The 68,037-nt window shown below is 36.6% G+C and overlaps 2 protein-coding genes across 2 annotated transcripts; both read left to right on the forward strand.

Moving 5' to 3' along the window:
- Nucleotides 1–16,445: 16,445 nt before the first annotated feature.
- On the forward strand, nucleotides 16,446–16,757 carry LOC135712975 (histone H4-like). The gene has a single exon (XM_065236083.1). The coding sequence runs from the start codon at nucleotides 16,446–16,448 to the stop codon at nucleotides 16,755–16,757; it is 312 nt and encodes a 103-aa protein (XP_065092155.1).
- A 4,487-nt stretch (nucleotides 16,758–21,244) lies between these two features.
- Nucleotides 21,245–59,418, forward strand: P32 (complement C1q binding protein P32). The gene is made up of 5 exons (XM_065236082.1): nucleotides 21,245–21,569; nucleotides 58,606–58,756; nucleotides 58,820–59,013; nucleotides 59,069–59,157; nucleotides 59,218–59,418. The coding sequence occupies exons 1-5, from the start codon at nucleotides 21,335–21,337 to the stop codon at nucleotides 59,368–59,370; spliced, it is 822 nt and encodes a 273-aa protein (XP_065092154.1). The 5' UTR covers nucleotides 21,245–21,334; the 3' UTR covers nucleotides 59,371–59,418.
- Nucleotides 59,419–68,037: the final 8,619 nt, after the last annotated feature.

The raw sequence follows: 68,037 nt of genomic DNA on the forward strand, positions 1-68,037 counted from the left end.
AGCACCAATACAAACCAATCTTAGGCGAAAACGGTGTGAACATTTTGTTGTGCAAGAGACCTATGATATGCGCTTGCCTCTCAGTATCTTACCTTTTCGTGGTGCGTTACTGGCCTTAAGATCTACCACCGAAGACTAGTCCGAAATACTTCAAACTAGGGGAACAGAATTGTTTTGTAATCAAACACAGCAAAAATAATTTTTTGATATCGTATCAGAATGGATGGATGCACTTCAATCGTGTCAACAATATAGTGTGGACAAAATTATCATTAAAACAGTGCATGAACTGACATTACGCTGCTTTTACTGCATTTGTTTATTTTTGTGGCCATAAAAATTACATGAGATTTTCGACATGATGGAAGTGTTTCCTCATGGATGTAATATTTAAATTTATTTTTTGCTGTGAAGTAACACATCTGAGTCCTTTCTACTTTTTATGCCTTGTTGATAGTGACAGGCAGTCTGGCCTACAAAAATAAAAGTTCTAATTTTACGCTGGCCAACCTCTACATTTGTGCCTTTTGGTGAGAAAATCATTATCTGAATGTTTTAGCTCATTTGGTTGTAGGATGAGCTGGCGCTTTTAGTTTGAATTTGTATGGTGAATTTAGATAAAATACATGAAAAAAATTACATTCCTGCACTCTATCGATCATATAAAAATTCCTTATTCTCGATTTGATTCAGATTTTCAAAACTTGTAGTTCAGTTAATGAGCAACAACTTTGCTGAAGATTTCATCATGAATCCAGTTAATTTGATTAAGATTCGCTTTTGAATGTATATGAGCATTTTGTATATGAAAATTTCAACCAAATCACCTTTATCATCATTAAACCAAAAGCGCCAGCCCGTGTAACGTTAAAAAAAAACCGAAACATTCAGATAGTGAAGTAATGAAATTGGGTGTTAGCGGAATGCTTTAATAAAACAGCAAAAAGTTATCTTCCATTTAATTTCCATAATTATAACCGAGCGTGTACACAGCAGCAGCGCACTCATTAAAAATTTCACATAACTTTAATGTGATCCCATAATTGGATATTGCACCACTAAATTACATGAACGTTATGTGTCCAATGAAATCTATATGATTAGTCACATAGAATTTCTGATGTTATGTGATATTCAGATAAAAATCATTATTTTTGATTTGCAAAATTATTACAGATTTCCCCCGAGGAACGCGTTACCCACTGAGTTCTACCCACCGCTTTGTCTCGGTGGGTTTTCAACCAAGCGATCTGATTTTCTGCGAGTAACTAGTTCTCCTTTGACACTAATCACATGCAAAAAATCAGATCGACTGGTTGAAACTCCGCCGAGAAAAAGCGATGGGTGCAACTTAGTGGGTAACGCGTTCTTCGGGAGATAGCTGTATGTGCTTTCCTAATAGAAACAAAGTGAATACTTTTTTCAGTCCAGAGCGACGCGCAGCATTGATGATCTTCTTTATCTGTAATCATACATATTTTTTTCCTCAGTATTTTGATACAAATATCTATATATACAGCTTTCAGATTAAAAAAAAAATGCAGGTTACCCAGATTTTTCAAATAAGCTAAATTATTCCGCTTATTTGAAAAATCTGGGTAATCTGCATATTTATTTATTCTAGATTGAATTGATTGAGATTGTGAGCAGCTACGAGCACCAAACCCAAATCGAATTTTTAACTAAATATAATATCTTTTTATTCTATTATCTTCGATAATTTTTAACGGACTGATTTATGATTTCTAATTGCTCGTTAGAAGGGATGTTGGTTTTTCTTATTATTAAATTAACCATACCACATGGTAACAGGGTAATTCCATTTTTGGATTTGTCGAATCAAGTCATTTTAACAACACAAGCTGAATGATTACAGTTTGTGACTCGAAGAGTCAAATGGATATTTTGACGTTTGAATAGCGTAATATAAAAACTAAAGAATATTGTATGATATTCGACTAAATATCCAAATAAAAGTTTTGTGACAAAATACAACACAATTGATAAAACAAGGGCCGCCCATAGCTCCGTCGGTAAAGGCGCAGCTACAAAGCAAGACCATGCTGGAGGTGGCTGGGTTCGATTCCCGATCCGATCTAGAAATTTTTTGGGCTGGAAAATTTCTTGACTTCCCTGGGCATAAGATTATGATTGTACTTGCCACACAATTATACTGATGCAAAAATGGTCAGGCATCGAAAGCTCTCAATTAATAACTGTGGAAGTGCATCTAGAACACTAAGTTGAGAGCACGCAATAAGCTAAAATGCAATAAGCATTAAGCATGAAATGTGAAGAAGAATAAGAAGAAGAAGAAGAAGAATAAGAATAAGAAGAAGAAGAATAGTAGAAGTAGTAGTAGAAGAAGAAGAATGAACACGATTGCATAAAGAAAATATTATGGAACTATCCCAAAATGTATTACAGGTATTTAATGACAAAAAACACAGAGTACTCAGGTTTATAAGTTCGAGCAACAAAATGTTAATTCAATATCATTTCAATCTGCAAATTCTTAAATAAAGTTGTAATTTGGTTTGCTAAGAAGAATTTGAGAAAAATTAATGTCGAACATTAAAATTTAGGAAGTAAGACATAAATTGTAAAAAAATTATGTTTGATTCTTCAATTCCTCTAATTGATGAGTTGAAAAAAAATCCAAATTATTAGATAATGATGTTTGTAGTCTCGGACATAATAAATAAAATTGCAGGGAATTGCGATTGTTACTTAATTAAATACATTTTCAGGTTTATTTCTCACTACGTACTGGGCCTAGCCTTGTAGAAAAGATACAAATCACAAAAAAATCAAGATTCAGGAATTAAAGATCTTTTAAATAGATTAATTCTTTAGAAAGCAAACTTTAATCATTTGTCAAGATTCTAAACTTTGAACAAACTCTTTCTGAACTGTGAATGAACTCAAAGGGGATTAACGATCCAAACTAAGACCACAATAAATAAATTATGCAGATGATTTAACAGATTTTTGTCAGTCATATCAGTGTTTGGAAAAACTCAAAAACTCATTCATAAGTTTATGCACCTATGAGATTTGCCTTGCAAAATTCAACGTCAGGTTAAAAAATTCATTTATTTATGTTTTTACGTTATTCATCAATTGCTATCAATTGAAGTTTTAGTGGTTTTTTATGAGTTTAAAGCTGGAATGATTTTTCGGCGTTGTGAGTGTGAAGTCAAGCGTACATTTTGTTTGCCGTATTCGCACGCAAGTTTATTCTCGCACGAAGGCTCAATGAATGAGATTTGAGAGTGATTTTCCAAACACTTAAAAATTCGTTAAACGGTTAAAATTCACATTAAAATTGGAAAACCAAAAATGTCACAACACTGCTTCGATGCACTTGTGCGGGCGGTCTTCATTGAAGTGTACTTGAATGAGGCTTGGCACTAAACACACGATGGTTGATGAGCGGTGTAAATGCGGAATACAGTATTGTTCGAAAATGGCCAAACATAATTATAAATGTATATATTTATGGAACTTGTAAATTTGTTAATTCTCAGATCGTGAAACTCCAGTAGGCTCGGAATTTGGAATCTCATAATTTTATACAAAATAAGATCATATTTAAGTTCAGGAATCTATTATTGTTCTAAACTGTATGAATTATTCTCAAGTATTGGACCAAACGACATTCGACCAAATTACCCATTCAACCAAATTACATTCGGCTAAATGGTGCTCGATCAAACATCATTCGACCAAATGGCTCGGCCCCATCAGCAGTCAGTACTGGTACGCAGTATGTCAAAAATACATCTTGAGCCAAATCTGCATTTCCTACGAACTGGTGTATTATGCACTTTGGTCACGAAACTAAACTCAAAAGTTCTATTGACACTAAGTATTTACCGAGGAAAACAATGCAGTTACAAATCCATATTTTTTTTAATAAGGATTGCTTTTATATTAGCACTGCACCGATTACGGCTAGACAAAATAATAAAATTATTCATAGCTGTTCGGTTTCCCATGCTATTAAAGCTAACGAGCAGCATTGTTATATAGCCTACATCCGGCACAGCACAGCGAGTTTCATCAAGTTTTAATTAAATTTTAATGAAATCTTCTACAGTGGTGCTTCGGTTGGAAATAGAAAACCAAAAGAAACAACCAAGAGCGATGAGAGCCTCTGGTTAATTTCGGTGGAATATTTTGGTGTATGTGTCTACCACTGAAAATTACTGGAAAGATGTGTTGTCTCAAGACTACAGTAAGTTTTAGTAGGGGAGAGTGGACACACTTGATCCATTGTTTTAATTTTTGGATATATCTTAGCGAAAAAAACTAAACTCTTTTCGCAAAGACTCCCGGAAAATATCTTATGTAAATACTCTGTGTGAACTCTAAAGTAATACATACATTCTGAAAGTACGCTTTTTTTTTTGTAAGATGTCCAAAGATGCATTTTGAAAAAACCGGAGGAAACATGCTCCACTTTTGATAGCATATTTGTTTTATGTATTGGAGAGGTGACCTAGGTACGTTTAGCATGATTTTTTTTTCAATTCTCTCGAGCCGTTGACACGATACATACGTACATTCCTAAAAGTTCGTTTTTTCTGAAATCTTTTAGGAAACACAGTAGTAAAAATTAGGTGACATCTTTTTATTATATTTATTTGATTATTAATGTTTACATACATAATTGAATGTAGATGCTGAAATTTTGCACAGATGTTCCTTTTTAGTAAAAATGTCATTTTATGTTATCAATTCTTCATATTGGGTCACGACTACTTTTCCAACAGGGCCTGTGTAAAGACAGTAATAATGTGTTAAAATATAAATATTGTCGAAACGGTTTGTTCTATGGTGCCTTCAGTAAAGTTGTAGATATTAATTTGGCAAATCTTAAAAAAAATACACTGTGATAATATTTATTTATTTCAATGAAAAAAAAATGTCAAAACACTCATTTTTGAAAAATTCAATTTTTTGTAGCAGTGAAGTTCATAATGTTTGCTACTATTTGACAAAACTTAGTGATGTTAAAATCATAAAGAAAAAAGTAATGATTTTTTGAAAATTTCACGTTTTCCAGATTTTTGTTTAAGGAACATTTTTTGAACAGTGTGTTAAAAATCGCGTCATAATTATGCTCAATATTTCTGAAGGCATCATAGCAATCAAAAAAACCGTTTTTTTTTAATATATTTGTTTGTATTGTCATTATTTTTTCATCAGTGCTATTTTTACAAATTCCCTATTGGAAATGAAGTCTCGTTTTCATATTTCAACAGAAATCCACAAAATACATGTTTTAGCTCTTATTACTTTTTTTTTTTAATTTGAAAACCTTAAAATAAGATAGGCGAATCCAATGGAAATTAAGGTGGTGAATAAGAGAACCATCAAAAGAGTGATGAAGGCTGAAATTTTCGCCGTGAAGCATAGGAAGAGGCAAATGTTTTTTACCTTTTCTGATTAATTTATCCATCGCAGGTGCTTGTAATCAAGCTTGCAAAAGCTTATTACAGCTAAAATACTATTTTTTTGAATTTATGAAGCTATGAAATATTTTAATGATAATTCTTATTAACAAGATGCAAGAAGAGAAGGTAAAGTATTTATGTGATACATAAAACTTGTTAATTTAGCTTTCAGAGGACCACAATAGCGATTAGCTGTAACTATGAGCAACGCGATGAGTGAGCAATTAGAGATCATAAAATCGCTAGTTGTGACCTTCTGAAAGCAAAATTGATAAATTGTGTATGTCATACACAAACTTTACCACCCATGCTTGCTGCTTGCAAATAAAAATTATCATTAAAGTATCTCATAGTTCCATAATTCCGGAAAATAGGATTTTAGCTGTAATGAGCAATTGCAAGCCTGCTTGTAATCATCATCCACATGGAATATTTTGTTTTCTGTATCGATTTTGGAGTGAACCGGCCTGTGTTTCCACATATTTTTTGTTAAGAAAAGTGAAGATTTATAAAACTACCCCAGCGGTTATGATCTTCCGGATATTTAATGTGGTGTTATTTGAGCTGTAAATCCGTTCAAATATGTGAAAAATATGAAAATATGCGACATGGCCCTTCGCTCATTTTCAACTTCTATTCAATTTTCATACTACGGAACTATCCACCTACCCTCTTCTAAAGATCATTATCTAGCTAATAAATCATGACACTAAAGCTTCATGTTAGCATTTCCAACCAACTCTGAAAATCGTTAACTTCGCGTATGAAGTAACATAAAAACACTTTGAATGTAACAACTCAAGCCGCCGTCAACAATGCTGATGACGGTACAGCACGCAACTACCACCCTACTGCTTTCTCTCTGAGATGATCACGTTGGTCATGACGAGAGGAGCAACACAATAGTTGGGTAAAGAAGAACTGCATTATAACACACCATCGACTGGAAATGCTCTCGCAACGTGGGGCTTTAGGTAGTGATGAAAACGTCGCTAGAACTATTCCACAGCCGCAGGCAGTTTATGAGCAAAAAGAGGGACGCACATTTTTGCCTGTGGACTTGGAGACATACTTCAAGTCCCCGCGTACATAGTACGGGCTAGGCAAAAATGTGCCTCTATCTTGAAAACTGTCGCTTTAATGGCCCTTCGCTCATTTTCAACTTCTATTCAATTTTCATACTGCCGTACTCTAACGGAACTATCCACCTACCCTCTTCTAAAGATCATTATCTAGCTAATAAATCATCACACTAAAGCTTCATGTTAGCATTTCCAACCAACTCTGTTTAGCTTTAATTTATTTTCTCAAACAGGAATGAAAGAGTAAAGCGTTTAATTCCTTGAATTATGTTTGCATTATTATTTTGCTCGTAAGGATCTGAAGCCGTACTTTCGTATTAATCTGTTGCGTCAAAACTATTATATAATTTTGTTAATTCTCTTCTTTTCGATCACTTTCCCAATAATAAAACCATTGGCTTTTTTTTAATTATATAAATATTTAATCGAATAGCTGGCAAAATCTTTACAATTCATCTTTAATCGAATAATTGAATTTTAAGACATCCCTTTAAAAAAAAAAATGTAATTTCATGTTTTTGGTGGTCCTTTGAAAATGTCGAACAGTAGAATTGCAACCAGCAAGTGTAACCCAAAAACCAAAAGCGGTGCAACGCTAGTTGTCATTGCTATGGAGGTATGGCGATTGAATTTAAGGGGCTTAAAAGCAGAGGGGTGAAAGTCAGTTCTCTTCATCGATGTCTTCTTTTGATGACCATGACATCAATAACCTATTTCGCACTATTTCTGCTATGCTCTTCTATCATCCAGAACAACAACGAGCCGTCGAGTTATTAACGAAACAGAAAGTTGATGAAGAGAATCGATCAAAATCGCTTGAATCCCTGCTTCCAAGTTTGGTCACAAGATTATAACTCTGGAGAGCATTTTATGAAGTCGTTGAGGGCGGGTGGTTCTGAATATGGCAATGAGTGTGCAAAATGTTACGCAATTGCCTCCTCTCTATTCGCACACGCCCGAAGATCGAAGGCGAATGCCACTTCGACTTGTTTCGTCTACTAACGACTCTCTGATGACAGTAATGGGGAAGTAGCAATGCTACATTGACATGTTTCGTCTAGAATCGATTCTCTGATGACTTTGTTGGGGAAGCGACATAGGCATGTAAGTAATTGGTGGATTTGTTAGTTATTTCGACGCTTTTGGACAATGCTTGACAATTCCCACTTTTTAATGTCTTCTTGTTGAAAGTATTACGTAGAAATATTTATGATCGATTGATGATAAAATTATTGAAATTAGTCCAGGGGCAGCTGAGTTATTAACATTTAAAATCTGTCATAATTTCGTTACATGTTCCATTTTCGGTTTTCACAAAGTGAACCCCCATATAGAAATAACAGACGTAGTCTTACGTCAAAAACTGTTCTGGATTTCGAGAAAACAGGGAGGGATCAAGGGTCCCCAGGGATCAAGTGTGTCTAGTTTCCCCTAATTTCCTTTCGCAGATAATTGACGGATGGATTGATGGATCACCAGGTTTGATTAATTGTATTCATCACGCTGGATTAATCATTGGGAAGCAATGATTAAGGTCGGCTTGATTTTTCGATATTTTTCAAGATAAAACCTGAGTAATGCCCAAAAAAATCAAACAAACTCCATTTCATCCTAAAACAACAAAATAAGAACTACAGATTGAAAACTAAACTGCCTGCAATCGTATGGAATGGGCGGATTATAAGCTTTTGTTTCCTTTTAGAAAAACAGTCCCTAGGCGAGGATCATGCAATCTTCCACTTTTCCTTTTAGGCTTATTCTTGTGGCAAACAATCCTGTCGAGGGTTCGGGATGAAACGGATTTAGCTACAACCAATTTAGTTCGTGGAAATCTCCTTCAGACCTGTGTCATTTACGGAACGTAATTTTTAGAACGAGCAGAAAATAATAATGACCCGGTGCAGTACTGCGATAATTTCAACCAATCTGGCTATTTGTCTCCGTCGAAATGTGGAAGGGGTAAATTGAACGCCAATTTTGATTGTATGGATTCACTTACGTCAAACTCCATTAGGCGAAATGCGATTAGGTAAACAAAAACAATGATGAGAAAATATTCCCAGATTGAATTTTGTTTTATCATAGAATTTTCTTCTGAACTCGATTATAATTAGCCTTACAGTTCTCATTAACCTATCAGAATATCATTCGATTTCCAATGTTGCAAAAACTTAGCTCTTTCCTTCCTCCCAAAAAAATCCGTCCTCATATTCGTGATTTTGTTTTGCATCAATCATCATAAAAATTCATAGAACCCACAACCAACAAATGACCGGAAAAAGAGTTCTTTTAAAATTGTTCACATTTTTAAAATCAACAAAAATGTGGTTTGCAAATTTTCCTGGATGACTTCAAAAAATGTTCTAAATCCTGGAACAAACATGAAATATTGTATGCGGTCTAGGACCTTAAAAACATATGAAAAGATAGGGGCTGGGGTAATTGTCCCCTACTGCCCCCTCGTGTTTCATCCATGGTTTGGTCTATAAGTTTTAATTGAAACTTGAAAACCGAGAATTCTGCTGTGCGTGGCTTTTGTTGATTCCAGTTCAAGCTAAAATTCGGACAAATAATACACATCACTGTCGCCATCTACCCATCCAATCAACATGGCAGAAATACCTGATTGTGTTCGGTTTACGTGACCCCGAATTTCTAATTTCGTACGCAAACATGGATACCACCTCACCGTACCCATCTCAATCGGATGGGCAGCGCCGGGGATTTTCTCTACAATTTACTTTTAATTTAGCCTCTTGACCTGTTCCCTTATTATTATACATGGCTTCAACGCTTTAAAACCCATTTTAATCCAGCTGGATGAACACCAAACTGCGACGGGGCTTGTTTATACAGGCTACCACAGCATGCGACCAACCCATAATAGAAGGTATATCCGCAGTTGGTGACTGTAGGGTAAGGTATAGTTATCCGTCTTTTTCAACTCCTTTATTCAAAAGTGTTCACCCAGAACTACTAGATTAACTGCTAAACTGTCATTAGGTAAGCCGTTGACCAGATTACTCCATGGAGCGTATTACACCCAGTTCCCCTATCGCGTGCTCAGTGCCAATTCCAAAGGGGCAAATAGATGAAAGAATGCATGTTGCTTAGCCAGTAACATGCTCCTGGAGAAAAGAGATGCCATCGATTTTTCAGTCTCCAATGAAACGACGGCGATGGCGATTGCATGGGAACTCAGATGGCGGAAACATTCGCTTGCACTTACGATGATCAATTTTCACACAGGCGATATGGCTGGCCAGACGGGTTTTTATATGGCTCCTTCTAGAGCGTTCCGTTTCGATACGATACCGGGTTATGAAGGAAATTGCTTTAAATGTATAATTTAAAGATCTTGCTACACCAATTAGAATGCTTTGTGTTTTTCTGTTTCTGGAAAATTAGAGCGATAAGCACCGGTTTTACAGAAATTTCAATACTATCAGTTACAATATGATTTACTTACTGGATAATTGATGGTCCGCATGGTTTATGAAACGCCATAAAATGTAGTGTTTAATAAACATTCCCAGAGCAACAAAATCTCTCTGCCGGTGTATGGCCACATAGAGGATTTTTTTTTAAATTAATGTGATCACTTCCTCCTCCCCTTCTTCTTCTCTTCCTTTTACGCTTGTTTTGCGAGTTTTTTGTTGGCTCTCAACTCATGATAGAACTGCTTAACAGCTTTTGTAAACAATGACTTCTTTCGATGATGTCTTGAAAGTCAAGGCTCGCCCACACAAATAAACATCAAAATCAGGTAGGGTAAGACTTCCCCTACCAACGGTAATGTTGGCTTGCGTAGGCGTGATATGTATTCCTAGAAATCATCGAGAGAAGTCATTGTTTACAAAAGCTGTTACGTCCTTATTCCAGCTCTATCTAGAACTCATTTATTTATTTATTTTCTTCATCGGACTATTGATGTCTTAATGAAGTCTGATGGGTAAAAGCCTGTCTGAGTTCTTTTGGTTTTCTCATGCAGGCTTAGAAACCACATATCATTTCTAATTACAAAATTACATTATTTCTTAATTACAAAATGCAATGCAATGCAATGCAGGCACGATAAACATGTCAATAAAAACACACATTAATCGAATTCTATATTAAAAAACGTGGTCATCCTATGGCATGAAGTTGTCTGTGGATCTGTCAAGTCATGGTCCTCATATACTCTTATTTTGGCATTCTGAGCAAACGCCTTTTTTTGATTTTGCTCTAATGTGCCTAGATCCTTCTGGTTTGTAGTTTGTAAACCATTATGTACCATGTTTTTACTGCAATCTTTATCCACCCATCCTATTATTTCTGTCTTTTGGAAAGTCTAACTATTTTCTTTACTAGTACTCTAAATTAGTCATCTATAATTAATTTGTTAGATTGGTTAGAGGGTAACCGAGAAATAGCGATGGGCAAATGATACAACCCGCCGCGCTATTCGGAGGATATAACTCATTTTACATACTTGCGATTTGGTTTTACATAAATATCTGTTTTCTACCAGCCAAATCAGATGAAATAAATTTTGAAGTGCTCCCAACGTTGAAAGTAAACCTCTGTTCCAGGCAAATTTTGCCTTTGCCTAACTCAAGAAAAAAAAATATTAAATAGCATTGATTTTCCACCAAAAAACACAAAACTACCACTCACTCACCTGGTCATATCTCAAAAACTATTTGTCTAAATCATTTACCCTTGGAAACACATATTGTAGAAAAATTTTCCAAAGTGTGGTGAAAATTTGAGCCCAAAATATTAAGAAATAAAAAATTCCGCCCATGGTGAAAATAGGCCATTTTTTGACAATTTGGATACCTGCCGGTAATCAGTCTGTTCACTGTAGTTACTATTACAAAAAAAAAATGTGGGTACACCTATTAGAATAAACATTAAAAAAACCTTCAAATTTACGTTCTAAGATCACGAACAGTTTATTTAGTTGTGGAGTAATCTCTTCTGAAAGTCGAAATTTTTGAAAATCTCGAATATACAGGGTTGTAGCCCAGAAGGATCTAGTCACTTTAGAGCAAAATCAAAAAAGGCGTTTGTTCAGAATGTCAAAATAAGTGTTTTGGCCAAGTTTGGCTCAAATCGGTGACATCGACAACAGGTGGTGTACCCACTTGAGCTGGAATGACCCATATGGCTTTAAGTGATAGCATTGTACTTTTGGACACTCAATGTGAGAATAAAGCCAGTCCACATTAAATTTCCTTCAATATAATTTTTGAAATATTTCACGAACCGCTGAAAGGTTTCACTTATATGACAGTTGAAGCTCTCCACTTTATTTCGTGATACAACCTGTTTACATTCTTGTTCAGTTTGGTAAAATAGCGTCGAATCAAGTGGAAGTACGCAAATGCACTTTGTACGAACGGGAGCAAAATCCAACGTTTTCGTGCCTCATCAATAAGCTAAAATGGATCGGATGGATCGACAAATGGACCAGAAGGTGGTAGCCATAATACAGAAACATCCAAAACTTTCAGTCCGTAATGTGGCTCGCAAAGTTGGAAAATCAAAATCATATGTACAGATAGTGAAGCAGAGGCATGGGCACAAGGCGATCAAAGTGAAAAAGGTGCCCAATAGTAATGATAAGCAAAATTTCACTGCAAAAAGTATAAATTTTTGTATCATAATGAACTCGAAGATTTTTAACAGCTTCCGGGTTTGGCTTTTTATACTGCAATGCAAAGGAATGCCGTTACCGAGTGTTTCCGGACAAAGAAGCTTTCGAAATTTCATCTATATCAGCAAAGATGTGTACAAATGCGATTGCTACCTTTCATCAGAAGTCACGACACTCCAGCTCTGTTTTGGCCTGATTTGGTCTCTTGCAAAGTCCTTCCTGGAATGCTATTATGCACAAGAGGTCAAATACGTGCCAAAAACAACCAATTCGCCAAAATGTCGAGAACTTCACCCAATAGAAAGGTATTGGGCTCTGGTTATGTGGAAACTATTCGAAACAAAGAGGAAAGTACTAAGGTATCTGAGGATACTGTACGGAACCTAATGGCGGATATCCCACAAAAAAGTTCGAGAATTTTACTGACAAAAGAATTAACATTCAAATAATAATTAAATTTGCCATCGATATAAGTCTACTTTACTGAAATAAACAATCGGTTTTGTTGTATTATGTGTAGATTTTTTCCCGACATTATATTATAGCGAATTTGTTTATTATCCATGTGCGAACCCACGCTTATTGTCAGAACGAACCTCAACCCGAGCCAGGTTACAAAAACAAACGTTAACACTGACGTTTGGAAGGCAACAAGTAGACCCAATCTTGATACCCGATCCAGGTTGGAGCTGAATCAAAAAAAAAAATTCGCTATACATATGTCACATGATGCTGCGTGATTTTTCTTAGCCTTGCTGAGGTGCGATTGAATGATGTGATGCGGCGGTCCAGTGAATTGAAAAAGGAAAAAAAGGTTTAACACGCAATAGAGTACAGTCGAGATCGCTTAAAATATGTGCAATTTTCGTGCCATAATACTCGATCCTGATCGAAAATCATGGTTGAGACTTTCGAGGAAGTTATTCTAGTGTACACACATTGAAATATAAATATCACCACGACGTTTTTCCCATAATTAGAGATCAATAATTATCCTTTATCTACATTACTTCTTATAACATGTTCTGAAATGGGGTAAATATCAAACCAGGGTAACATTATTTTGACTTTTGGTACCATTTAAATTACAGCACTAGAAAGTAAAAAAAGAACGATTTTAGTCATAGTGAAATTTTATTTCTCAAAACACAACCTGAAGGAGTACTTAGTAATGTGTGTACGAAACGTGGAAAGGCTTTATTCCAAGAGCACCACTCTTTAAAGCTGTCAATCAGGTGCTGCAGCTACAGGTAATCCGTAAAGCATCGCCTAATCATGTAAATCTTGATATCGTCTGCATAAAACGATTGGATACCAGTTGGAAAGGTCAATCCAATCTCGTTAATGAAAATCATGAAAAGCAACGGACCCAAGATGCTGCCTTGACGGACACCTAGTATCTAGTACAAAAAGCTGTCCAAAATAAGAAAACATTTTTTTGAAGTTTTTTATGTTCTTCTATGTTTAATGTAGACTTAAATATATGCTGCACAAAGTGACAACGATTGAAATACTTTAAATGATGTTTAAAACTTTAGGGAAGTGTTTAAAATTGACATAATTGAAACCAATATTTGTTTCAAAAACGAACTGTTTAGCAACAGCCCTTATCAGACGTAAAAAAATAATCTTTGGTCAAAATTTCTCAGAAAATGAGTTCCTTGTATTCATTGTCAATTAGTGGATGGATACCAGTCTCAATATTGTAATGGTTTTGCTTGTTTTAAAGTTTGATCAAATGTGTTCATTAAGTATTGTTAAAAAGTAGTCAAGTGGTTAGATCATACTATATATGGACGAATGAAACTTCAAGTTGGCATGAATACAGTGAGCCTTTTGAAAACCGTATTTTCTACATCGGTATAGACCAAATTTGGAAATATTAAATTATTTTTTGACGTTGGATAACGTCTTTCGGCAACATACGGGGGTACAAAATTGAAAACAGTCATTTTGGATGAGTTACGAAGAACGATAATAACTCAACCGTCTCTCGATAGATTTACGAGATAATGGCATCAATCGATTGGAAATATTTCTAGCAATTTGCTGAATGTTTCAAAACTATTGATTTCATTCTGTAAACTATTGAAAAATGGTTAAAAGTAAACCATTGTCTAAAGATGGTGAAAATCGATTGATTTTTTTATATTCTTATACTTTCTCCAACCGAGACATCAGATGCGAGTATCTGACACCTCTGATATTTTCTGTTCTACTATATAAGCGTCCAACAAGGTCGCCCGTTCCATCATTGTCTATCCGATCGTCGACCCAGCAGCAGAGCAGCAGAGCAGCAGTACCAGAGCAGCGGAAGCAGAGCAACGGCAGCAGAGCAGCGGCAGCAGAGCAGCGGCAGCAGAGCAGCGGCAGCAGAGCCTGGGGGCGAAAGGGCAACTACGCCGAGTGCGTTGGTGCCAGTGCTCCGGTATACTGGGCCACCGTCATGGAATGCCCAGCTGCTGCAGTTCTCAGTCGGTCGTATTCACCGTCTGCTCCGCAAGGGCAACTACGCCGAGCGCGTTGGAAAAATGGCCCTTTTCAGGGCCACAACATTATCAAGAAAGAGTTTAACGATTAATTTTCTAATTGCGAAGATTCAGCAGAGCCATATTTTATCTCGAAAAATAGTTTTAAAATTTTTAACAACGAGAATCTTGAAAACATAATAAAATTTACTTAGAAAGTACCATATGTTATTTTCTAGTGGATTGGGCAAAGACCTTTTCACTTTGATGCTACATGAAAATAAAGTGAAATTCATTTCCAAATCATATACCGGACCCGGTTTGTTTTCAAAATCTCGAAAACAAACCCCCGCACACGTTCTACTTCGTTACTTCTAGACTAACATTTGAAAGGGGCGGAAGTGCCAAAATGTAAACAAACCATATTTTGGCACATATAGAGAGAACAGTTCACAAACTACTCGATAAACACGAAAAAGTAGAAGAAAATATCACTTCATATCATCAAAAACGTTTCTTCTTACATGGCGTATTTCCAACTTTCAACTCGATGATGCAACTGGTTGTTACGCCTTGCACCAGAACAACGAATTATATTGTTTTGATATGCCAAACGTATTGATTCTGTAGTATCTAGTCACGCCCGATTCATTTGAAACGCATCCGATTGATATTTCACGTGTAAACAACGAACAAAAAGAAGACCAAAAAAAATCTCCGGGCGTAATTCCACTCTCACAAAATTTACGAACGAAGAACCAAGGCGGAACAACAACAAAAAATCCCGATAGTGTACTTCCACGGCGTATCACCAGTGTTGGCAGTTCAAAGTGTGGAAGATCTGGGGGGTAACAACATGTATGAAATTATCAGAGCGTATGATGTTTTCTTCTCAATTTCACGACAAAGAAAACTTTTTTTGAGTTTTTAGTTATGCATGATGATAGATTACACTATTAACTATATGTCAAGCTTATAAAATCATCCAGAAAATGGAAAGTCGTGAAATAGGATTAATTTTTAGGTCATCAAAATTCGGAAGCGATTTTCTCGATATGGTTTTTTTGGAGTTCCGCCCTTTTCAAATGTTAGTCTAGACTTAATCTAGACTAGAACGGAACGAAAGGTCACTTCAACTCTTTTGAATTATTGTGGTGGCCCTGAAAAGGGCCGGTTTTGTTAAGATACGACGAGCCAGCTGGATGTCCTTCGGCATGATAGTGACGCGCTTGGCGTGGATGGCACACAGATTGGTATCCTCGAACAGACCGACCAGATAGGCCTCGCTAGCTTACTGCAGAGCCATAACAGCTGAGCTCTGGAAGCGCAGATCGGTCTTGAAGTCCTGGGCAATCTCACGGACCAGACGTTGGAAAGGCAACTTTCGGATCGGCAGTTCGGTGGATTTCTGATAGCGACGGATCTCACGCAAGGCGACGGTGCCTGGCCGGTAGCGATGGGGCTTTTTTACTACTCCGGTGGCTGGAGCGCTCCTGCGAGCGGCCTTCGTTGCCAACTGCGAGGAGCCTTTCCTCCAGTGGACTTGCGAGCGGTCTGCTGAGCTGGTTGTGATGTGTATGCAATGAAAGCACACTGTGGAATAAAAAATAAAAATCACTTCCATTCTGTTTTATAACATGCGTTTGCTGTGTTCAACCAATCAGAAACGATGAAAGAACAAGAACACAACAACTAACCAAAAGAATTTAACCCTCGAGTAGCCAAAATTTGGAATTTTTGTTCACTTTTGTTTCAACCTTCATCGACGTTATAATTGTCATACTAGAAGATGACTGGACGCGGCAAGGGTGGAAAAGGACTTGGCAAAGGAGGAGCCAAGCGTCACCGAAAAGTGTTGCGTGACAACATCCAGGGCGTCACTAAACCTGCAATCCGTCGTTTGGCTCGTCGTGGTGGAGTTAAGAGAATTTCCGGTCTCATTTACGAAGAAACCAGAGGAGTGCTGAAGGTATTTCTGGAAAACTTTATTCGTGACGCCGTTACTTACACCGAATATGCGAAAAGGAAGACTGTCACCGCCATGGATGTCGTTTACGCTCTGAAGCGGCAGGGACGTACTCTGTACGGATTCGGGGGTTAATTTAGTATCATCCACTCAGAACAAAAAAAACGGCCCTTTTCAGGGCCACCATATGAAATTAATAGGTGTTTTAGAATTGACTTTCTTGCCAGAATGTGAAAGGTTAAAGTGATGTGATGGAGCGTTCATCAATCTGCGGGTGTTAAGCTTAAATCAACGTAGGTCCTGCTGGTTACCGCTACTAATCCAGTACCGACAATATTCTGCATACATTTTGCTGTGGTAGTTCCAGATACGTCGTGCACTTCCGGAATCGAGAGAAGAAATTAATGAAAACGCCTGAGAAAAATTTTAATTAAGGTATTTATCTTTGCATAATCAAATAAGCTGTTATCGGAATTTTAAAGATAAATAGTTAAGGTATCAGCTCACCAGTAACAAAAATGGCTGAGGTCAGCATCATTCATACAATATCAAACTCTTTCATCATTCATTAGACACAAGCAGCATCTTCTCGTGACAAAACCTTCAATAGTAGCTATTGAAAAAATTACAGGGGCATTTACATTTTTAAAATATGTGAGAATAATAGTTTCTCTGTGTATCTGCTTTCATTAAAAGTGAACATTTGTATTGTGAATGCTATAAATATACCTCCAAACAGGATGCTGAAAAACGTTTAGATCAATTCAATTGAATTTCAAACAATGCTCAATGTTTCAGAAAATAACAGCAAATAGTTGAAAATCAATTTCAAATTTCTCAAGTAAATACTTTGATTGTGGCATAAAACTGAACCCTTAGGCCTAAGCTGGATTTTTCCTGTGTTACACTGTGTATAACTAAGGCTACACGACAAATTATGATTATCTTCTTCCAGCAAAATTGTTTGCTGAAAATTGACCAGCAAAAATATGTTGAAAGCAGATATTTTTTTATTACTTTGATTAAAATTTAATCAAAGTTATTGCTGTAAAAATGAATAATGTCAAACGAGCTGTCAAGTAGATTTGTATATTTTTTTCGGTGTAGTTGCATGATCTTTTGCCAAACTGTACAAGCAAAGTATTTTTTAGCAGAAATTTTCTGCTGTTAGAAAAGGCTTTATCTTTCCTAATTACTATAGTACCTATACGGTAATAAAATATAATATACACAATTAAGTACAACACATAACAGACGTTATCCAACGCCAACCCTGCGGTCGTATCTAGTATACAACCCTTCCAACGTTTTTTCATTTGTTTTGATAAAAAATTGAAATTAGGGTAGGATGGTGCAAAACGCACCGTTTAAGCAAAATCGTCAATGGCTGGCGAATGGAAGCTAAAATCAAGAAGAAAGTAATGGCGTTTGGTTCATTACCATGTTTTCTACAAAGATCTTGTGATTTAGAACTACAAAAGGATGATTTTCCATGACTTTCAAGGTATTTTTTAAATTGCTTCCAAAATGATAGCGGGGCAAAACGCCTGATTCATGATGCAATATGCACCACAACATTGGGACAAGACGCACGACAACAATGGCCAAAACGCACCACAACATTGGGGTAAAATGCACCCCATGGTAAACAAACCATAACCCCTGCAAGTAGATAATGCAAAGGGATGCGGTATTTCAAATGATTATTTCTTTATGTTACATCAAAAATAAGGTCTCAAAATCTCAATAGAATGTTAAACTGTGATTCATCAAGTAAAATATCTAAAAAATATACGAAACGTAAATTTTTTAATTTTTTTTTGTGATACATGATGATAAAAGCTTAATTTACAGTCGATGATTTTAACAACTGTGTCCTGTTTTGCACAAAATGCAATTTTTTTAAGGAATCAGTAGGTCAATACATGATTTTATGATCAAGAATTATTTGTTAAACCTCCAGTTGAAAACAATCACAAACCATTACCCGGAAAATGCATCTGAGGAAAAGTTATCGCTGTTTTTCTATAAGTGGGCATTTTACCCCAGGGGTGCATTATGGGCTGTTCTCCCTTACCTGCTCCAGATTCATTCTCGGATTCATTTAACTGGAGCTGAAGACGACTGAAATTCGTCTCTTCGTGCAATTCCTACTTACCTTAATACATATCGGCCGGTGTTTTACAATAATTTCGCCGTTTCTTAGAGCGTTTACTCCGACACGGCTGGCATATTTTTTAAGTCCCGGATTTGGTTGACTGAGTGGCTTTTACTCAGTTTGACATTTTTCGTTTACACAGATTTTGACAACCTACACTGATAAAACAGCAAAGATTTTATTTATGTGATTTCACACATAACTTTCATGAAACACTCCACACATAAATTTTATAACCAACTCATAAGCTTCATGTGTATTACATATGCGAAGTATGTGTGTTTCAAATAACCGTCATGTGAAATGACATATGGGAAAAAATTATGTGTGGGCACACATAAAACAAATTTACTCCCGACTTAAGGCCTGTATAGAGATCGAAGTGAAGCGAAAAATTCATACAAAATACTTAATTTTTCACCTGCGCGAAAAACGCAATTGGCAAATATTTCGCTTCGCTTTGAACTGTAAACAGATGCGATCCAGCGAAATCTTATTTTGTGGATCGTATCTTTTTCGCTTACGTTCATTTTTTTTCGCGCATGCAGCGCTAGCGAACCCGCATAAACGCGAACCATAAATTGACCTTACCTAAAATGGTTAAAAATTGTTTATAATCCCTGCTAAACTTTAACTGAAATGGTTATGGAACTTTACATGAACGTTTAATGATAAAGTTTTAACCTTATGTATTATGGTTTTTTGGAACTGGACCTTACAAATAATGGGTTGTTAAGAACTATTACCGTTCCAAATTCTTGTTTTCTCCATACATTTTCGGAAAGAGAACTATATTAGAACCTTTTAACTTATGGTTTGAGAACTTTAATGGCAATGGTTATGGTAGTCAGTAAGGTCCACGAATGGTTTTGTAACATCGATCAACTTTATGTTGAATATATCGCGAATTGGTTGCCTGTAATTTACTGATTACCAATTCACGATACAAAACCATTAATGGACCTTACTGACAACCATAACCATTACCATTAATGTTCTCAAATCATAAGTAAAAACGTTCTTATATAGTTCTTTTTCTGAAAATGTATGGAGAAAACAAGAATTTGGAATGGTAATGGTTCTTAACAACCCATTATTTGTAAGGTCCAGTTCCAAAAAACCATAATACATAAGGTTGAAACTTTATCATTTAACGTTCATGTAAAGTTCCATAACCATTTCAGTTAAAGTTTAGCAGGGATTATAAACAATTTTTAACCATTTTAGGTAAGGTCAATTTATGGTTCGCGTTTATGCGGGAAAAGAGCAGCAGGTAAGCGAAAAGTTGACGTATCGAGAAAGAGCGTATCTGTCAGATTTTCACTTCACCGGAGGTGTAAACTGACCGATTTCGTTTCACATGAACTGTAAACTGCGAAAAAAGGAAACTGGAAAATGTTCCACAAACATTTTTTCACAACCTTTTTCGCTAGCGAAATTTCATGATTTTTCGCGTGCTTCAATTTTCGTTTCGCTTCGATCTGTATACTAGGCTTTAACAGGGGAATTTCAAAATGAAGACGGAAAACCAGTATGTAAACATTGTGGAAAAATTTGAAGGTGAAATTTGAGGAAAAATTGTGTAAGATTATGATTTTGACTTGAATTCTAATTTCAGTAACCGTCGATATTAAGTTGTGTGCTAGGTGCTTCAAACGGGACAATTTGAAGTTTCCGGATTCATGGATTCATGGTATCGCAAGAGCAGCCCATAGAATCTTCTCAAAACTCCTCCGCTGCTTTGTTATAACGGAGCGAAAATCGTGCCTTTTTATCGTGAACGATTACATGAAGCCGGACTTCCAGATCATTCTTATTCGACACATAATGGAGGGACCGGTTGTGTCCGGACACGAAGGCATCCGCCTTTTATGAGCTCGAGTGTATTGTATTCCTATTTCGTGGTATTTATTAAAATTATTCTGCGTTGTTGAACGATTTAATAAATATATTTTATTATATTCTCATTGTATTCTACAATATATTCCGAACATTTTAAATTAATTTATCATAATCAATAACAAAAAGAAAGGCTAATTAAATTCATTTGTAACTAGCTTTAATTATCATGTATGACCACACATAAAACTTATTCAATGGCGAATGAAACTAATTATGTGTCTCACACATAAATATTATTTGTGACATCACATTGCAAAAATTTATGTGTGTGGCACATAATCGAAATATGAGCAATTTTACGCAATTTTATCAGTGTAATGCATCAGACGAAATTGAGTACGATCGACTCACCCGGTGAGTAAGCTGAAGTAAGCGTGTAGCTTCAGTTTAGACCGATGTGGGTGGATTATAGTCAAATTTGGGTAGTTTTGACATAGTGTGTATCTCTCCCTCTGAGTATTTCTAGTTGTGATCGATGTGGTTGGATTCTACCCAAATCTAGGTAGTTTTGAAATAGAGTGTTGGCCTTTACTCATTGGTACTCATCGTAATCGTGGTCGAAATCAGAAGTTACAAGATCATAATATTAAATTATTAATTTTTATTATATTTCAACAAAACATCTGCTTTCTATCAACAAGAAGATTTTCAAATGAATATCTTAACTAAAGCTTTTCGGGTCCAATTACCATCGATGAAGCAATTTTCGAGCTCGATAGCATCTGCTAAAAACCTAGCTGGTAAACGTGAATTCACCAGAAATATTTGGTACATGTGCCGGTCAGAAAACGTCAATGGAACGCGTGCTGCCTTTTCCCAGGAATTTTTGAGTCATAACATCAGATGTTCCTGCGAATGTACAGGATTGAAACACATCCATACTAAGGGTAAGCTGCCTTATAATATAATAGTGATTACATAATCATAACCTTTGGGTGGCAACCCATTCGAGAATAAAGATTCGTGAATCGATAAAATTAGGAAATATTATTGTGAAACCGGGAATCTAGATAAAAAAAATGTTTGACCCTAATGTTGGTAAGCTCCAACCGGTATTATCCACGGATTAGATTCTGAAGTTTCAGGCTGTTCTGGTGGCGAAGTCGATGTTAATCAATACGATCCTTCACAAAAATTTGGCATATCCTTCAATCAGGGCCGGTTGTAAAAGTATTACAAGCACAAGTGCAAGTACTTAATAAAGTATGGGTTTTGATGGGTTGATTGATTAGTTGAATTAGAGATTTCAATAATTTATTAAATTAGACTAATGAGATATCATAATCATCAAAAAAATTAAATAAGAAACTTCAAAAAGTCTAATAACATTAGGTAGATGAACAAAATAATTAGGATGCGGGGGTCCGCTTAGGGAGGCAACTAACCTTTAAAGTTGTAGAATAAATCTTCCTATTTAGTCTTGAACTTCAATAAGAAAACGCAAGCAGACCAATAGTATTAAGCAAATTAACAAGGAGAGGAATTGTTTAGGAAATAAGTAATATTAGAGGTATTTGACAATTAATAACTTTTAATTTTTTGTAGGTATTGTTTTCCCCTGAGTTTATTGTACTCGATTACTATATTATTCACTCATTATGCGAAATCTCTGGTATATGTGGTTAAAGCATTTGAGTTAACTTATTTCTTTTTGTTCATTTGTAAACAGCAGTCAATACAGGGTGGCCAGGGAAACCAGGAATACCGGGAAATATCCAGGAACTTGAAAGGTAACTGGGAAATACCCGGGAATTCGACGAGAGCACCGGGAAAAATAAATTTACAATACCATAGGAACAAATTTGTAAACCTAAATTTCAGAATAAACCATTAAAACAGAGTGATTCTTTACCAAATGAATGTCTAGCTCTATTTGCTGTATAATTATCTACAGTTTCTCCTCTTATTGTTTTTAGAATTTAATCCCTCAGCAAAATTTAAATTAATTTTTGTCGATTCAATTTCAGATGTAAAGTGCTTGGGCATTAAAAGAAAATATTGAAGATGCTCGACCTTGAAAACAATAATTGTAAAAACTGAATGTGAACTATTCTTTTCCGTGGTTTTAATTTTTCGTTTTCAATTCTAAATTAAAATAACCATGCAATTTTATTCAAAATTTTCATGATATGAATTCCAGAATTAACTTGGAATTCTGTTTTAAATTATCATAAAATTTTTCTGATATTAACAAGAAAACACTCCGCTTAATAATTACCGTTGTTTTTTTTATTTTCTTGAAACTTCTTGTAAGAATTTGATTGGAATTCTTCTTAGAATTCCCTTGAACCTATTCGGAGACTTAGATTGCTATTAAAATCTTTTCAAAATTTTCTTTTAACTCTATTAAAAACAGCAGAAATCTTTCGAAATTTTGTTTAGAAACCCCTTGGAGTATTTTAAAGAATTTTTTTAAACAATAATAACAATAATTGAAATTCTTCAATCATTCTTCTTAAAATTCACGATTCACACTCGCGATCCCAAAATCTCCGAATTACGTAGGAGTTTTCCTTAATGTTTTCTTTTCACAACTCCTGAAATCTTCCAAAATTATCTAAGAATCCAATTTAGAACTTTTTAGAGCATCCTTCTCTCCAAATTCGTCTAACAATTTCTAAGCACTTCAAGTCAGAATGATTCTGAAATTCTGCTCAGAACTTCTCCTTCGAAAATTATGTGGGATTCCTTCTCAATATTTGTGTGAAATCAACACTTTCACTACTTTTAAATTTTACTAAAAATTTCAGGGTTTGTCCGCAAGATTCTATAATTTGTTCTTTAATTTGTTATAAGCTTGTTAGTATAGGTTAATTTTCGTGATGCAATATTTGGAGAAAAATAATTACGAATTTGAAAATATTTCAAGATCACAGGATTGAAAAAATTTATCAGGTTTCAAATGCTTCCTAGTCTCAGAGCCTTGACAATTATGACTCAAGTATGATTTATTTTTTCAAATCTGCGATCTTGGGAAATTTTACAAAATCGTTAATTATTTTTTCTCCAAATATTGTATCACGAAAATTTCGAAGAAAAGTTCTATTTTCAGACTCTACACAAATGTCAAAGCCCCAGAATCTTGGGAATCTTCGTAAATCACTATTTGTATCCTTTCAGTAATATTCTTCAAGTATTGGTCTATTGGATGTGGGTATTAAATTTCATGAACCATGTTTAGTTTCGCGTTGAGCGAGTTCCAACGTCAGTACGTTTTACATATTATTTTTTTCGTATTTAACTTCGTACATTAGCAGCGCCGGTGGTGTAGTGGTAAGCCTGATTAACTCTCATCCCAGCAGGCGTGGGTTCAATCCCAGTCGGCGCCGCCGGGATGTTCTGAGGCATAATATCTACGATCACACCTTCCTTCGGAACGGAAGTAAAGCCGTTGGTCCTCGGTTCATGAGTTGATGGGTCGATAGGTAGGGTCCAGGTGCGGGAGCTGCCTCCCTGGCGTCGGTAGCATTGGTGCTCAGCACGGAAAACAAGATCGACGGAAAACAAGTCAAAGACAAGACAGAAAAAAAACTTGTACATCAGCCCGAGTACTGAAAGGCTAATATTTATGTTAGTATAGACAACGGAGTGAAGACACATTTTCTTTTTCCGATATCCCTAACAATTTCTTCTAATTCTCATTTGTATCAAGATCATTTTTGTTGAAACATTTTTTAATTAAATCTCTTATTTTCCACAATTCTGTCTTATCACCTATTCATCCAGATAGCATTTGGCCTAGTGGCTTTAATCTCTGTTACTCAATAAATTCTAGGGTTTTGAAATCATAAGATGTATCAACCTTAAAAAAGTGTGAGCTTTCAAAGTATCGCGAAAGATCAATGATTTGCACGCAGAAAAAAATATTTTAAACGTAATAATATTTGACGTAAAATTAATAAGAATTTCATTTTGTTTTGGCTGCAAAAAGAAATCATTATTATTTCAACAATCCAGTATCTTTGTGTCTAAAAACTAATGGATTGTTAAATCAAAAAGAAAATCTTTTCGAATTTACAAGGACTCATGGTTTTGACGTAAGCTATCAAATTTGGCAACTGGGTCAACAAAAAAATATGTTTGTTTTTTAAAGAGATTTCTTGTTGATTCAATCAAATTTATTTTATTAAGCCTGAAAATATACGCAGTAGAAATAAAAATATGTTTATTGATTCAATAATAATTTGCGATTATTATACCCTGGTGTATAATGGATGGTGTGAATATTCACATCAGTGACATGGCCCCTGACCCCCTTGTACATCATAAAATGAAAATGAAAATGAAATAATAATTTGCGATTATTATTATGTTTTGTTTTCTTTTTTGTAACAAACAGAATTCCAATTGAGTTTAAAAAACCTTTCTGAGGCATAAAACCTCTCCGGTTCATGAGTTGATCGGTCGATAGGTAGGGTCCAGGTGTGGTAGCTGCCTTCCTGGCGTCGGGAGCATTGGTACTCAGTACGGAAAACAAAATCGACGGAAGAAAAAAAAATCAAGAAAAAAAAACTGTTTATATTTAGCAACTGCAGCATACTTACTTACCTCAAGTCTCAAGATTTTCGGAAATCTTGCACTTATTTCCCGAAATTCACACATATTTAAGTGAATCAAACCAGAACAGTTTTGTGTTGTTGTTTACATTTTTGTCCGGGAACAAGGGAATGGTTGGTAGTTATTTTTGCCCGGGGAACGGACACAACAAATAAATGCTAAATTAAAATTAACTATTGTTGGCTTAATAAAAGAATATTGTTATTTTTACAATAGTTGCAGTTGAAAAGTGGCTTATTGAAACAAAAAGAATCTTATTTTGAATTTATTTGAATAAGTATTATCGAAACAATAAAATGCAATATAATTTCAACCGGAATTGTTTGTTTAATGCAAATAAAGTTTTTTTTTGTTCAATGTAAACAATTTTCTGTCCGTGTGTTTGGAATACATTAAGTGACGCATAGAGTTCAATTTTTACTTTCAGCTTGAAAAATACTTTCTGTAATTTTGCTTTTATTTTTTTTTCACAAATAACTACCGAAAATTTACAGTTGGCCGCCTTTTTAAAAAAGATTTGAACCGGGAAAAACCGGGAATTTTTAATGAAAATTCACTGGCCACCGTGTCAATATTAATCTATGAACTGAACCCTACGTGACTGTAATCGATCTTTTATTATTTATTTCCATTTCGTCAAGCCAGTGTAGACTACAATGATTATAACAATGTTTACTTACATACTATGCATTAATTCTATTCTGTTTTAGCTTAGTTTTTATTTGCTGCTTGGACATAGTGATGTCCATAGTTCCGAAATGCAAGTTATATAGGCGCATCATTCGATTGATTGGGCTATTTTTTGCATAGTTTGTTCTGTACGATTTTTCTGAAAATAAATTCCGTGTTCTAAGATATCGACAAGGTGTGTAAAAGTTTAATTGTGCGAGAATTTCTGCCGAATCTATGCGCATTGAAATAATGTCGTTGATGAAGAAACGCATTTCCTTAAGCGTTTGTATATTGATGAGCATGTAGCGCGCTTCATAAGATGGTAATGGAAATGCAGTCCAATTCAATTTACGTGAAGCATATAAAAGGAATTGTTTTTGGACAGATTATATGCGTTCTTCGTGTATGGAAATGTATGGATTCCATACTAGGTGGCAGTATTCCAGAATTGGCCTTACATATGTGGTTTATAACAGCTTAATAGTGTATGGGTCTTCGAAATTATGACTGAACCTTTTGATGAAGCCTAGCATTCTGTTTGCTTTACTAATGATAGTATTATAATGTTCTATAAAAGTTCGTTTGGAGTCTAGGATTACACCTAGATCTCTTACAATTTTGCTTTTTTCTACTATTTGGTTGCCTAATGATATTTCAATATGCGGCGTTTCAATTTTTCTGCTAAATGCTATTGCAGTACATTTTTTTTAAGTATGTAGGAAATGTCGTTTATGTACAAAATAAAAAGAAGTGGGCCTAAATGTGAACCCTGGGGTACCCCAGAGGTGACTGAAATTGGTTCTGAAAGTTTATTTTGAAAGCGAACTATTTGTTTACGATGTGTTAGGTATGATTGAAGCCAATTCAAAAGTCCAGGCTCCATTCCTATTTTCTGCAATTTGAGGATTAATAATGGTATGTCGATGCGGTCAAATGCTTTACTGAAGTCGGTGTATAGCGCTTCAACGTGCTTGCCACTGTCCAACGCTTTAAAAAAGCCGTGCTGTTTACTTGTAATTAGATTTTTCACCTGCTGAAAAATATTGCCGTTTACGATTGATTCAAAAAGTTTTGGAATGCAAGAAAAAATAATAGCAGTTGTTGTTGTTGTTGTTGTTGTTGTTGTTGTTGTTGTTGTTGTTGTTGTTGTTGTTGTTGTTGTTGTTGTTGTTGTTGTTGTTGTTGTTGTTGTTGTTGTTGTTGTTGTTGTTGTTGTTGTTGTTGTTGTTGTTGTTGTTGTTGTTGTTGTTGTTGTTGTTGTTGTTGTTGTTGTTGTTGTTGTTGTTGTTGTTGTTGTTGTTGTTGTTGTTGTTGTTGTTGTTGTTGTTGTTGTTGTTGTTGTTGTTGTTGTTGTTGTTGTTGTTGTTGTTGTTGTTGTTGTTGTTGTTGTTGTTGTTGTTGTTGTTGTTGTTGTTGTTGTTGTTGTTGTTGTTGTTGTTGTTGTTGTTGTTGTTGTTGTTGTTGTTGTTGTTGTTGTTGTTGTTGTTGTTGTTGTTGTTGTTGTTGTTGTTGTTGTTGTTGTTGTTGTTGTTGTTGTTGTTGTTGTTGTTGTTGTTGTTGTTGTTGTTGTTGTTGTTGTTGTTGTTGTTGTTGTTGTTGTTGTTGTTGTTGTTGTTGTTGTTGTTGTTGTTGTTGTTGTTGTTGTTGTTGTTGTTGTTGTTGTTGTTGTTGTTGTTGTTGTTGTTGTTGTTGTTGTTGTTGTTGTTGTTGTTGTTGTTGTTGTTGTTGTTGTTGTTGTTGTTGTTGTTGTTGTTGTTGTTGTTGTTGTTGTTGTTGTTGTTGTTGTTGTTGTTGTTGTTGTTGTTGTTGTTGTTGTTGTTGTTGTTGTTGTTGTTGTTGTTGTTGTTGTTGTTGTTGTTGTTGTTGTTGTTGTTGTTGTTGTTGTTGTTGTTGTTGTTGTTGTTGTTGTTGTTGTTGTTGTTGTTGTTGTTGTTGTTGTTGTTGTTGTTGTTGTTGTTGTTGTTGTTGTTGTTGTTGTTGTTGTTGTTGTTGTTGTTGTTGTTGTTGTTGTTGTTGTTGTTGTTGTTGTTGTTGTTGTTGTTGTTGTTGTTGTTGTTGTTGTTGTTGTTGTTGTTGTTGTTGTTGTTGTTGTTGTTGTTGTTGTTGTTGTTGTTGTTGTTGTTGTTGTTGTTGTTGTTGTTGTTGTTGTTGTTGTTGTTGTTGTTGTTGTTGTTGTTGTTGTTGTTGTTGTTGTTGTTGTTGTTGTTGTTGTTGTTGTTGTTGTTGTTGTTGTTGTTGTTGTTGTTGTTGTTGTTGTTGTTGTTGTTGTTGTTGTTGTTGTTGTTGTTGTTGTTGTTGTTGTTGTTGTTGTTGTTGTTGTTGTTGTTGTTGTTGTTGTTGTTGTTGTTGTTGTTGTTGTTGTTGTTGTTGTTGTTGTTGTTGTTGTTGTTGTTGTTGTTGTTGTTGTTGTTGTTGTTGTTGTTGTTGTTGTTGTTGTTGTTGTTGTTGTTGTTGTTGTTGTTGTTGTTGTTGTTGTTGTTGTTGTTGTTGTTGTTGTTGTTGTTGTTGTTGTTGTTGTTGTTGTTGTTGTTGTTGTTGTTGTTGTTGTTGTTGTTGTTGTTGTTGTTGTTGTTGTTGTTGTTGTTGTTGTTGTTGTTGTTGTTGTTGTTGTTGTTGTTGTTGTTGTTGTTGTTGTTGTTGTTGTTGTTGTTGTTGTTGTTGTTGTTGTTGTTGTTGTTGTTGTTGTTGTTGTTGTTGTTGTTGTTGTTGTTGTTGTTGTTGTTGTTGTTGTTGTTGTTGTTGTTGTTGTTGTTGTTGTTGTTGTTGTTGTTGTTGTTGTTGTTGTTGTTGTTGTTGTTGTTGTTGTTGTTGTTGTTGTTGTTGTTGTTGTTGTTGTTGTTGTTGTTGTTGTTGTTGTTGTTGTTGTTGTTGTTGTTGTTGTTGTTGTTGTTGTTGTTGTTGTTGTTGTTGTTGTTGTTGTTGTTGTTGTTGTTGTTGTTGTTGTTGTTGTTGTTGTTGTTGTTGTTGTTGTTGTTGTTGTTGTTGTTGTTGTTGTTGTTGTTGTTGTTGTTGTTGTTGTTGTTGTTGTTGTTGTTGTTGTTGTTGTTGTTGTTGTTGTTGTTGTTGTTGTTGTTGTTGTTGTTGTTGTTGTTGTTGTTGTTGTTGTTGTTGTTGTTGTTGTTGTTGTTGTTGTTGTTGTTGTTGTTGTTGTTGTTGTTGTTGTTGTTGTTGTTGTTGTTGTTGTTGTTGTTGTTGTTGTTGTTGTTGTTGTTGTTGTTGTTGTTGTTGTTGTTGTTGTTGTTGTTGTTGTTGTTGTTGTTGTTGTTGTTGTTGTTGTTGTTGTTGTTGTTGTTGTTGTTGTTGTTGTTGTTGTTGTTGTTGTTGTTGTTGTTGTTGTTGTTGTTGTTGTTGTTGTTGTTGTTGTTGTTGTTGTTGTTGTTGTTGTTGTTGTTGTTGTTGTTGTTGTTGTTGTTGTTGTTGTTGTTGTTGTTGTTGTTGTTGTTGTTGTTGTTGTTGTTGTTGTTGTTGTTGTTGTTGTTGTTGTTGTTGTTGTTGTTGTTGTTGTTGTTGTTGTTGTTGTTGTTGTTGTTGTTGTTGTTGTTGTTGTTGTTGTTGTTGTTGTTGTTGTTGTTGTTGTTGTTGTTGTTGTTGTTGTTGTTGTTGTTGTTGTTGTTGTTGTTGTTGTTGTTGTTGTTGTTGTTGTTGTTGTTGTTGTTGTTGTTGTTGTTGTTGTTGTTGTTGTTGTTGTTGTTGTTGTTGTTGTTGTTGTTGTTGTTGTTGTTGTTGTTGTTGTTGTTGTTGTTGTTGTTGTTGTTGTTGTTGTTGTTGTTGTTGTTGTTGTTGTTGTTGTTGTTGTTGTTGTTGTTGTTGTTGTTGTTGTTGTTGTTGTTGTTGTTGTTGTTGTTGTTGTTGTTGTTGTTGTTGTTGTTGTTGTTGTTGTTGTTGTTGTTGTTGTTGTTGTTGTTGTTGTTGTTGTTGTTGTTGTTGTTGTTGTTGTTGTTGTTGTTGTTGTTGTTGTTGTTGTTGTTGTTGTTGTTGTTGTTGTTGTTGTTGTTGTTGTTGTTGTTGTTGTTGTTGTTGTTGTTGTTGTTGTTGTTGTTGTTGTTGTTGTTGTTGTTGTTGTTGTTGTTGTTGTTGTTGTTGTTGTTGTTGTTGTTGTTGTTGTTGTTGTTGTTGTTGTTGTTGTTGTTGTTGTTGTTGTTGTTGTTGTTGTTGTTGTTGTTGTTGTTGTTGTTGTTGTTGTTGTTGTTGTTGTTGTTGTTGTTGTTGTTGTTGTTGTTGTTGTTGTTGTTGTTGTTGTTGTTGTTGTTGTTGTTGTTGTTGTTGTTGTTGTTGTTGTTGTTGTTGTTGTTGTTGTTGTTGTTGTTGTTGTTGTTGTTGTTGTTGTTGTTGTTGTTGTTGTTGTTGTTGTTGTTGTTGTTGTTGTTGTTGTTGTTGTTGTTGTTGTTGTTGTTGTTGTTGTTGTTGTTGTTGTTGTTGTTGTTGTTGTTGTTGTTGTTGTTGTTGTTGTTGTTGTTGTTGTTGTTGTTGTTGTTGTTGTTGTTGTTGTTGTTGTTGTTGTTGTTGTTGTTGTTGTTGTTGTTGTTGTTGTTGTTGTTGTTGTTGTTGTTGTTGTTGTTGTTGTTGTTGTTGTTGTTGTTGTTGTTGTCTGGCTTTTTCCTTTTCTTTTTCCTGCAGTCGACAGGAACGCTGTTTGGTGTCAAATGCAGTCCAGTCGCGTTCCCATATTTTTTATTTCCTAGCATTCGCCAGCTGGGGGCTGGTTCGTCACTGACGTTCTGCAGTTCAATTTCTATGTTGGTACATGCAATTGGATTGCAATTGCAAGTATGTACTGCTTCAGAAATGGTTTTTGCCATTTCTTCCATATGTGCTTTTACATCGGAAGCTAGAATAGCATTTGAGTCCGCTAAGTCGTTCTTAATTTCCATAATTAATTGTGGACTTAGGTCAATTGAGTGCACTGCTGCTGTTGTTGTTGATGTGATGGCTTCTACTGCTGCTGTTGCTGCCGAGTTGACCGCCTTTTCTACAGCGATCCAGGCGTCTGTTGGAGGTGCACGGAACTTCCCATAAAATGTTCTCACAATGCGCTAATGTTCATGTAACTTCCCTTACGTTTCTTAAATTTGCATGAACCCCTTGGAACATTGCTGAAGTTTTCGGAAATTGCGTGAGTTTATCGAAACTCCTTTAAAATTTCAGCGATTTACTTGAAATTAATTGATCTGTCCTGATGTTCTCGGAGCTTCCTAAAGTTCTCTCAATTCTCCTGAAACTAATGCAACTGTCATGAAAACCATTAAATTTTCCAGAAGATCTTTGGACTTAAGAAGTATCCAAAATATTTAAGAAGTTTCCTCAAGTTCACTGGAGTTCGCTGGACCGGGTTTTAGAATTTTAACAGAAGTTATTGAACCATTCTTTAATTTATCGAAACTTACTCAAAAGTCTGGACTTTTCTGAAGTTTCAGAACTTCCTGCAGCTAGTGTGGATCCACAATCAAAATCTGGAAGCATTCCTGAAGTTCCGGGAAAGTTGAAAATAATAAAATGGTTGGAGAAGATGGAAGAATCATTCGAGCGAAGGCTGAAGAAGCTTCCAAGGGAAGTCGAAATAAGTTTCCGACAGGAATCGAAAAAATAATTTACGATGTAAGGTGAAAGAAAATTCCAAGGGAAAGTTTGAAGAAAATTAAGGAAGTTAAATAATGTTTAAAAAGTATTTCCCGATTCCCCTGGATTTACTAGAAAGAGCCATCGACTGTTTATCGATTCATGGGTAGCCAAAATCGGTGAGGAAATTGAAACATTATTCGAAACAGTGTCCATAAGACATTTTTAAAGATGATTTTTTTTTAGAATTTTAAAGGCTTAACAATTTGAGATATTCAAAAAAATACAAGACTCTCACAAAAATTTCATTCGAATTTCTGAGCGCGGGCAGGCAATAATCATTTTGATTATTAAAAAAAAAAATCGGTTGAAATCGGTATAAAACCTTAAAAATCGGTATTCTGAGGAACCATATCTGATATCGGTATCTAGTTCGGAAATCGGTATATCTGGCAACGCTGGCTGTACGTCGGGACGGATTCAGGGGGAAAACGAGAATCACCTACCCGCTAGTATATCCATCGTTGCACTGTCCAGCTTGGACCGTAGTTCCTTCTTTTTTTTTAAACTATTTGTTCCAAATTCAAAATAAATTACATTTCATTTTTTTTTAACCTAGGTGCTCCAGTTACTGCAGTAACGTACCAGCCTTAATTGTTATGATATATATCTAAGTGTTTTTACATTGTTCATGTCTTGGCAATTAAGTATTTTAAACAGGTTTTTTAACCTGCATGTCAGTATAACAATTGATATCTTAAAACTAAAAACTAAAACTAAATCTCATCTAAGTATAAAGGGAATTAATCGTTGCAATTGAGGATTGCAACGATTTTTGCCTGAAATTATTCATTATTTTGTTGGACATTTGTTCTAAAGTCTCAACATTCGAAATTCTATGTACCTCGGTAGTACTGTACCAGGGAGGCAACTTCAAAATCATTTTCAGAACTTTGTTCTGAATCCTATGAAGTGCTTTTTTCCTGGTAGTGCAACAACTAGACCATATTGGCACAGCGTAAAGCATGGCCGGTCTAAAAACTTGTTTAAATATTAGAAGTTTATTCGTCAGGCAAAGTTTGGATTTCCTGTTTATAAGAGGATACAAACATTTAATATATTTGTTACATTTAGCTTGAATGCCCTCAATGTGATCTTTAAAAGTTAATTTTTGGTCAAGTATTAATCCAAGATACTTCACTTGGTTTGACCAAGAAATTGGAACTCCGTTCATAGTGACTATGTGACTACAACTAGGTTTCAAAAACGAAGCTCTAGGCTTGTGTGGAAATGTTATAAGTTGATTTTTGGAAGCGTTGGGAGAAATCTTCCATTTTTGTAAATAAGAAGAGAAAATATCTAAACTTTTCTGCAGTCTGCTGCAAATAACACGAAGACTTCTTCCTTTAGCGGAAATGCCTGTGTCATCAGCGAACAAAGATTTGTGGCAACCCTGAGGCAAATCAGGGAGGTCCGAAGTGAAAATGTTATACAATATAGGCTCAAGAATGCTACCCTGAGGAACTCCTGCTCTAACAGGTAGTCGATTAGATTTGGAATTTTGATAATTTACCTGCAGAGTTCTGTCAGTTAAATAATTTTGAACTAATTTCATAATATAAAGTGGAAAATTAAACTTTTTCAATTTAGCAATCAAACCTTCATGCCAAACACTGTCGAATGCTTTTTCTATGTCTAGAGAGCAACTCCAGTTGAGTGGCCTTCAGATTTGTTTGAACGAATTAAAATGGTAACTCTTAAGAGTTGATGAGTAGTTGATGCCCATGGCGAAATCCAAACTGCTCATCTGCAAAAATTGAGTTCGTATTGATGTGAAGCATCATTCTATTCAAAATTATCTTTTCAAAAAGTTTACTTATTGAAGAAAGCAAACTTATTGGGCGGTAGCTAGAAGCTTCAGCTGGATTTTTATCCGGCTTCAAAATTGGAACAACTTTTGCATTTTTCCATTTATCAGGAAAGTATGCCAAATGGAAACATCTGTTAAATAATTTTACCAAGAAAGACAAGGTACTCTCTGGGAGTTTTTTGATGAGGATATAGAAAATTCCATCATCACCTGGAGCTTTCATATTTTGAAACTTTTTAGTTATAGACCTTACTTCGCCCAAATCAGTCCCCCAGGAATCATCAAAAATATTTTCCCGATAGAAAATATTCAGATATTCCCGAGCAACCTGATTCTCAATAGGACTAGTAAGACCCAAACTGAAATTATGGGAACTCTCGAATTGCTTAGCAAGTTTCTGAGCTTTTTCCAAATTTGTGATCAAAATTTTACCACCTTCTTTAAGCGCTGGAATAGGCTTTTGAGGTTTTTTCAAATTTTTTGTGAGTTTCCAAAAGGGTTTGGAACTCGGGTCTAATTTAGAAATATTATCTTCAAAAGTTTTGTTCCTCAGGACAGAGAATCGCTTTTTAATTTGTTTTTGCAAATCCCGCCAGATAACCTTCATGGCAGGATCGCGTGTTCTTTGATATTGTCTCCTACGGACATTTTTAAGACGGATCAAGAGCTGAAGATCGTCGTCTATTATAATTGAATCGAATTTAACCTCGCATTTTGGTACTGAGGCAGCTCTTGCTGCAACTATAGAAGTAGTCAGAGATTCAAGAGCATAATTAATTTCATCTTTGGTTTGCAAAGGAATGTTTGGATCGAAGTTATATTCCATAAATGTTCGATACTGCTCCCAATCAGCTCTATGGTAATTGAAAGTAGAGCTGTTGGGATTACAAATTATTTCTTGGGATATTTCAAAAGTTACTGGACGGTGATCAGAACCGAAGTCAGCATGGGTAACCAGTTGGCTACAAAGTTGACATGAATCAGTTAAGATCAAATCAATAGTTGAGGGATTTCTCGCAGAAGAAAAGCATGTTGGGCTGTTTGGATATTGAATAGTGTAATAACCTGCAGAACAATCATCAAACAGAATATTACCATTGGAATTGCTTTGAGCATTATTCCATGAGCGGTGTTTTGCATTAAAATCACCAATAATGAAGAATTTAGACCTATGACGGGTAAGTTTCTGGAGGTCACCCTTGAGAAAATTCTTTTTCTGGCCTACGCATTGGAATGGCAAATAGGCAGCTATAAACGTAAGTTGTCCAAATTTTGTTTGAACAGAAACTCCCAAAGTTTCAAAAACTTTGATTTCAAATGAAGAAAGAATTTTATGTTTGATTCGTCTATGCATAATGATGGCAACGCCACCACAGGGTCCATCAAGACGATCATTTCTATAAATCAAGTAATTTGCGTCCTTCTTAACCTTATGGTCAGGTTTAAGGAACGTTTCAGTTATAACGGCAATGTGCACGTTATGAACTCTCAAAAAGTTAAATAGCTCGTCTTCATTATCTTTAAGAGATCGAGCATTCCAATTTACAATATTTAATGCTTTAAAATCCATTACTGAATTTTAAAGTCATGACAATATTATTTGCAAATTTTACTCCAGTTTGAATAGCATCAAACATGGAGTTAGATTTAAGCATATCAGAAATCATGTCAATTAATGATTTCTGTAAAAATTCCATTTTAGGGGCAGTAATACTTCCTAAGTCAAAATTGTCAAAATTTCCGTTAGAATTACTTTGGTTAGTATTTTGATTTCTACCCGCTGCAATAGCAGCATAGGTAGCTCCATTAACTCGCTGAACATTGTTAGCAGCGAGGGGAGTAGGTACAGATGAAAAATTTGAAGCAGGGGAGATATTTGTACTTACGGGTACGAATGTAGAATTTGTTCCTCGCTGACCGTTGTTAACAGCAGAGGAATTTGTACCCGTTCGGAAACGTGGAGCGTTTCTTACCTGTCGGTTAGAACGAGATTGTAGGATCGCTTTGCGAGTCTTACATTCCCAAAAATTGGATTTGTGGTTTTCACCACAATTTGAACATTTAAATTTCTTAGGATCTTCCTTCACAGGACAGTCGTCCTTTGCGTGAGAGGAATCACCACAATTCATGCATTTAGCTGGCATGTAGCAATTTTTAGTTCCGTGACCCCATCCCTGGCACTTACGGCACTGAGTGAGGTTTTGGAAATTTCCTCCAGTCTTCCTGAAGTGTTCCCACTTCACTCGGACATGGAGCATAAGGCTAGCTTTTTCTAAGGCCTTAAGGTTGTTTAGTTCACTAGACTTGAAGTGAACTAAATAAAAATCATTAGAAATCCCGTTGCGCGAATCGCCAGGACGGGATTTTATTTTCATTTTGATTACTTGGAGTGGCACAACTCCAAGTAATTTTGCCAGTTCATCTTTGATCTGATCCAGGGATTCACCACTGGGCAGTCCTTTCATGACAACCTTGAACACACGTTCAGTTTTGGTGTCGTAAGTAAAAAAATTATGCTTCTTCTCAGTAAGATACTTGAGAAGACATTTAAAACCGTCCAAGGTTTCAGCCAATACACGGCATTCACCCCGACGTCCAATTTGTAGAGAAAACTGAACTTTCACGAAGTTCAAAAGTTCCATGCGAAGAGCATGAAAATCGGAAGTGGTTATCACAATAGGGGAAATCTTTTCCTTCTTGGCATTAAGCCGGGAAAGTTTACTAGAATTTTTCTTGGATGATGGATCATTCTCATCATCCGTGAGCAAATCAAATTGATTACTCAAATTAATTTCTTCAGAAGGGGGGTCAAGAGTTTGCCCCTTTCTTTTGCGTTTAGGCGCCATGGCGGCAGTAAATTTTTATCCAAATCGAGTTCCAAGCAGATTACTATAAGAATCTGAAGGATCAAAGAGGAATTTTCCAAATCGATATCCAAGAAGGATTACCTCGGGTAGGGTCCAAACAAGGATCGAAGAGGAATAAAGTTGAACAAGGTAGAAATTTTACAGGTTGAGCACTGAAAAGTGCTGTTTAAATTTGTTGTAGCTTTAGGTAGTAGTAACACTTCAGCAAAAAGCAAATAGATCCGCACGGCAAGAGAGCACGATGCGGACTGACCGTAGTTCCTTCATTTTCCTGTTGTACTTCACTGAAATATATACAAATTACGTGTGTAAACAAGGCAGGATACAGCAAAGTTTGAAGTTTTTTTTACCCATTAATGAGTATAAAAATATACATTTTTTGACTGGTACTACATTCTTAAAATGTGTATTTTTTTTACACATTTTAAGATCAGATCAGATAAATCTAAAAAATATGTATTTTTTTACTCATTTATGTGTTTACGCTAGTTACCGTGCAGGCTTAAACACGGGTTTAAACATGGGATTGTACACGGAGCAACATTTATAGTTAGACGTGCTCGCCCTTTTGCGCGCCAGCAGTGTGAAGGTTGGTAGCCGGCGCACAAGCGTCGGGTGAACACGTCTAAGGGAGCATGCATTAAGTACGTCACGCAAAATATAGGGTAAATCAACCCCCTTCTCATTTCGTCACGTTTTTTCTTTACCTCCTAATGCATTGCTAGTAGCATATCTGTGAACCGCCCTCTCCCGTTAGAGCGTGACGTACTTAATGGATGCTTCCTAACTGGGTTACAACAGAACGATTTTTAACTTATGCCAGGAGTCCACTGTTGTGGGGAAGGTGTGGCATCTGCTAGCAGGTTAAAACATCATGTCAACGCGTAGCACACGCCACACGACATCACCGCTACACCAGTGGGCGCCCATCGTCGGCAAATTTTAAAAAAATTAAAGGGTTGTGTCCTAGACACGACCGCAGTATGACGTAAAATTGATGTTGTTTTTTTTTTACTATTAAACTTATTATGGCTGAACGTATCTTTTGTGCAGAATATGGAAAAAATGATGGACTTGTTGTTAATCTAATTACATATATAGAGGTACCAGATATGTTTTACAGTCAGTTGTTTGTAATTTACCAAAATAATATCATCGGATGTATGTATCCTCTTCAACAATTGTTTGAAAATTTTGGCTTTTGGTTTTACGTATAATTGTAGTTTGCTTAAAATTGATTTCCCGGAAAAAAAGTGATCGTCAAATCCATGTCTTTTTTGAGTTGACGTTATAGACGGGGGAGGGGGAGAGGGATATTTAGCATATCCAAGTTGCATTCCTCATTATGTGACAGGTGATCACGCCGTGATCCACCTTTAGCCGCTGACTTGGTCCTGCTTGCTGCAGGACCAAGTGCCAAGCCGTCCGAAGCGGTAATGAACAGAGGCACGACACCAACGCTGTTTTATATCTTTTCAGGTTCAAGCAGAACGATGTGCAACCGCACCTGACATGATTTCCCGCCGTTATTTTTATGAATGGGACGGGGCAGAAAGTTTCTTTTGTGCAGAATATGTAAAAAAGGATGGACTTTGGATGTTAATCTAATTGCATACATAGAGGTACCAGATATGTTTTACAGTCAGTTGGTAATTCATCGAATGTATGTCTCCTCTTAAGATTTTTTTTTTAAATTTTGGGTCTACGTGTAAAAAATTGTTTTTTTTTTCTTATAAGGGGCTGTTCATTAACGACGTAGATAGAGTTAAGGGGGGGGGGTGGCAATTATCCACAGCCCATACAAATAAAAAAAAAATGTATGGACAATTGTCTACGCAGGAGGAGGGTCAAGAATCCCAAAAAATGTCTACATAGTTAATGAACAGCCCCTAATTGTGGTTTGCTTAAAATTTATTTCCCGGAAAAAGTGATCGTCAAAGTCCATGTCTTTTTCGGGTTGTGGTTAAGGGGGGTGGAGAGGTTGTTGTTAAGGCGGGGGGAGAGGTTATTGTTGTTAAGGTGGGAGGTGGTTGTACATACATACATAATTTTCCAAGCCTCATTCCTCATTGTGGTGGTCATGGTCACGCCGTGATCCACCTTTAGCCTCTGACTTGGTCCTGCTTGCTGCAGGACCTAGTGCCACGCCGTCCGAAGCGGTAATGAGCAGAGGCAGGAAAGCAGCACTGTTTTATATCTTTTCAGGTTCAAGCAGAATGATGTGCAACCAAGTTGTATTCGTTTATGATGACTGGGTTTGGGGAAAACGTTTAGTTCATGAAAACAGTGATAAAATTATCATTCGCGCATTTTTCAAAACTTTTTTGATTAAAAATTGGAAAAGTATTTATTTCAGCAGATTCGAAATAATATCCCATCGATTGGCGTATTTGGATTTTAATTTCATCTATAAATGACAGTTACAAGCGTTCAAAACCTATTACTATTTCACCACACATATTATTTGATTTGTACCCCAGTACAGTCGACCAAGACGTAGTTCTGCGTCAAAAAATTGTATGGACAATTGGCTACACAGGGAGAGGGGGAGTCAAGAATCCCAAAAAACTGTCTACGTAGCTAATGAACAGCCCCTAAAAACAATTCTAGACAAACCACTCGCTGTCAGTAAATTGTAAACGAAACACTGAAATTTTTATGCAATTGCTCAAGCGTAACTTGTTCTTATGCGTAGTCTTCACGGTACAAAATGTGTGCGAGGAACTCGTTAGTTTTTGCACTCGCTTGCAGGGTTGCCAAAAGGAAATCTGTGTTTAGCCCAGAAAATCTGTGATGAAATCTGTGTTGATAGGCGGCGGTGGTGTAGTGGTAAGCGTGATTATCTCTCACCCCAGCAGTCCTGGATTCAATCCCAGTCGCCACCGCCGAGATGTTCTGAGGCATAACATCTCTGATCACGCCTTCGGAAGGGATGTAAAGCCGTTGGTCCCCGGTTCATGAGTTGATGGGTCGATATGTAGGGTCCAGGTGTGGGAGCTACCTCCCTGGCGTCGGTAGCATTGGTGCTCAGTACAGAATACAAAATCTGTGTTGATAATTTAGTAAATGAATCCTTAAAAAATGTCCTTTGAAAAGTGATTGATATGTATGTATAATAAATTAATAATGGTTTAGCAAAAATAATACCTCTGACAGTTCTCGTTCTCTTTTTACATAGCGCAAAAAAAAAATGCATAGATATAAATTAATGATGATAAAATTACAATGAAGTGAAAATTATGTTTTGTTATTGAACACCTCAAGTTTAATTTTTTAAATGTTTGATCATATTTTAAAATTCTGTGTAATCTGTTAAAATCCAAGAAATCTGTAATTTGTGAATACAGAATCTTGGTTTTAAAAACACTGAAAAATCTGTAGAAATACAGATTTATCTGTAGTTTTGGTAACCCTGCTCGCTTGTTCCCCACATTCTATATTCGCTTCTTCTTCTGTGCAGAGTTGCGACCTATCACAATCACGATCGTCAAACAGCTGATGGTAGTAACGCTTTGTACATTCCTATCAATGTGCTCGTCGAAGCTCTCTCCATCACCATCCACACGCAGAAAAAATATTTTAAACGTAATAATATTTGACGTAAAATTAATAAGAATTTCATTTTGTTTTGGCTGCAAAAAGAAATCATTAGTATTTCAACAATCCAGTATCTTTGTTTCTAAAAACCCATGGATTGTTAAATCAAAAAGAAAATCTTTTCGATATATACAAGAGCTTTCATGTTTTGACGTGAGCTGTCAAATTTGGCAGCTGGGTCAACAAAAAAATATGTTTGTTTTTAAAAGAGATTTCTTGTTGATTCAATCAAATTTATTTTATTAAGCCTGAAAATATACGCAGTAGAAATAAAAATATGTTTATTGATTCAATGTTTTGTTTTCTTTTAGTATCAATCAAAATTACAATTGAATTAAAAAAAAAAATCTGAGGCAAAAAATCACTCCGGTTCATGAGTTGATGGGTCAATAGGTAGGGTCCAGGTGTAGGAGCTGCCTTCCTGGCGTCGGGAGAATTGGTACTCAGTACGGAAAACAAGATCGACGGAAAAAAATCAAGGAAAAAAATAAAGAAATACTGTTTATATTTCGCAACTGCAGCATACTTACTTACCTCAAGTCTCAAGATTTTCAGAAATGTTGCACTTATTTCCCGAAATTCACTGTTAAAAACAATATTTACGTCGAACGCGGAAAAAACTGAATCAAACGAGAACAGTTTTGTGTTATTGTTTACATTTTTGTCCGGGTTCGAGGGAATGGTTGGTAGTTATTTTTGCAATCATGGCCCGGGAACGGACCCAACAAATAAATGCTAAATTAAAATGAACTATTGTTGACTTAATAAAAGAATATAGTTATTTTAACAATAGTTGCATTTGAAGAGTGGCTTATTAAAATAAAAAGAGCCTTATTTTGAATTTATTTGAATAAGTATTATCGAAACAATAAAACGCAATATAATTTCAACCGGAATTGTTTGTTTAAATACAAATAAAGTTTTTTTTTGGTTCAATGCAAACAATTTTCTGTCCGTGCATCAAGTTGACGAAAGAAGTTAAAAGCAACTGGTGAATGTCGTCTTCGGTTGTGATCCATCACTGTTCTGGTCATTCCCGACAATCACGACACTCATCTGTGCTCGTTTTGAAGCAGTTGCTGCTTTGCTTGCTATTTTGAGTGTGTTGATGAGTGAGCCCAACAGCTTCCGTTTAATGTTGCCTGCTTTGCTTGTAACTCACACCTGCGCTTGCCGAGACGAACTTAGAATGCGTAGGCATTATTTTCATGTTTCGCTTTTTCTCATGATCGTACTGCAGAAGTCTTCAATGTTTTCGTTATGCTTTTCATCATCAGCAGCGAGTGTAACGTTTTGCTTGTGAGCAGCGACCATTACTGGTGATTGATGTTTTCTACCTCTCACTGCGTGACAAAACGTTCTGTTAGCGAAAGTCGGTTGATGCGTAGACGAGTGTCACGTGCGTGTCATGATATTTTGCATCAATGCTTCTGTGCTTTTGCGCTTGCACATGAATTTGTTCATTGGTGCGAGCCGAGGTGCGAGCTGAAGTTTGCACTTGTTCATTGTATTTGCGTTCAAATTTGTGTACAAATGAGCTTGAACATAGTCGAACATAGATGTAACCAATACTAATATCTTTCTTTCTGTTCTTTTATTCGTTTTCTATATCCCTTCACCATCACCCCATATCCCATCATTTTGACGAGAGATGACTTACTTGCATGGTGCATGCCCAAGTACTACAGGATAATATGCTGAGCGTGGTTCTATCACAAATCGATAGAACTGAGGAATAATGAGGTAAATTCTACACAGTATTTTAAAGGAGCCAACTCTAAGCAGGTTATAATAGCAATTAATAATCAAACAACCATAAAAAGGTAAGAATGAATTTATTTATTTTAAATACAGTAATGACCCGATTTTGTCAGCCCCTCCGCGCTTCAGATTTTTTTCTTTCAATAATTTCACATAATCGTAAATCTAAATTTTTCTCATTCGTCATTCGTTAAGAGGGATATTTAAAGTATACTTTGGTGCAATAGGTTCAAGAAGATTACTGAAAAAGGGCATGGGTTTTGTAGAACATTGGAAAACATTTTCAAAAAAGGGGGTTGACAAAATCGGGACATTACTGTATTCCATTTACATTTACATGATTTATCACATATTTCCGGAGAGCTTCGAGGTTGGAGCGTGGTTGCTTTTGTAGATGGGCACGTCATTTGTCGGTTTCTCGCGGATTGGGACTCAGTCTGGAAAAACTGATAACACAAACAGGTAGAATAATTGTTCCTCTATGATTTGTTTGCAGGATTGTTCTTTTGTTCGCGGGAGGCCGACGATTGACGTGTTTGTTTGCAGGGGCGATTGCGCCCAGATCTCGGGGTTCTCCGGATTTATGGTCGTAATCTAATACACACAGTTGATCACAATACGAGCCTAAAAGCTGCAGTGACCTAGTGAGCACCATAGCTCGAGTCGTCTGAAAGTATTGTGTATCGCATGGAGAGCCCAACCGAGATTCTAGCCTATTAAGACTGCAGTTGGTCAACTCTCGAAAAAAAAAAAAAAAAAAAAATCTCAACACATAATCGATTGAATCAATTTATTCAAAAACTCTTCTTACACCCTAAATACGCCTATATACTATAAGGCCCTGAATATTTTTTACAATACTACTAACATGGCCAATTTTGCGAATACTTGTACCAACCGGTGGAAACTAACGATTTAAAATTGGCTCACTACTTGACTAGCCTATTGGCCCCAAGTACATCAGTTTCAAATGTATTTTGAAACTTTTACATTCCCTTAAATTCAAGCAATTCCCTCCCGATTACAAAATGTTCGAATTTTAAGCTATGCTCGCAGCACAGGTCGAAAGATGATGATATTAGCTTATTCTTGAAATAACAGATCCAATGAAAGATGCATTTGCAGTTGCATTAATTTTCTACGCGTGAATTTTTCGATTCTTTCAATATGGGTCATTCTAGCTCAAGTGGGTACACCACCTGTGGTCAATGTCACCGATTTGAGCCAAACTTGACCAAAACGCTTATTTTGGAACTCTGAACAAACTGGGATTTTAAAAAATTTCAACTTTCAGAAGAAAATTATTACTCCACATGATCTTAGAACGTCAATTTGAAGGTTTTTAAATGTAAATTTTTATAAGTGTACCCACATTTTGACGTATGACTACGTATTTGATTTCTATATGGGGGTACACTTTGTGAAAACTGAAAATGGAACATGTAACCAAATTATGAAAGATTTTGAACGTTAATAACTCAGCTGCCCCTGAACCAATTTCAATAATTTTATCACCAATCGATCAAGGCTACGCTTACGCCTCGATATCAATGCTTTTGACTGTTTATGTTCAACAAGAAACTATTGAAAAAGTCAAGCATTGTCCAAAAGCGTCGAAATAAATAACAAATCCACCAATTACGTACATGCATATGCTGCTTCCCCAGCACAGTCGTCAGACAGTAGTAAGTAGACGAAACTAGACGAAGTGGCATTCGCCTCCGATCCTCGGGCGCGTGCGAATAGGGAGGATGGAATTGCGTAATATTTTGCACACTCATCGCCATATTCAGAACCACACGCTCCCAACGACCACACAAAATGCTCTTCAGAGTTGTAATCTTGTAACCAAACTTGGAAACAGGGGATACACTCAAAAAATATATCACATATGTAATGCATGAAATCCACGTGAATTTCACATAGCTTTCCAAAAAAAGTTGACGTAAAGAAATCGTTTATGGACTTTATCGTTTAGTTCTTTCCTTGAAATTTTTGTTGAATAAGCTAGAATTAAATAAAAAAGGTTTTTTCCCATACATATTTTAACCGGTTTTTGGTTACTGTGTATAGCCAATAGGAAGCGAGAAAATATGGTACCGGCAGAGCTGGTTGTCTATATAACAGGTAGCTAACTGCGCTTTCGCATTCGTTGCGATTCACCCGTTCAAGGAGTCGCCAAGTGTCATCGTGTGATAACATCCAGGGCCTGCCATTCGTCGTCTGGCTTGATGTGGTGGTCTCATCTCATCTCCGGTCTGATGTACGAAGAAACCCGAGGTGTGCTAAGGTGTGCCGAGAAAATGTGATCCGTGATCCCGTCACTGAACACGCAGCTGCCTACACGTCATCATCATCTTCCAAAGGCATTAAGCCTGTACTACCATCTTCCCTTTTCAGGGCCACCAACATTTTCCAAAAGAGTTAATTTTCTGAACATGTCCCAACTAAAATTCATATCAAAAGGTTCTTTTCAGGGCAATCATAGTCATACTAAAGAGTATAAACAGAGAGAACCCCGCTAAAATTCCGATTCCTACACAAAACACAAGCTCCTGCTGTAGTTAACAAAAATATTTATTATATCATACCACGTAGTCCTACGTCATCATTGCGTACAACCCCGTTGGGCTGTCCCTTGTAGTTTTGTTTTTGTTATAGTAACTACAGTAAACAGGCTGATTGGTGGTTACAGGACCTAGATTATTAATACTCTAGTAACCTCAAGTCCGTGCTCTGTCACTATGTTTCCTTGTGATTAATCAACACTCAAAGGGGTAAAATATCAAATTTGGGGTGAATTTGAAAGAAAAGGAACTTGGAGTGTAAAGCGCACTGCCCACTGGACGATTCTGAAGCCTGGCCAAGTGAGTGGGGTATTGGTTTATTTGATTGAACGTCATTTGAAATTTATATATTGATACATTTAAACCATTGGCATTTGGTATTTGAGATAAGACAGAGATAGGATGCGGAGGGCCCGTTTAGGGGGAGCGTAACCCATGTCATGGTTTCCATTTATTAGTTCAGATAGGCTGGAAATGACAGGTTTATAGTGAGATAATCTACCATATGGTGCTCGTTCACTGATCAAAATCAGATTCACATTGTCAGACCCTGCCCAAGAATAAAGGGATTGACGATGATTTTTCAAGTTTTATTTTGCATTTACATATAATTGTAATTTTAAGTTTGCTTTTGTAATTATAAGATAAATAGTTTACCTCATTTGAAACATTGAGTTGTATAAATTTGACGAATCATACATCTAACATAATAATAATTACAGTGTCACATGATCTAACAACCACTGCCTGCAACTAATGTTGGAGGGGCCGGCAGGGCTGATTACGGATTAAAACTAACATCCCAAGTAACCAAAAGTTCTGATAAAAGGCTTTAGCAGCTTGGTTGAAGGTGGTCTATAGAACTCTAAGCAGCCTCATTTTTAAGTCGTTATAAGAACTTGAAAGTTCCGGTACCATACTTGAAGAGCATTCTAAGCAGCTTCTGGCGGAACTTGAACGGAACTTTTAGAAAATAAATTAAAAAAGATTTTGTCCTCTACACCAAATCTATATTTAGATCGCACTTTATGAAAGTTATTTCTAAAGACAGGTATTAATGTGTATTGATTTATCAGCATTAGTAGTAGAATTAGAGCTCCTTCCCCTTGGCTAGTTTTTGCATCTTGCTGTTGGTGGGCGGGCTTAATTTCATGCTAGTGGAGTGTTGTAGACGGTAGGTTTATGACCGGCGTTGCTGGCTCATGCCGCGATAGAATGGCGCCATGGGCAGGCAATGGGGATTATTAAGCCCCTCTCTTTTTTTATCTAGTTCGTTTATTTGGAAGGCTCAATCGTGTTAGCTTTACGGAGCCGATAATTCATTGTTCACTGTGTGTAACAAAATTCACTTAATTCTATGTCTAGTAGGAGTTGGGCCGATTACTCGCGGCTTACTCGAGGTTAGAAGGGTACATTTTCTAAGGATAGGATCAGGGGAGGAGCTTGGGGTAGGGTTTCGTTGTCTCATCAGAGCGTTGTCGCCAGTATGAACGGTAGTGCTGTTCTAGCTTCGTCCGGAGTTCGACCGGCTATGGTGGGTGACCAGTGGGCGACGATGAGACTCATCGAGACGGGGGGACAAGACAAACAAAAACTAATAAAGAGAGACAAAAGACAAAAGGAATTAAATTCTTATACTAGACCTTTGAAGAAAAACATAAACGGACTGCATATAGCAGAGATCACGGGTTGCCAACACGTCTCTGATAGGAACATAGGGTTGTCTTCGAGGGTATTCAAAAGTCGTTCTCTGGCGGCGTCATTATCCGTACATTGCCAAACTGCGTGTTCGATGTCATCGTAACCGTTTCCACACCGACAGATGTTGCTGTCCACGAGGTTTATTCTATTGAGATGAGCATCTAGCGAGTAGTGGTTGGACATAAGTCTACTCATCACGCGAATGAAGTCACGACTTAAGCCCAAGCCTTTAAACCACACTCTCGAAGAAACATTAGGAATAATTGAATGTAACCACCGTCCAAGATTTCCAGTGTCCCAATCGGTTTTCCAACTCGAAAAGGTATTCTGACGCACTAAATGGTAAAATTCATCGTGTGAAATTTGCCTGTCATCACAGAACAGATAGGTAACTCAGAGCAAACGGTTTCATCTGAAACTGAGTTCGTGCTTTTCTTGTAATTTTTGCCATTCCTTTCTATTTTCATTTCGCAGTGCACATGATGATTTTAAATCTTGCATAAATTGGTATAATAACCGTTAAAACATTTTGCTTACAGTACGCTCCTAATTGTTTGAACATACAAAAATTAAATTTTCTTTGTTTTCAATGCTTGGCCAATCATTATTGACGTAATTCTAGCGGCTTTGTTTGAATACGTGAGTTGGGTATTACATTGCTTTGCATAAAATCACTTTTAGTATCACAATTTGTTTGAACCAATTATAAACATATTTGATAGGATTTTGGTGAAATGTCTCGTTTTTAAATATGGTGATTGCAAATGTGTTTATGTAACAACTATGTATGTATGTACAACTATGCTACTTGCTGTTCTTCTCTGTATGATAATAATAAGGTTCGATGCCTCCACCATTTAACCACTCATGGTCAAGCAATTGGTGTATTTTTTTTGTTCAATTGGGTTCTTTAAGGGTATTGAGGTAAATGCATATTCGTAATCTGCATTAAAAATGGAACCCAAACCCAAAATGTCATCAATTTTTGTACACGGGAACTATTTTAAATCAGTACGATTACATTTGCAAAATTCACTTTATTAGCGCCCCTCGGTGTCACGTTGTATGGGAGCGAACTGTCAGTTTGTCAGTTTAGTGTCAAATAGTGAAGTTATTATTTTGTTTTAAATCTTGATTTAAAAATCGAGATGAAAGTGTGTGGGTTCGAAATAAATATCGCTGTGCTCAGAAAACGAAGCTCTTTCAGATGATATATAAAAACAGATATATTTTTCAAAATTAAAGAACTCAATTCAGCTACACAACAACGAAAACGCAACGTAAAAGTTTAAAGTAGGTGCGCGGAATAAATTATATGGTTCAAAAGATATGTCTGCAGGTTTGTGCCAAAGAGGAGTCTCATAATTTTTTAGAAACTTTGCTCACAATTTTACTGATTTTTACATGTAATAATGTTTTATATTCAAATTTTCAATTAGTTAGATTTTTGATCTTAACACAAAATAGGTAAGGGAATCCATTCTGAAGTTTTCACCAGTGAAAGATAAGAAATCTTCAAGTAGGGTAAGTGTGCCAGTTTTGTGCTCTAACATTGTAACGAAATAAATAATATATTGAATGAAACAATCTGAAATTCAGGATAGCGCCAATTAGGGTTATCCTGGGTTAAAACCTGGCACACTTATCCTTCGAAAAAATACTCAAAAAATGTGATTACTTAGAAAATGGTTCTTTCGGTTTTTCTTTGCAATTTTTCTCCATCGTGAAAATTTTCTTGGAAAACATTTTTCAGATTATATTTTTATGAATTTATGATATAATTTAACTTCATTATAAGACACTTTTTTCCCTTTTATTTGTTTTCCGTTGATTCCGACCCATAAACTCATGGACCGGGGACCAACGGCTTTACTTCCTTTTCGAAGGAAGGCGTGATCAGGGATTTTATGCCTCAGAAAATCCGGTGGCGTCGACTGGGATTGAACCCAGGCTTTTTGAGGTGAGAGGCAATCACGATTGCCACTACACCACCGGCGCCACTATAAAACAATCCAAAAACTTCATTTGGTTCCAGTGATATAAAAGAAACTTGATATGTGACAAAACCGGATGCATTATTAACTTTAATCAAACCAAGAGAACATTGGGATTGAACCCCGAACAAGCGAGATGAGAGGCTTAGTAACCCTAAACCACAGATGCTTTGGGAAAATGGATGACTAAATCATGTTGCTTGCACTCCTGGGGTAAAGTTTTGTTTAAATAGTGTTCAAAAGTTAAATGCCATAACTACCTTAAAAAAGCGTTGTTTAAAATTTTCCATTGGTAATCCTATATTTTAACACACTTTTATGTGGATAGACATGGATTAAACGTGATCTTTATTCATGTATACGATTGACATTGAACTCCTAATAGTTACATTGCATTTACTAATTTTGAGATTTATGGTCAAATGTATTTTTGGCCCAAAGTCACCCCTCATAAGGAATTTCAATGGTCCAGTTTTTATAGATTTTTAGTAAAATTAGATTTAGATTTAAATCAACCATCTCTTCAACTGTAGTAAATATATTATTGATGAATACATGCTTAAAACTAATTTCCTCGCTAAAATGTGTTTTATAAGGAACGGAATTTAAATTTGTGTGTTTTTGGCCCAATTTACCCCCCAACTTACGGTATTATCCTCTTTTGCACGTTCATCAAGTGTACCAGCGCGTCTGTCAAAAGTTTAATAATATGCGGGTCACGACTGCGTGTATTATTTGTAATTAACGTCATGTTTAATAGCCCAAAAATATTAACTATTAAAACATGTGCAATATATAATTTCAAATAGTTTTTGATGAATTTCTACTGATGTTTATTCCTTAAATTCATAAATCCACTAATAAGCTAAAGCTATACAAATATGCTAATAAAGATCATGTGTCAAATAAGCTGGCAATGCATAACATAATTATAATCTGTTGCGTTTGGCTTTTCAATACTAGCAATCTTTAGTAAAATAAATTTAACGTACTTTAATAAAACGGTAAAGTTTTCATTTGATTCACATGATCAAAATATTAGGATAGTACTGTACGATTCTTGTTGTCAATTATACCAGTACCAGCAATGCCAGATTGGAAGAAAAATATTAAATCCTAGTACACAACTAACCTTGGATTAAAAACTGCTAAAGCCACTATGTACTGATGAGCATACAAATTTTACATGTCAAAGTAACATGACAACATTTATTTAATTGTTTCATTGAATTATTCAATCAAAAAAAAATCAAAGGCATTAAGCAAAGGAATGCAAAAATTATTATCACACACGCAAAGAATCGAAAAGTCTGGGAAAACTGGCAACAAGGCGCCACTGATTTGCTTTTCATGATAGGAGTAAAAAGTTCCAGAGCTCTCGTCAACGCCAATTGGCGTTGACGGCACCGTCGAAAAATTTGCTCTTCCAGCAAATTTAGACAGTTTCTTATGGGAATTTTCGGTGGAGTGAAAGGATAGTACAAAGTCCGCCATGTTTCACGCACAGTCTGACGTTTGCTTATGGATTTTCTCATAGGAGTAAAGAGCTACAGAGTCGCCGTCAACGCCAATTCCTATGTCGAGTGTGTTGTCTCACTAACTGCTACCAGGAGGACTGAAAGATCAAAAGAGACGGCAAATATATGCTACATGACAGATAAGCTCGTATTCGCTTTCCCTCTCATAAATCGTAAACAATGGATTTTTTTTTTTTTTTTTTTCCTTTATTAGAGAGATTTTTAGCCTAAGGCTAGTTCATCTCTTCGTAAACAATGGGGTCATCCGTCGTGAATGGAACGATTTTTTTCTACGACGAAATGCATTATCATTTCGCTTTTTCTGGACGACGGTTTTTAAGCATGAAAAGTGAAAGAAGGAAGATGTTTTGCTTTTAACACAAACGCACACGGCCATGAGAAATGCCATTGGAGTAAAGAGAGTTTCCCTGCCATTCCTTCGATATATCCTATTCAACCCAAGATATGTTCAAATCCTACAGGTAAAGCGATCTGCATGTAGATTGAATATAGTTTTGAGAATTCAGGATGAATGAAACATTGGCTTTAATTAGGGGGTATGTCGGCCTCGGCACTTCTTTCCCTTTTATCGCCAGGAGAGTAAATGAAGTCTTAGAGCACAGACTTAGAGTATTAATTTTTGCTGAACAATGCATTGGAACACGATGCAAATAAATACCCGCTGATGATAATAGGTGAAGAAGTGCTGAATCCGACATTTCCCCTGCTTTCAATCGTTAATCTTTGAATATGTTTTATTCCAAATGTGTTTTTGAATATCCAAGAGTATGGAATTATGATAATCGTACTAGAATTAGCAGAAAAATCATAAATACAGTTTTTGTTTGATGTGATCGTCTCACTCCACAATTAGCATTTTACTCACCCTTTGCTTTTGCAGGAAGCATTGATGAAATCTCTGAATAAGATGTTGCCTACAGACACTCTATACATAAGCACCAACAGAAGTGTACACACCTTTCAATATATTAATCTTGGGTATGTTGGAATTGTACATACCAGTAAAGCTGGTATAAATGGTAAAAGGTGGTATAAGTGTAAATAAATTTTGAGTGTAAAAAGCGTTCTCTCCACCGCTAGGTGTCACTACCAATTGAAATTTAAATGGCTCCGTTTCTGATTCCCATGTTACCTATCTGTTCTGTGCTGTCATACAATTCGCCTTCCTGCGCCCCCACCTTTGCGAGAGAGTCCGCCTTTTCATTGCTTGGGATTGAGCAATGTGAGGGGACCCATACAAAGGTAATCATATATGATCTTTCGACCAGCACACACATCTGCTCCCTTACCTTTGAAAAGAAATAAGATGAGTGCCTACCTTGTTTCATCATGGAAATCATCCCCAATGCGAAGTTGATTGCTGCCAGCTCAGCAACAAAAACGGAACAAGGTTCCTGAAGTTTGCGGAAGGCGCTAGAGTTTTCATTGAAGACACCGAAGCCAGTGGATCCATTGAGACGGGACCCGTCTGTAAAATATCTTTTCATGCAATTGACTTGTTGGTACTTTTCAGTAAAAATACACGGAATAATAATAGGTCGAAGTTGATCGGGAATCCCATGAGTTGCTTGTTTCATGGTCAGATCATATTCAGTTGAGGAACTGCGATTGGTGAAGTGAACACGGTCTGGAGTATAACAAGGAAGACACATATCTGATGATATGTAGTGGTGGTAGATTCTCATAAATCGAGATTGTGTGTTCAGCCCAAGAATTTCTTCAAAATTAGCAATTATAAGTGTGTTTGTCACTCCGCATTTGATTAGTATTCTGAGAGAGAGCTCCCAGAAACGGTTCTGGAGGGGTGTTACTCCTGCCAGAACCTCAAGACTCATGTTATGCGTTGAGTGCATACAGCCTTGAGCAATACGCAGACAACGATATTGAATTCGTTCCAGTTTTATTAGGTGACTTTTTCTTGCCGAGAGAAAGCAGAAAGAGCCGTACACTAGAACAGAGAGAATAGTTGTTTTATAAAGCGTTATGAGATCTCCCGGATGAGCACCCCACCATGTGCCGGAAATTGAACGGAGAAAGTTGATCCTCTGCTGACATTTTTGCTTCAAATACGTAATATGGGCATTCCAAGTGCACTTTGAATCAAACCAGACCCCAAGGTACTTGAAAGACAATGATTGGGTAATGTTTCTGCCCAAAAGATTAAGCTGCATTTGGGCTGGGTACCGCTTTCGCGTAAACACTACCAATTCATAGCCCAAGAAGACAAGTTATCTAAGGAATTTTGCAATGGTCCTTGCAAGTCCACGGCATGTGGACCTCTTACGGAAACCACACCGTCATCTGCAAGTTGTCTTAGCGTGCATTGTTCTGCCAAACAGTTGTCGATATCTTTGACATAAAAGTTATAAAGAAGAGGGCTGAGACATGAGCCTTGGGGCAGGCCCATGTAACTAATTCTGGAAGTTGTCAGTTTTCCAAGAGAAAAGTTCACGTGCTTTTCTGACAACAAATTGTACAAGAAATTATTTAAAATTCCAGAAAGTCCACATCTGTGCAGATTGTCTGACAGAATTTCAATGGAAACTGAATCAAAAGCCCCCTTAATGTCCAAGAATACTGAAGCCAATTGCTCCTTGTGCGCAAAGGCCAGTTGAATATCTGTGGAAAGCAGCGCTAGACAATCGTTTGTTCCTTTGCTCTTGCGGAACCCAAACTGTGTATTTGATAGCAAGTTATTTGATTCGACCCAGTGATCGAGTCTCCGAAGGATCATTTTCTCCAACAATTTCCTAATGCACGAAAGCATAGCAATCGGGCGGTATGAGTTATGGTCAGACGCTGATTTGCCAGGTTTTTTAATGGCTATTACTTTGACCTGTCTCCATTCAGGCGGTACAATGTTGTTTTCTAGCAAGGAATTGAATAAATCTAGCAAGCGTCTTTTAGCGATATCTGGGAGATTTTTCAGAAGATTGAATTTAATCATATCGCTTCCCGGTGAGGAGTTGTTCGATGAAAGAAGAGCCATATAGAAATCCAGCATTGAGAATGGTCTATCCAGAGAGCCGCCGCTAGGAGACGCTTCTCGAAGAATGTGTTGTGCTGGAACTGAGTCCGGACAGACCTTTTTAGCGAAATCGAATATCCATCGGTTGGAGTATTCTTCACTCTCATTGAAAGATGAGCGGTTACGCATGTTGCGAGCCACCCTCCACAAGATGTTCATTGAGGTTTCTCGTGAGAGTCCCTCGACGAAATTGCGCCAATAACCGCGTTTTTTTGCTTTGATTAATTGTTTCAGCTTTGTCTCAAGCTTTGAATATTCCTCGAAGTAAGTGGAGGTTTTGTGTCTACGAAAAGCTTTGAAAGCATCAGATTTTTCTACATACAAATTTTTTGCATTCTTCGTCCCAACCAGGTGTGGCTGGTCTCCTTTTAAAGGGTGCACTTGGAATTTTTCTTTTTTGTGCTTCCAGTGAGCTTTTGTAAATCAAATCGGCTAGGAACCGATATTCTTCCAATGGTGGAAGCGCATCTATTGATTCGACACCGATTGTCACCGCCGTTGCATATTTCTGCCAGTCGATGTTCCTTGTAAGATCAAATGGAACCCGAGATGGTTCTGCAGAGTGAGGGCCACACTTTATTGAAATGATGATTGGCAAATGATCGCTACCATGGGGATCATTGATAACCTTCCACTGACAATCCAATGATAGCGATCTTGAACACAAAGATAGGTCGAGTCGGCTTTCTCGAGCCGGAGGTTTTGCTATACGTGTCGCTTCACCAGTGTACAAAATAGTCAAATTGAAATCGTCACATAAATCGTAAAAAATAGCCGCTCTATTGTCGTCATATAGATCGCCCCACCCAGTACCATGGGAGTTCATATCACCCAGAATTAATACTGGGATGGAAGAATCGAAACTAGATTCCAGAGTTGACTACGGCTAATGGAGGTTCTTGGTGGAACGTATACTGAAGCTATGCAAAGATCTTTGTTCTTCACATTTATTTGGCAAGCAACGATTTCGACGCCGGATAGAGCAGGAAGGGAAATTTTGTAGAAAGGGTAGCACTTTTTGATCCCTAAAAGTACTCCTCCATAAGAATCGTCTTTATCCAGGCGTATAATGTTAAAATCGTGGAAGTTGAGTTCTTTATCGGAAGAAAGCCATGTTTCACAGAGAGCAAATATATCACAATCAGAATTGTGAAGTAAAAATTTGAACGAGTCTAGTTTAGGCACTAGAGTACGGCAGTTCCACTGTAGCACCGTGATCATATCTTCAACCTCGTTCGACGAATTATCCATCGAAAGATATGATTGATGCAAGGAGGGGCCATGAAACAGTCAATTGCTTAAGATATGATTCTAACGTTGGAAGCAAGGCAGAAACTAAGCTTCTTAGAGGGTCTTGTATGTTGAACATGTTTAATATGAATTCCACAATGTCCGAAAAAGCTACCAATTTCGTTCGGACTTGGATTTCTTTTGAGAAGTTTGAGGAGCAGCTTTTTTATTTTTTTTATCTTTGTTGGGCAATGGCGGAAAATTCTTGCTGCATCCAGGGATTGGATCAACAGGAGTCTTCGGTTTTGTTTTTTCATCCCCATTACCCTGGGAATTTAGCAATCGTCTGGAGGTGACTTTAGTTTTCTTACGGCGCACTTTCGGGGAGGGGCATTTTCTTTTTGAGGAACCGTCCATTTTTGAAGGTGCGTGTACCACCGTAGAATCACCTTCATCGGATGAGTCAGAGTCCGATTCTTCAGCTGACAAAACCGAAAATTGGTTTGCATCTTGGACGGCTGATGCAGCCTTCAACATTTGAGCATATGTCTGCTTGGAGCGTCCAGAGATTGAACGCTGCTTTATCGGAGTGCTGTTTGTACATCGGGCACTCCTGCAAGGGGTGAGGATTCTCGCCACAGTAAGCGCATTTTACTGATTCTTTGTGGCAAGAATCCTCTTTGTGGTTTCCACCACATTTGCCACAACGAGTTTTGTTGCCGCAATGGCTGGCCGAGTGTCCCAGCCTTTTGCAGTTGGTACAATTATATACCCTCTGTACAAACAGTCGCACCGGAAAAAAAGCACCATCAATTTTAACAAAGTTTGGGAGAACTGAACCTGCGAAAGTCACCCGGAACGAGTCTGAATGTTTATAAACTTTTTTACCGTCTAGCAAAGATGCTGAATGCAGTTGCCTTACATCCAGTATCTTCACTAGCGCGGTAGCGAATGTCGAGTTTTTAAAAGTTCCCGAGGCATGTTTCAAGTCCTCGACAGTCAGACTCGCGTCGGAGACCACGCCTTCTATCTTCACATCTCGAGAAGGGATGTAGATGTTATACTCAACACTAAAAAGCTCGTGTTCAGCAATTTTATTTGCCACATCATAAGTCGGTGCTTCTACACGCAGTTTGTTGAATCTTTCTTTGTGTACCAAGATTCCCGGATACTTACGCAGCAAATCTCTCGTTATGTCGAGAGTTTTCAAAGGTTTATTTTTGGGCCGAAAAAAGACAACCCATGGTCCTTTCGAAGACGGTTGATAGTATCTGGTTCGCGTAACGTAGGCATCGGAAGATGCCATAAGTGTTGCGGCAACCACTTAAGAAGGAAAAAAAATTAAAACCTTCACTAATTAATTAATTTTAATTACTAGTAATTAAATTTTTTGCCCGACATACAAACAAATCAAAAAGAAAAAAAATATCGAAAAAAAAAAAACTTATATCCACTTGCAAAAAGTTGTCTCACTATGACCCATACTCCCCTACCAGGGGTGAGAGACAGAGTCACGCGCCACGAGGCAAAATTAAACTACAATAGGGAGGCAATGGACTTGCAAAATGTATTGTCTAATACTTATGTCGGTTGTAAACAACCTATCAGCCGTTGCAGCTAGATGGTCCGTTTGCTGCTGCTGGTGGCGATGGTTGGTGTTGGTGGGTCGGCACGATGATGATACAATGATGAAAAAATGGCTTGACGACCGGATGGATTACCGGGGTGAATTAAAGCTGGATGGCAACTCCAAGGGGCTCGGCCCATGGAATTCCTTTCCTCTGTTGCACACTGGTCACTTGGGGCACCCAATGGGGGGGTGAAAAAACCGCTCGGGCGGAAAAAACACCGAAAAAAACTAGATGCCGCGCGACTGAGACCGGGACGTTGTTAACCGACTGAGTGTTCAACTAGGAATGAAGCCCCTCTCTGATGAACCACTGCATGAGAGAACCAAAGATCTAGTTCAGCAGTCATAGTATCACACGTGTTACTCCTTTGATTGAGAGCCGCGTCGTAGTACACTTACGTATAGGCAGTGACGTTGGGTGTGATACTTGCGGGTTTTGTTGCAAATCATTCTTATTTTATTTATTTTTAAGCAGATAGATTTATTTGGGTTTGCAAGGGAATTATACTATTGAAATATTTCAGAAAGTGCCCAACGGTGCTCCTTCTACTTGCGTGACAAGCTTTCATTGTTGTTTTCATTGAAGTATTACTCAGGGAACAATGATAAACATCATTTTTTTACATGGTATTGTAACTAATCTTATATGTGCTTCATTTTGATTTGGGATAAATGTTTGAACTATGGCTCGGGATTTCCACTGTGGCGTGCTTCTATTGTGACATACCCATACGTATTTTTGTGGTGCGACATAGTGGAAGCGTGTGAGCATAGTTGGAGCATATACCCTATATAATTTAAAAATCAGCTAGGAATCTAAATTCAAAATGAAGCATTTTAGTCACATGAAGGTGTTACCTGGGTCGAACTAAGATATAATACATAGGTATAGGCCAAAATCAAAAGTACTTGAAACACGTTTAATTTTACATTACAAACACAAGTACAGGTACTTAATAAAGCATGGGTTATGATTGATTAGGTGAATAAGAGCTTTTAATAATTTATTAAATTAGACTAATGAGATATCATAATCTTCAAATGAACTTAAATAAGAAATTTCAGAAAGTCTAATGACATTAAGAAGATTAACAACTTAATTAGGGAGGTAACTATCCTTTAAAGTTGTAGAATAAATCTTCTTATTTAGTCTTGAACTTTAATAAGAAAACGCAAGCAGACCAATAGCATTAAGCAGATTAACAAGGAGAGGAATAGTTTAGGAAATAAGTAAAAGTAAAGGTATGTGACAATTAATAACTTTTAAACTTTTGGAGGTATTGTATTCCCCTGAGTTTGTTGTACTTGTTTACTATATTATTCTCTCAATACGCGAAACCTCTTATATATGCGGTTAAAGCACAGACAAACAGACATAACACATTGAATATTTCTCACTGTAAAACATCGTCGCTAAAACATTACCGCCATCTGTTGAGTACACTGTGGTGGGTAGTACGCTGAACAGATGGCGATAGTGTATAAACGTCAAACGCAAGGGAACTGACTATGCGCGCCATAGGTGGCGGTACTACCAACTACGATACTTTTAAATTGACCGTTAAATGCTTGTTCGATGAACAACTTGCTAGTGTTATGTCTGTTTGTCTGTGGTTAAAGTATTTAAAGTTAACTTATTTCTTAGTGTTCAAGTACTTACATTTGTAAACAGCAGTCAATATTAATCTATGAACTAAATCCTACGTAAAATCGATCTTTCCTTATGTGGTATTTATGCATGTTTAACTTTTCGCGGCTGTCGGAATCAACGCGCCTACGTTACGTCTACGGAGCTTACGCAGAAGTGATTCGCAATGCGGTAGAGCTCACCAAAAGTTTTTTTGAGCTTCTGTAGTATAGAATTTGTTCGGTACGGTCGCGAAATCTTGAAATGATTGATACGTGCGGTAAAATAAGTAAATTGAAACAAAGCTCAACAGTAAAATAAGTAGAAGTAGGGAGGAAATCAAAATTAATCAACTTGCCAACATAGGCTATCACATTTATTTTGGTGGCACTCTTTAAGTGATAATCAGCTGTTTTTTCTCTACGGTTGTTTCGCGTGGCGTTCACAATTTGCGCGATTTTCGTATCTTACGTAATTTAGATGTTTAGCTCTAAACGGTTTTACTGACTCGAGGTCGTTCCTTAAGCGGTGTTGGTACAGGTTAAACCTTTGCCGACCGTCTACGGAGCTTATGGAGAAGTGATACGCAATTTGGTAGAGCTTGTCAAACGCTTTTGAGCTTATGTAGCATAGAACTTGTTCGGTACGGTCGCGAAATCTTGAAATGGTTGATACGTTCTTTAAATTAACTAATTTGATACAAAGCTCAGTAGTAAATAAGTAGAATATCTAGGGAGGAAACCAAAATTAATCAACTTGCTATACATATATATATAGGCTATCACATTTATTTTGGTTGCACTCTTTAAATGATAATAAGCCTTTTTTCTTGCTTCTGTTGTCTGGCACGGCTTTCGGAATTCGCGCGGTTTTCGTAACTTACATAATTTAGATATTTCGTTCGAAACGGATTTACTTATTCAATCGGTTTACTACGCGGATGTATCTACGCGCACACGTCACAGCATTTTTTTTTCTATAACTATCTTGAAACAATACACACGGAATCCAGTCTTCAAGCGGCCAACATAGACTATTCCTTCTGCTGTATTGTCAAAGATAGAAACACAATTTATTCAAATGGGTCAAGTCTAAACTAAGCTGTCACGCAGCTCCAGCTTGATACCCAATAAAAAAAATCAGTGAAATATCTGGAAGTCGATGCAGGAGTGCATAAACTGTCCAATTCCGTGGCAGTTTCAGTACTCCTGCATTGGCTTCCAGATGTTTCATTTATTTTCACCTTGATGTTCACAACGGTTTTCTCGAGAGTTTTCTGTTACCACACAGAGATTTCCGAGGTAAAGTGCGTGAGGTGAAACGGAGGAGGATGACACAGGAAAGTTGACTTACTGGTGGAGGATCAGCAATTTTGGAATTTCGTTTGATGGACTGTTCAGTAAAACATAATGTATACTGAAAATTCGGTACCCTATTTTACTGAGTTTTAGTCATTCACCGTAAATGCGTAATCGTAAAATTGAACATATTCGTAGTTCTTTGGCGAACGTTTCAGCTCAATTGATCAGAAGTTAACAAAATTACATCGTTACATCATGTCAAAGTTGACCGTTTTGTATGAAAATCGGCATGCGCTGATATTTTATCGAACACAGCTGTAGATATGTCCTTATTAGATTCAAGGCTGTGCTGTATATTTTTAATATTAAAAAAATCAGCGCATAATGCATATAAGTAGTAACACTTTTTATATAATTCATATTGCAGGGGAGCGTGAGCTTGTAGAATTCCTGACCGAAGAAATTGTCGCAGAAAAAAAGGCTCAAAAGAAAAAAACTCTTCCGACCGAAGTTGATGGATTCAAAGTAAAATTAAACGGAGCAGATGTTGAACTAACCAAACACTCGGACAAGGAAAAGTAACACATCCATAATATTTTGTGATTTGTAAATACCTTAATGTAGTTCAAATTCCTTTTTAGAATTGTTATCTCTTTCAATGTAAATCATACAGTTGATGCTGAAGATGAAGCTGAAGTTGATCCGTCTGCAGATAAACCGGAATTTGCCGAAATGAGAAGCAAACCCCAGTTTGAAGTTGACATTGTCAAAGGTTCTCAGACACTCAGTTTTACATGTTCCTTCCTTCAGGGTGAGGCACAAGAAGGCGAGTATAGTAAGTTTAGTCCAGCAGTGAAGGACATTAATATATAAAAAACTGATTTTTTCAGATGATGTGTTTGGAATAGATGAGATTACAGTTTACGAGGGCGAATGGAACAATACAATGTATGCAGTGGCTGGAGATGTTCTGGATGGAGTAAGTTCTCCGTTACTTTTATCTAATGTTTGTGTTAAAATGTTTAAAATTTTGTTTCAGTATCTATACGACTTACTCATGAACTTTCTAGAGGAAAAAGGCATTAGCAACGAATTTGCAGAGAAACTTTCTGACTTCAGTACTGCATATGAACATTCTGCTTACATAAGTTTACTGGAAGGCATTTCTATGTTTACCATTGAAAAGAAATAATTGCTTAGTATCTGCAGCATTTGTTGAGCATAATCAAAACATTACATGCATACTGCATTTTACCTTACATTTTTAAGAGTGTGTTTATTGTTTTCCCGAAAAAAAATTGTCCATTTGGTTCTATAACTACACGTCCGATGACAGTAACTCAGTAACAACTTAAAATTGCAAGAAGTGGGTTACTTAAAGCCCTCTAGTTAGGGCTTTAGGGTTACTCAGTTAGAGTAAAATGTACCTCACTTTTCCGGGAAAAACTGCTTGACTATGAGACTTCCAGGCGAATGAGAACAACTCAAATTTGAGGTTAGTTAACTCAAATCACAAAGTGCAGGAATTCAGCGATAAGTAAATTAGCCGAGGGGCTCGCAATACAAAGAACTGGTGCGTTGAAGTTAAAATGCAATCAAAAGTACTTAAAGTAATTAATGCGTTTTGAAGTAGTACTGACATTCCGCATCGAACGTTCGACTGTTTCGGTCTAGTGTTGCTTGCACTCCGTTATCAGTACATACTAGTTTTTTTCCCCTATTGAGGTTTTTTTCAATCCGCTATCACTTTGAGTGGTGTTATAGTATACAAAAGTGTAGTGAGCATCGCGGAATTGCATTTGCCGCACAACCGTTCGAGAAAGGAAGCAGTCAAGGCCGACGCACAATTGATACGTTTTCGGGTTTTTTGACAGATAATGCATGGGTTAACTGTCAAAAAACCTGAAAACGTATCTATTGTGAGCCGGCCTTCATTTACGGCCGAGTCCGGCAGATGAGCTGTTCATCTTTAGCCAACAAATATCATCGCATCACGCCACTGCAACATCAAGGTCATCGAGTTCACCAGCCGGCCAGCCAGCCGTTGCTTTGTTGCAAACACTCGAGGGCAACAATAGAACGATCATCACCATCATTCTCACATCAGTAGATCATCGTCATCAGCCACACTCCGTGCGCTTGTGTGGAGAGTTAAGTAACAAACGGTTATCTTCCGTTCTCCGCAACCTGATTAATCTCCATACAGCGTTGATTAACTTTTCTGACACCTTTTTGTTTTTTTTTCCTGAAAAAGTTTTCATTTTTTTTTTCTTTTTCACTAGCGATTTTTTTTTGCAATCTAATTAATCTCCTTATAGTGTTGATTAACTTTTCTGACACCTTTTTTTTTCCTGAAAAAGTTTTCATTTTTTTTTTCTTTTTTTTTCACTTACTGTTTTTTTTGCAGTCTGATTAATCTCCCTATAGTGTTGATTAACTTTCCTGGCACATTTTTTTGCTTTGTTGGATTAAGTATTATTTTTACCGTTTTATTTTCTGAATAAGTTTTTTTCGTGTATTTTTTTTAATTATTAATATTTTATTTTTTTTTTTTTGTTTTCTTTACGCATTTTTTTTTGTTTATGTCGAAATCTGTTGCGGAGGTACTTAAGACCCCGCAATGGATGAAACCAATGATGGCGGGGGTATTTCGCTAGCAGATATCTCCGATGATGAGTCTGTTAAATCTCCTTCATTCGAAAATCTGCTTCTCACTGAAGAGAAAATGGATACCTCAGGGGACTCTACTTCGGACCCCAAAACGAGCACTGGAGCTTACCCAAAGGTGATGACTAAACAACAGCCTCCTGCACCCCCTGCCCCCCCTTCTCCACCATCGCCCCCTCGTCCACCTGTTCCCCCTACTCCAACCGTTCTCTTAAAAATTTCTGCGACCCCCCGCCATAAAGCTTGCCCAAGCGGCTCAAAAGGTCTTTACTCATCGCTGAGTTCCTGCACTTTTGGCGATTATGAGTGAATTAAACTCAAATTTGGGTCGTTCTCATTCGCCGTGCAGGTTTGTCTACACGCTAAGATCAGATAACCCAAATGTAGGTTTACTTTACCCAAATTAGGCGTAAACTGCACAAACTCAGATATAGGTAAATTTTTTAACCCAAATATGGGTAAATTTAAGTCAAATTTGCATAAAAATAAATCATTTATGGTTCATAAGAACCCATATTTGGGTTAAAAAAAATTACCCATATGTGAGTTTGTGCAATTTACGGCCAATCTCGGTAATCTGTTTGTACCGTCTAGGTAAACTGATCTTAGCGTGTAGGAAAAACTTCCCGAATATTGAAAAATAAAGATTGGATTCACTCAGTCTATTGGTACTACTCATAGACTGAGTAAAATTTTCGTATATTTTCCTCATTTTCCGGCAGATTTTTCTGGTCTTCAACACACGGTGAATGAGAACGACCCAAATTTGAGTTTAATTCACTCATAATCACCAAAAGTGCAGGAACTCAGCGATGAGTAAATTTGCCTCATGGTTTTCTGTGGAAAACCTAAAAAATCTGCCGGAAAATGAGGAAATTGACGAAAATTTTATTCAGTCTCGGAGTAGTACCAATAGACTGAGTGAATCCAATCTTTACTTTTCTCAAATTCGGGAATTTTTCCCTGGAAAATTTACTCATCGCTGAGTTCCTGCACTTTTGGCGATTATGAGTGAACTAAACTCAAATTTGGGTCGTTATCATTCGCCGTGCAGAAAACCATTAGGCAAATTTACTCATCACTGAGTTCCTTCACTTTTGGCTATTTTGAGTGAACTAAAATCAAATTTGGGTTGTTCTTATTCGCCGTTTATGATGAAAATCGACCAACATAAAGCCCTACAGTAAAAGTATGGACGACTGTCACCACAAAACTGAAAAAAGCTGTTCCAATCGGGCAAAGCGGTGCATTTTGACGGTTCGATTGGAACAACTTTTGACAGACGTTCATACTTTTACTGTAGGGCTTTAGACCAACAACGATCAACGACTCACGCTAACTTGGGACGCTAAAAATCTCTTAAATAAAGAATTTAAAAAAAAAATAATAATTGCAACGCAGAAACCTGGATAGTACGTTCAGACTACAGAGTTATAACATGTTATAGCGCTATCTTGATGGTGGTTTCTGTGTTGCAATTATTTGACAACCGTTATAACATGTTATAACTCTCCAGTCTGGACAGCGTTTGAACGTACTATTATAGTACGTTCAGACTACAGAGTTATAACATGTTATAACTCAACCTTATGACAACCGTTATAACATGTTATAACTCTCCAGTCTGGACAGCGTTTTAGTGTGTATATCAGGTGATATACGCTGTCTTGCAATGAGCACTCATACATCTAGTTTTCACTGGAAATCCTATCTATGAGTGCTCATTGCAAGACAGCCTATATTACGTGATATACACACTTAAAAATTATCGCCGAATTCGGTAATTTTTACCGAAATCTGAACAGCTGGACTGTTTGGTAAAATTGATGCAATTCAATTCAATTGCTTTTCAGCTACTTTGAAACTAAATCTCCACTAGAATGACAAGATTTGATCATTTAAACAAGGTTGAACATGTTTTAAAATTATTTTCAAATTCAATCGCCTTTAAAATGAAGGTCAAAGTTTTACCGAATTCACCGATATTTACCGAACACGGAACCAAAATCTTAGTGTGTAGGCTGTAATATGAACGGGGTATAATACAATGAGCTTTATACAAAGGTGAGGAAATCCGCACTAATACACACAAATCGATCAGCTGATTAGTGTTGTTTACTTTTTCTTCTCGCGTTGCCTACGTCACCATTTGTGTTTATGTTTTGATACTAGCAGTTTTTTCATCGCCGCTCGGTGTAAGTTATTTGTTTAAATCGTTTTAGCCAGTGAATCTCTCGTAAATAATGCCGAAGTTTGCAGTGAATGTGTGTTTGTTTTCTTCTGTGGAAGAACCTTGAGCTTCCATGTGTTTCCGAAGGACGGTAAAGCGCGGTCCCAATGGGTCAAATCTTGTGGACTCAACAGTGACCCGGGAAAAACCCTGTATATTTGCTCGCAGCATTTTTCCAATGAGTGCTTTATAAATAATGCCACCATCCAAAATATGGTGATGCCAGCAAGGCACTAAACATACTAGTAAAGAATGGTAAGTTTTTAAATTTTTACGTCACCCGTATTAATATTTATTAGCTTTTATTGTAGCGTGTCCCACCATCTGGAAACCATGTGTATCGGTATCAAATGCATCATGTCGTGAAAAACGACGTTCATTGAAAGAAAGGAAAGAGATGATAGAGGCGCTTCTCGAGGTACACGAAAAACAACAGCATGAATCCTGTTCACAGAAGCCTTCTGAATGTTTTGTTCCAATGTCGGATGCAACTGAGCAGACTGAAACTGTCACTGTCAGCTCCGGATCAAACTTTGATGTCCTTCTGGAAGCAATCGAATTATCGGGAGGAGTGCATGATTCTGGATTTTTCGACGTCGATGCAAGTCTGGTTGATTCCATTCACGTTCGTGCCGATTTAGAATCCACCCGCATTGAGCATTCCTCTAGCACCCCCGCTGCAACCAGTGCTACAAAAGTAGGAAATCATGTTGCAAGATTAAACAGCCAAGTACGGCGCATGAAAAGTACGATTCAAGTACGAAACGATAAGATCAAGAACTTGCGCTTGCGGGTAAGTCTTTTTACTACAATGAAAATCGATAATAAAATGCTTCATCCACAGACAAACAGACAACACTGCATGCCAATCATCATTTATTCATTTAAGGGTCGATTTATATGTTTATTTGTCCTCACTGGTGGGACGCGTAGGCATCTAATATGGAGATCGATGCTCCACTCTTCCGCGATCTATTGAGTGCTCTGATATCCACAGTGTGCTCAACAGATGACGGTAGTGTCTTATAGCCGATGATTTACAATCGAATTTGTTCATGGTGTTATGTCGGTTTGTCTATGCTTCAACCTTAGCTTATACATTTTTTTCTAACAGGTGATGTAGAACAACCAAAAATTCATCGCGCTGATGAACGTGATTAAAACAAAAGACAAGGAGTTGAAAGAGAAAGAACGACAACTCTGCGAAAAAGACGGTGCTTTGGAACATCTTCGAAAGGCCTGTGGTGAGCTCAACGATGTGAGAGAAGCCCACATAACCCAGCGTGTGAGAAAAGAGTTTGCCAAAGTTTTCACAGAGAACCTAATTGATTTGATACTTGGCAATAAGAAAAAAAAGTGGTTTGGACAGCAGAAGAAATTGCAAAGTTGTTTTCGTTGAGGTATGATTTAAATTATTTTATATATACACTACCCCTCATAAAAAAAACAGAATTTTAACTTAAACTTGAAAAATTCACTCCACCTTTGTAATTTTGATGTCATTTTGTATTTTACAAGATGATTCTTGACATTCCTGTAGTGATTCTCTTCCCTACAAACTGGTTCACAACTTTTTTGAAGTGATTTAATAAATTCACTAGTAGTGCTTCCATACATTTCTAAGGTGTTTTAGTTCTTGAATACTAATTTACTATTTTTTGAATTGATTAAATAAATAGCAAAGTGACTATTGATTTTTCTAAACTGATTCACTATTCAATAAGTGATTCTAAACTTTCCTGAAACCTTAAGGAAAAATGTGTCCTTCAAATCTAAATTAAATAACGTCAAAGGAAGAAAGCACTTCGATACTAATCAAAAGCTAAATTTATTCATTTCTTACTTTTATTTAAAATAAAATGTTATAAGGTTTCTCCTGGGTGAACACATACCCTAATAAACAAATTGGTATCATAATCGACCGGCAACCCCTATCCCACAAATGGTTTATTTGAAAATATATGCTCTGGAACCATTGCAAAATTTTGAGTGATATTCAATTACATTAAATTGAATAACTACCAGCAAACACAATTTCCTTCACAACAACTGAACATCCAGTTTCAAATAGTGACTTCACCAAACCTGCCCTCAAATTGTTTTTGTTTTGTTTCCCTACTAACACTATGGCAATATGCGTTGCTCCCCACCTTGTATTTACCTCATTGGTATCTATTGTGCGCCGGCCTTAAGGTCCACGAATGGTTTTGTAACATCGATCAACTTTATGTGGAATAAATCGCGAATTGGTTGCCTGTAATTTACTGATTACCAATTCACGATATATTCCACGTAAAGTTGAGCGATAATACAAAACCATTAATGGACCTTACTGACTACCATAACCATTACCATTAATGTTCTCAAATCATAAGTAAAAACGTTCTTATATAGTTCTCTTTCTGAGAATGTATGGAGAAAACAAGAATTTGGAATGGTAATGGTTCTTAACAACCCATTATTTGTAAGGTCCAGTTCCAAAAAACCATCATACATAAGGTTGAAACTTTATCATTAAACGTTCATGTAAAGTTCGATAACCATTTCAGTTAAAGTTTAGCAGGGATTATAAACAATTTTTAACCATTTTAGGTAAGGTCAATTTATGGTTCGCCTTTATGCGGGAATCGAACGTTCCTATTATATTTTTTCTTATTCTTACTACACGGCGAATGAGAACGACCCAAATTTGAGTTTAGTTCACTCATAATCGCCAAAAGTGCAGGAACTCAGCGATGAGTAAAATTTGTGTCATGGTTTCCTGTGGAAAACCTAAAAAATCTGCCGGAAAATGAGGAAATTGACGAAAATGTTATTCAGTTTCGGAGTAGTAGCAATAGACTGAGTGAATCCAATCTTTACTTTTCTCAAATTCGGGAATTTTTCCCTGCACGCTAAGATGCACATACCTAAAAGTCGGTAAAGAATACCTAGATATCGGTAAAAATTACCGATAATCGAAGAAAGTGCACATACCTAAATTATCGGTTATCATGGATTACCAATAATTAACGTTGAAAATGTCCTAGTTTATAGTAAAAAATAGCCTATTTAAAGTAAAAAGTAGCGATTTTTATCGATAAAAAGTACCGATAAATTTTTACCGATAATTTTAGGTAATCGTAGCTTAGAGTGTGGAAAATCCTGGGAAAACATGAGGCAAATTTACTCATCGCTGAGTTATTCCTGCACTTTTGGCGATTATGAGTGAACTAAACTGAAATTTGGGTTGTTCTCATTCACCGTGTAGATTAAATTTGAGAGTATTACAATCGAAAAGAAATTCAATCACCTCTATGTTTCGTGTGTTTCTCAAATTCAACTAGTTTTTTTTAATAATAAACAATATTCTAACTCTAATGATTAATCGATTTTAGTTGGTTAATTAATGGCACAAAGAAATATGCAAAATATTACGATGTAATCAATTATTAATTTGCACGTAAATCGAATCAAAAGTAACAGTCATGTGAAATGCTAGCTTCTAGCAAGGGTTGCAAGATTATTTAAGTACAAATCCCTGCTGCCGAATTGTATTTTGTTTTCTCGCCCATCTCTCCCTCTGAGTACACTAAAAAAATATTCAAATATAAATAGATTAAAAGTTACGCGAAATCTCAACTCTCCCGCCCGACGCATAGCTGGGTATAAAGAGAGAGAATACGAACTTAGTATACAAATTGTTTATGAATATACTTGCAATGTATTTATGCGGGGTTCAGGGTAGTGCGTTTTTTTTTTTCTCGTTTCTATTTAGCATATTTCTCATGAATGAAATTTTGTTTTGTTATGATAAGTTTATTTTTAGACAAAATTAAATGATTGATAGCATTAACTACATGGTTAGAATAACAATATAACCACTCATCATTAATATAACTAACATGGGATTGGAAATATGCACGATTGGAATGTCATGCAGGACAAGTAGCTCCTAGATGTCGACCGGAAGAGATTCACGTGACACTGATTCATCCAGCTCTCCCCAATTCCGACTTTAAACACGTACTAAAGCTTCTGTTCTCCAAGTTACTGTTGCTGTTGATTCTCGTGAACCAGGTTTCCGGTTTCTATTATTGAAATGCCACGCTACACCGGATGCCCCTCGAAGTCGAGTCGAAGAGTTAGACGTGGCACTGTAGCTTTAGTTCGGTCGTGCAACTGGCTCAGAAGTACTAAAATACACCGAGTCTGATACCAGTTCTGGTTCTGGTTCTGGTTCTGAGGATTCCGTTTATTCTTACATGGACACACGGGATGGAATCTCCTCCATGGACAACAGTAATATTCGGCTTATTCTGTAAAAGAATAAATTGATTTGAATAATAAGAATGTTGTAATCCTGCATGTTGCATCCTTACTGCGTGCCGATTTGACATGGATGATTGTTCGGCCTTGGTTTAAGCTGCGACCTATGCTGCACAATCGTGCGAATCGGTAGTGAAATCTCCAAGCTGTCGTTACAGCAATAGAGCTTTCGTGTCTGCTGTTTATCACCATTATCATCGCTTTGGAAGGTGTCATTAGGTGTAGTATTGACAACGACATCACGGCACGGAACAGAAACGAACAACATTACAGCATAATTGAAAATAAAATTTTGATGTCAGCTCTTTGGTTTTCAAAATATGTTTATCAACCTACCTATGGTTCTTCCAAATAATACTTTCATAAAGTATTTTTCCATGACGGTTTTCAATAAATTCACCAAACAAGCTATCAGCCAGGCGACCGAAAACGAACAGATCGATGAGGAAAAATGATAGAAGACATGACGTTGAACTGAAGTAATTTAAAATTTAACATTATTTGTTTATGTACACTGAACGAATTTCTCTCCGTTATTCGAACTTAGTATTATTTTTATGTGAAATTTATGCAGATTAATGTATAAACATTACGTAACCGAAAATGGATTAAATTTTAATCTATCTTTGTTTAGTAATATTTTTGAGTGTATTT

Source organism: Ochlerotatus camptorhynchus, unplaced genomic scaffold, assembly GCF_037179485.1.
Source record: "Ochlerotatus camptorhynchus isolate MF236.1 unplaced genomic scaffold, CSIRO-AGI_Acam_v1.1 ptg000527l, whole genome shotgun sequence".
Taxonomy (NCBI): Eukaryota; Metazoa; Arthropoda; class Insecta; order Diptera; family Culicidae; genus Ochlerotatus; species Ochlerotatus camptorhynchus.

Coding starts and splice junctions, on each gene's coding strand:
- LOC135712975 (XM_065236083.1), top strand. CDS start 16,446: ATGACTGGACGCGGCAAGGGTGGAAAAGGACTTGGCAAAGGAGGAGCC.
- P32 (XM_065236082.1), top strand. CDS start 21,335: ATGAATATCTTAACTAAAGCTTTTCGGGTCCAATTACCATCGATGAAG. Junction 58,757..58,819: donor AAACACTCGGACAAGGAAAA/GTAACACATCCA, acceptor ATTCCTTTTTAG/AATTGTTATCTCTTTCAATG. Junction 59,014..59,068: donor GGCACAAGAAGGCGAGTATA/GTAAGTTTAGTC, acceptor TGATTTTTTCAG/ATGATGTGTTTGGAATAGAT.